The 59,548-nt window shown below is 42.2% G+C and overlaps 3 protein-coding genes across 5 annotated transcripts; 1 reads left to right on the plus strand and 2 right to left on the minus strand.

The window, feature by feature from the left end:
* Window positions 1–5,252: 5,252 nt before the first annotated feature.
* Window positions 5,253–21,093, plus strand: LOC306941185 (testis development-related protein). Its single transcript, XM_079526497.1, has 4 exons — window positions 5,253–5,755; window positions 10,563–10,631; window positions 16,300–16,415; window positions 18,311–21,093. The coding sequence occupies exons 1-4, from the start codon at window positions 5,669–5,671 to the stop codon at window positions 18,780–18,782; spliced, it is 744 nt and encodes a 247-aa protein (XP_079382623.1). The 5' UTR covers window positions 5,253–5,668; the 3' UTR covers window positions 18,783–21,093.
* A 484-nt stretch (window positions 21,094–21,577) lies between these two features.
* Window positions 21,578–46,672, minus strand: fbxo25 (F-box protein 25). Of its 3 annotated transcripts, none has more exons than XM_079526113.1 (11): window positions 46,558–46,672; window positions 46,082–46,253; window positions 31,518–31,621; window positions 29,739–29,788; window positions 29,346–29,438; window positions 29,138–29,231; window positions 27,174–27,358; window positions 25,949–26,131; window positions 24,865–25,008; window positions 23,607–23,633; window positions 21,578–23,178 (listed from the first exon to the last, which is right to left on the minus strand). In XM_079526113.1, the coding sequence occupies exons 2-11, from the start codon at window positions 46,210–46,212 to the stop codon at window positions 23,089–23,091; spliced, it is 1,101 nt and encodes a 366-aa protein (XP_079382239.1). In that variant the 5' UTR covers window positions 46,213–46,253; window positions 46,558–46,672; the 3' UTR covers window positions 21,578–23,088. The 3 variants fall into 3 exon arrangements, with proteins under 3 accessions (XP_079382239.1, XP_079382240.1, XP_079382241.1); XM_079526114.1 differs by having other exon boundaries at window positions 46,082–46,213; window positions 46,558–46,664; XM_079526115.1 differs by lacking the exon at window positions 23,607–23,633.
* A 2,910-nt stretch (window positions 46,673–49,582) lies between these two features.
* fam110c (family with sequence similarity 110 member C) lies at window positions 49,583–51,470 on the minus strand. Its single transcript, XM_079526809.1, has one exon. The coding sequence runs from the start codon at window positions 51,360–51,362 to the stop codon at window positions 50,340–50,342; it is 1,023 nt and encodes a 340-aa protein (XP_079382935.1). The 5' UTR covers window positions 51,363–51,470; the 3' UTR covers window positions 49,583–50,339.
* Between the last annotated feature and the right edge of the window lie 8,078 nt (window positions 51,471–59,548).

Genomic DNA, 59,548 nt, shown 5'->3' on the forward strand with positions numbered 1-59,548 from the left:
AATTTGCACCCTATGGCCAGAAGAATAATGAAGTCTGTGCGTTTGACTAGGGTTTGACTGGATTGCTGAATTCCCTCCTACAATGCCCATAATGCTTTAGTGCACTTCCCCTCCTTGTGGAGAGGGGGGAGGCTGCATGGAGGTGTGACTTTCCAGGAGTCCAGGAAGGAAGGGAGACAGGTTTTTGGTCATGAACATGGCATCATGACTAAAATATCTTTAAAAAAAATATATATTACACACATAAAAACCTCAAGAAAGTGTTTGTGTCCTAAACATCATTCAAACTAGAAAAAGTGCCCTTCTGGGCACAGGTCTCCACCAGGAGGATAGGAGTGTGTGAGATGTTTGGCAAAATGTTTAGGAGTAATATAAACATGTTTTTTTGTTTGTTTGTTTTTTGCAACAATTTTCTTCATTTTGTTGAGGAAATGCAGAGCCAGATCACTCATCGAATCTCTGAGGATATAATTCTGGATGAGCAGGACATGTGCAGCATTTTGAACGAAACGGGCCACTCCTGAAAACTTTAGAAGGCAATGTTAGCCAATCAGTGTAGAATCTGATAAATCCAACAGACTCGTCTTGATCACATGACTACAGAGATCATGTGTACCGATTTGCGTGAGATTTGGATGAAATCTGTGCGACTAACATAAGCAATATGTGTTTAGCAGAAATCGGCCTCATGGTGGCGCTATAACCGGCAGATGTGGAGGGATGCAGGGACAATGTTTTTCCATGGCCTCTAGGGAGTGCGCATACATAAGTTGTATACAGATTGATGAAGTTATAGCTAAAAACAGGAATTGGCCTGTTATAGCGCCACCATGAGGCTGATTTGGAAAAGAATGAGTGCCATGTCGTCCTTGGCCTAGTGGAAATGTGCGTGTATAATTTCATGGAAATTGCACAGTGTGTTTGTGATTTGTGGCATTTTGTTCGAAACGGACCAATCATGTGAGCTTTGGAAGCCAATATTAGCCAATCAGGATGGAAGATGGGAAATTGTGCAGATCTGTGTTGATCACATGACTATGGAGATAGTGTATACCGAATTGTGTGATGTATGGATAAAATGTGTACGAGTAATCTACAGAAATGTGTTTTGCCTAAATCGGCCTCATGGTGGCGCTATAACAGGCCGTTGAGGAATATTTGGGGCAGAGGTTCGTCGTTGGCATCCATGGAGTGTGTGTGCAAAGTTTGGCATGGATCGGGCCAACGGTACCGGAGATTAGCTGATAACGGACGGACGGAAGGACGGAAGGAAAGAAGGACACACACACGGACGGAGTGCAAAACATACTCTCTCCCCATGCCTTCGGCCTGGTGGAGACAATAAGCTCTGGTTGCAAAAGGGGTGAAGTGGCCCTTTAAACATACCAGCAAGACGCCCTGAGAGCGAGAAGCGACCGAGATTGCGTGCATGCATCTGCCTGGGTGACGGAAGATGGCAGACTGCTGGATGAGCGCTGGCGCTTTGGCATGGGGGGTCAGATCAACATATGGACTGAATTCTGTACTGGCCATATATGGAGCGTGTCTTGAGTTTACAGGGTTTGATGAGGTCAGATCAAGCAGATCAAGAAGATCTAAGGGTTCAAGCTAGGTTTGAGGTGAGGTCAGATGTAGAGTTGCTTGCCGGCTCCATATATGCAGATCTAGGTGATATGTCTTCTCCATATGGTTATCCATGGTTAGATGAGGTCAGTGTTCTGATCTTCATATGGCAGGGCAGGGGTGTACAAAGTGCGGCCCGCAGGCCAAATGTGGCCCTGGGACGAATTTTATACGCCCCGCAGCTTCATACCTGAATTGTATTATGAACGGCCCACTCAACAGTATGGGACATGTATTATGAACGGCCCACTCACCAGTATGGGACTTTTTTTTTTTTACATTCAAGTTTTTTAACCTGGGCATTTCCCAGAGTATAGTTTGTCAGTGTTCCTTGTTTTTTTTTACCTTGCTTGTCTGGTTTCATTTAGTAATGTGACATAAGGCTGAAAAAAGGCCGAGTTACACTATTTGTTCACAGCACACACCTGACAAAAGACCATTGATATTAATTATTGATGATGATAGTTAAATAGCCACTTCACCCCTTTTGCAACCAGATCTTATTTTAATGATGTTTGGGAGAAAATAAACACTTTCCTGTGGTTTTTATGTGGGTAATTTGTGTTTTTAGATATTTCAGTCTTTCAAGGTGTCCATGGGCTCCATGATGTCATCGACACTGGGCTCACTTCCTTCCTGGACTACAATTCCCATAATGCTTTGGTGCACTGCTCCTCCTTGTGGACAGGGGGAGGGCTGTCTTACTGAGACAACATGTAGTCCAAGAAGTAAGTGAGCTGTTAACAGCGGTGCCTGCCTGGCTGACTGCCTGTCACTCAAGACGGCCGGGCCTGCCTCTAAGCCATAGACTGTAAAACTCTAAGCGCAAAGGCCACGCCCCCTTGTTCTTTTGCGGCAGGATCCATAATCAAGCGTCCATGACATCATGGAGCCCGCATGGACACTTTGAAATACTAAAATCTATATCTATATCTATATCTATATCTAAAAACACATATTACCCACATATAACCCCCAGGAAAGTGTTTCTTGTCTCCCAAACATCATTCAAATAAGATCAGGTTGCAAAAGGGGTGAAGTGGCCTTTTAAATAGAATCGTTTAAATGCGACGCATATGTGTCTTTGTTATTTGCCTGCCTGCCTCTCTCTTTTGGGGGGGCTGGGTACACCAAAATTACAGCAAAATTAAAACAAAATACCCCAATTTTTATTTTCTAATATGGCCGCCTTTGAAAAAAGGCGGCCATATCTCCCTGATATGGAGATGGCCATATATGGAGACGTGATGTCACAATGTGTGACCATATATGGAGGCGTGATGTCACGGTGATGTCACGAGGCGTGACCATATATGGAGGTGTGATGTCCCAAGGCGTGACGCCGTGACCATATGGAGGCGTGGGGTGACTAACGAAGGGACGGGAGATGCAGGTTTTCATAGTAGTAAAGTTTCAAGTAGTAAAGTTAGTAAGTCTTGCTGAGCCATGAGGCCCTGCATAGGGGCAGAAGCCTATCTCCTGTTTCTGTGTAGCGTGAGGATGCAAGTACACCCCCTGGACATGACGCCAGTATGTCGCAGGAACTTAAACATATGGGGAACATTGTGACATTGTGTGTGCCTGCAGTCATGAGTCGGACCCTTATGTGGGCTTGTTACTGTAGCCTGCAGTTTTGCCCCCTATTGTAGAATTCCACTTGAGTGGAATTTTACAATAGGGGCAACTGCAGGTTCTATACCCATAATGTGAAGACAAACGTTTGTGAAAATGAATGACTATAGTTTAAAATATATTCTGATCACACAGCCAAATTTAATCCAGGGCATCCCATTTTGGATGACCAGAAATGCAAACCTCAAAAATGTCAAAACAAATGCTTTTGAACACATTTAGGTCAAGGCGTCCATTCTAAAGATAGACTCAAGCAAAAGCTTATCTCCTAAAGGGCTATTTTCTTCCTTCTATCTTAACATCAACTCGATCTGCTTCTCTCTAGAACTACTAGACTATCCATTCTCACACATCTAGAAATCCAAACTCCTAATTGACTTATCTCAAATGTGGACATCTATACCCCTCAAAAAGTAAAAGTTAATTGAATATCAGGTGAGCTGAGTAGTGTTCATGAACAGCTGTGTTCATTTTAAGGGTCCGTCAGCACAACTAGCATAATGTGTCATGTGTTTAGTCTGACCACAAGGTTAATCGTTCTTGGAGAGGAAGGAAGAGAGGGGTTTTGAACGGGAGAAACCTCAGGTCAATCTGTCACCACAAAGCACATTTTACTAAATATAAAACACACACAACTACAGGCCCGGAATTAGAAAATGGGGGAAAACAGGCACACCGTATTCATATCCATAAAGGTTTGCAAATATTAGCTATATGTGCTCAAAATAATATTGTATGTTGACAGTTATTCTCCTTCTCCGGTTCAGGCTTATATTAGACATTTGGCTGCAGGGACAACAGTTGAAAATGTGCATGACATACCTTGTGGTTGGATGTGTCATTGACCAATAAATATTAATATTGAATAATTATATTATTAAGGCTTGTGCTTATTCTTCTGGTCTAATATTTCCCCCAAAGGCTACACTATTCTACTGTATATTTCTGAAACAAAGACTGGCACGGCCTCCATTTGTACACTTTAAGATTGCAGTACTGTAGGCCTACAACAAGATGTGATATTTTGGTGAGTGGCTAAAGAAAGACATCAAGGAAGGAAGAGGCCTGTACATGGGAAGTGTTTGATGTTATCCTCGACTCCTTGTCTGTACCCTCCACCCCCCCGAGGTCCAATCCACTTCAATAATTGCCCCTGCTGTGACATGTGGTCACCTGACTACAGGGTTTGTTTACTTGGTGATTTATTGAAGACACTTTTCTTTCACTGTTTGACCTTTTGTTTGAAAGTACTGTCAGTAGGCCAATGAAGCTAAATACCCTACACACAGGCATAATTGTGAAGGCTAGTCTCCACTTGTATTGTAATCCTTTAATGTAGGGACTGAAAAAAAAGAAGAAGAAAAAAAGAGTAGCCTATAACATAGTAGTCTTTGTGTGGTCGAATATTGTGGATTCTGGCTATGCACCATTATTTGGTACGTAGGCTAATCATGCGGTTGGATTAGTTGGCCTAATCCTTGATCAGCACATCAGCACCCCCTTTCCGGGAAACTTTATAAAACAATCCCTTGATGTGGAATTAAACATAAAGGCCTACCCAAATCTCTCCGGAAGCAATATGCAAGCAATATATTTCTAAAAGAACCCTATAACCGTTAGAGTTCTTTCACAAAGTCGAATAATCCAATGGAATGATAAAATAAATTGGCAATTGGGGAGCCAATTATTACACACTTAATTCGCTGCCTGTTGCCGAAATTAAGTTTCGCTGTTTTTCCATACCCCGTTTAATTTGAGTGAGCCGTGGAAAAAGTTGCATCATGAATGATGCATGTATGCAAAGGATTGTGTGTGTATACTGTATATGATAGATATTCATGTTTATAAAGACCGTGAAATAGACCGTGCTGTCTCTGTGGTAACTAGTAGGCTATAAAACACAACGCATATCTGAAACAACGGATCCGGATCATGTCGGGACGGGGGGTACGAGGGGGGGGGATACGGGATGGGAGGAGCGATGCTAAAATGTTCGGGTGGTCGTGGTTGCTTGCGACGTTGCGTACAAACACCAAAAACAAAGCCAATGAACGAAAAGAGCGTCTGCAGTGCCTGCCTGGAGTGCCTGGTGAGAGTGAGCAGCGGTATCACAGTGTGTTGTTTCTTATGGGAAGAAGGAAAGAAGCCTGCGGGTTGTGTTCTGTTGCGGTAAAAAGGGAAACAAAGCACCACACCGCGCCGTGGCGTCGGTGCTTCGCAGAGATCTCTCCAGAAACGGTCAAAACGCACAACTCGTATCTGGACTACGTCTCCACGTTGACAGGACGGACCTATTAACTGGCTGACTGACTGTGCTGTGGGTCTGGAAGAACTCGAGCCACAGTAGCCATACAGTCAACTCCTCCTCAGAACAAGAAGTCTGTTTCGGACCTCGGTGCTCTCAAGTGACGAGATGTTCAAGAAAAGCAAAAGCAAAGTGCTGGTGGATTATGCGTCAGAGGAAGACGACATGTCCTGGCATTATCATCACTCTTATAAGGTGGGTAATAATGGTGAATCAATAACGGACTTTTACGCGCATATTTACGCGCAGGTTGTAGGCTAAATCTGCAATACTGTTGCACTTTTCTTTCTCTCTACACCTTGACCTTTTTCCCTAACTAGTAAATACGTTCTGGAAAATGCTAAGACTCTCCGAATTAACAACAGTTGGTACTTATATGACACTCACAATTATGAGACAATGCGACCACGGAGCATCCCGTGAGAGCAAAGATGCTGTCAATGTGGTTGGAAGATAAGAGTGCAAATAAGATGTCGCGACACACTGTAAAATCGTTGATTTGAGGGTCCAGGTGGTTCAATTTTGTACACTAATCAGAGTTAAATGGATCAATTAACACAGTCACAAAGCTTTGCAAAATCGATTGAAGTGCTCCTATCTTACTAGGTCATAGTTTAGGTTAGTTGACACATGTCTGTCATGAGTTAGTTCCTGTCTTCTCACATGATTGTGTGTGCATGTTAACCACACAGTGTCTTTTCCATTAGGTCAACTGAGATGTCTAGTCTAGGAGTCATGGCGTACTGTTATGAGAAACTATAGGGGTGACAGATAAGCTTTAGATGAAAATACCACATCTGCCCTGATAAGACCTCTAGTAGTCTAGTCAGTGTATAGGCGGTCCTGCCAACACACACATGCACACACACACACACACACACACACACACACACACACACACACACACACGCACACACACACACCATTACCCAGGTGAGTAACAGTGTGTGGGGTCTAGGAGCCCCCATATCAGCACTTGCAGGCAGCCGGGCTCTGGCAGGGTGCTGGGGGGCATAGTCTTGAGATAAGAGAACCTATATGCACACATGTGGCCTAAACACACGCATACACACACACACACACACACACACACACACACACACACACACACACACACACACACACACACACACACACACACACACAGTGTTGTTAGTCAACAGCACTGTTAACCAGTGTCATTCCTCATGTGTTGTTGGGATAATGTCAGGATCGATTAATGAAAAACGATTTTACACTCACTCGACGGTGCCCTGCACCGAAAATAGCTGATCTACAAGCCCACCCACGACTCATGTGACATGTCACATTTGCAACGCGTTGTGAGCTTGTAGATTGGGTATTTGTGGTGCGCAACGGGTCATAAATCTGTCATATTTGGCTCTTGTTGGCTGGATGTCTGTGGTGTATTTCCCAACTCTCCCATCCTGGGAACCAACACATTTTTAAGCACTGCCCTGACTCCAGTGTTGTTGTCCTCTTCTCACTGGTCCACTGCAACTGTTTGTTCACTAAGAACCGATCCCAGACCAGGTCAGTGACTTCTTCCCCGCAATGCCTGGGAAAGTCATCGGGGAGGTCTCCTCCAGTCGCCATGGCAATAAAGTGCCTCCAGGGTCAATGGGTCGGATCATAAAATGTGGTAAACGATGCAGACAGGAGTGCATTCAGCCCTCTTGTACACTGACTGGAGGAGTATGAAGTTGGCACCAGGCCCAAATACACGATGGCAGCACCACTGTCTCAAACGCTCTCCCTTTCCTTCGTTTATTCGGTGCCCTCCCTTGGCCAACATGGATACTAGAGACCGGTTTCGAGAGATTTGAGAGAGTGCGATAATGACGCACAGAGAGAGACAGAGGCAGACAGACAGACAGACAGGTCATACTGTACTGGATCCGCCTCGCACAGAGAGAGACAGAGGCAGACAGACAGACAGACAGGTCATACTGTACTGGATCCGCCTCGCCCAGGGAGAGGAAAACATACAGACTTGAACACGGACACATGTAGCTGCAGGACAGGTAGATGTAAACCAATAGGAAGAGGAGTATATCTCTGCTGTCGGGGAGAAACCACCTAACTCCAAAACGTTCATTTTTCAGAAAATGAAAAATATATTTTTTTCAGCAAATGAAGAAAACCTTAAGTTATATTTTGAGAACAAAGCAATACTGCCTCATCAATGTTGGTGTTGTGACTTTATATATTGTCAATTACTTGCATGAGAGGGGGAGAGCTGGTGGATTTTTTTTTTTTTTAATTTAACCTTTATTTAACCAGCAAAACACATTGAGACTGCGTCTCTTTTACAAATAAAACACATTTTTTACTCCTTTTCATTGGTTCAATATTGTTTTAAGCAATACACAGACATAAAGGGTGATCAATAGCACCGATTTATGAAAAAAAAATCCCAAACCTCAAAAATTGAGTTAGGTGGTTTCCTCCCGACAGCAACGATTACATGAAGAACCAGAAGGAAAGAGAGAGCAAGAGAAAGCAGAAAGAGTAGCTCTTTCTTCTACATGGAGGATAAGAGAGAGAATGAGAGAGAGAAGAAATGATTTGAAGTTAATATCTTTCTCTCTCCACAGTGCTCCAGGGCTGCTAGGCCTGTGCCACAGCTTGCTTTCCTTAAGTCTCCACCTAGCTTAGTTCCTCTTGAAGTTCATTAGGTTGTGTGTGTGTGTGTGTGTGTGTGTGTGTGTGTGTGTGTGTGTGTGTGTGTGTGTGTGACTGTGTGTGTGCAGTGTGTGCGTGCATGCGTGCGTGTGTGCGTGTGTGTGTGTGTGTGTGTGCAACTGTGCATGCATGTTTTCAGACACCTGCATACTTCTATATTGTGGCCTTAAATCCACCTGCTTACTGCCCTCTCTATGAAGCAGAATTATTGACATTACACATCAGGACTTCAAATAACTTCAAACTACAACTTCAGACAACCTAACATCTAACTGCATGGTGTAAATCAAGTGAAAAAAAGAAAAGGGAGAGAGAGAGAGGGAGTGACAGAGAGAGCGTAGTTGTGCTGATGCTAAACTGACAGTGAAAGGTTTATGGGGAAGGCAGATCAAACAGACGTCTCGCCCCCGTAGGGTCCCAATTAAATCATTATAATCCGTAGTGCAAAGAAAACCTGGATTCATCAGAAACCCCCATCTTTTGCAGCAAAATGTAACATGTGTTAAGTTACCACTGGAACATATGGTGACTGGTAAATTGCTAATTACAGTAAAAAGTCACCAGGCTTTTGGGTAATAAATCTGTGTAAGTCCTGATGGTGCTTTAAAGTGTTAAAATTCCTCATCATCTTACTGGAAATGAGACAATACTGTGCCAGAATCTAATCACACGCACGCACGCACACACACACACACACACACACACACACACACACACACACACACACACACACACACACACACACACACACACACACACACACACACACACACACACACACACACACACACACACACACACAGAGACAATAACAGAGAGAGAGAGACAGAGAGAGAGAGACAGAGAGAGAATCTTCCCTGAGGTGAGAAAGCAAATCCTTACTCTGTTTGCAGAGTTTGTTGAAACCCCCACCCCGAGCATTAGAAAAGCAATACTCTCTTTACCTTCTTTCCCCCCCTCTTATGCTCTCCCTCCCTCTTCCCATCTCTCTCTGTTCTATGGTTGTTAATGCTTACTCTCTAAGTATAAGCTGTGTGTGTGTGCGTGTGTGTGTGTGTGTGTGTGTGTGTGTGTGTAGTCTTTGATCTGCACAGGTGGCAGGGACCCAAAAAGTCTTTGCTCTGGCATGTCCAACCATCACACCTCTCTCTCTCTCTCTCTCTCTCTCTCTCTCTCTCTCTCTCTCTCTGTGTGTTTCAATTCAAAACAGTGGCTTCACTGGCAGATGGAAAACATTTTACATTAACAAAACAAGTGTGAAATAAAAACAATGAAAACTAAGAAATGTACAATTCAAATATAGGAACAGATATTAAAGAATGTGTAACATTATAGCAACTTCGCAATTAAATAATAGTAGGTATAAAACTTTAAAAATGAACAAAAACAAACCATTAACCAAATAATTATGATCATGATCTGATGGTCAGGTGGAAACCTTGTATGTCCAAAACCGTTCTTTAAAAAGAATATTAAACATTTTAAAATAGTAAAACAAAAAAAAGATTTGTTTATTGACAATGCAAACATCAGATTACAGAATTGCAGAATCATTTTTTTTAAACAAGACAAAAACAAATAGCAACAGGAAAAAACTAAAACAAACATTCACTATACTACTTTTGTGTAAAACGAACTCTCTAACATGATTCAATAGGGCATTCATTTAATTTACGAGTGGAAAAGCTCATAAGTTTGAAACATGGAGATAAGAGGTTTCTTGCCTGACAGCTACACCTATACAGTAGCAGTGCAGTAGGCCTAATGATGTGTTCAGTGAGCTCTGGTTCACTTCAGCAGCCTCACGTTCTTATACCAACCCTCAACTCTGACTGAGTGAGCCAATGTGGACAACGATGACAGAGTTAAATTAAAACTCATGACTTTGCAGTGTGTGAAGTTATTGCGTTTTTTTCCCTCCCTCTGATTCTGGCTTTGCTTCCCTTATCCTTTGTTTGAGTCTTCCCTCAGGCTGTCTGTCTGTGTGTCTGTGTCTCTGTGTGTCTGTCTGTCTGTCTGTCTGTCTGTCTGTGTCTGTCTGTGTCTGTCTGTGCCTGCCTGCCTGCCTCTCTCTGAGTCCAGTGGCTTTCCTCTCACCCCCTTCCATCCCCACCATCCAAACACGCTGTGTTTATGTTATAATTTGAAAATAGTTTAGCCTGTGTGTTTTACAGGAAGACCTGCACACACTCCAGTCCATGCACACACTCCAGTCCACGCACGCACGCACACACCCTGCTGTGGAGTGTGGACTGTATTTGGCAGGAGGATAATAAGGCAGTTGCTAAATCTTGCTGGTGTGTGTGTGTGTGTTCAGGATAAAGACTTAGAAGGAGGAGAAGAAGAAGAAGAGGAAGAGGAGGAGGTAGAGTCTTCAGTATCCAAGGTAAACAGAGAGAGCAACACACACACACACACACACACACACACACACACACACACACACACACACACACACACACACACACACACACACACACACACACACACACACACACACACACACACACACACACACACAGCCATGCTAAATTCACCTTTTCATTTCACGTTCCTTCCATTTTCAGTACACAACACAACACAACACAACACAACACAACACAACACAATGACAGTACAGAACAGCACAACTCAAGAAAAATAGTCTGACCTCATTGCTTCTTCAATCACACAAACACACGCGAACACACACACACACACACACACACACACACACACACACACACACACACACACACACACACACACACACACACACACAACACAAACACAAACACAAACACAAACACAAACACTAGCAGTGCAGCTGAGGCTGCAGACAGTGTTTATCAGTAAACATCCCTCCTGACTTGCCCTGCCTCTCAACCCTGACACTGGATAACTGCTACGGTGTGTGTGCGGCTGTGCGCGCATGTGGTGTGTTTAGCTTACATAGGCCTACATGTGTGTTTGTGTACGAGTGTGTATGTGATTGTGTGTGTGCGCATGTGTATATGTTCGTGCGTGCGTGATTGCATTCTCTGATAGCAAAGATATCCATCCAGCATGTTCGGTTTACCTATTTGGTTTTCCATAAGGCATAGGGGTTTAGTAAATGTAAATAAGGGGCTATTTGATAGGGGCACAACAAATAAATACAACTATTTGCGTCAATCAATAATAAAATAATCAATGTTAATAAAATAATCAATAAATGTACTGTATAAAAGGTCTGTGGACCCATATCTCCAGGCTCACATGTTTTTTTTGTTTTTTTTTAATGTATTTTTATTGAGGCTCTGAGATTTCACAACTGTTCAATCACAATTCAATGTATATAGAACCACATTTTTCTTTTTTCAACATAACATAGGAAAACAACAAGAACAGGCTCACATGGTTACGTACAGTAAGTAAAACATTCAAAACCTCAGAGTTAATCTATCACTAAGAGACAGACCCTTAGGGGTCCATTTTACAGTGTAGGTTACTTGGTGCACAGGACGTGTGCGCTATTTCATAATCCGTTCATTTTTTCCTTTGTAAGTTAGGACAGAGGTGGCTGGCCTGGACAAGGGAAGGAAACTGAACATTCCTTCGAGGAGTTCAGCCTTTGGTGGGGGAACAATCGCAATGAAACGAAAAACAAAGCTGAAAATAGCCACAGCTGCCCTGATAGTATGGACTGTGACATTTGTCCCCCTTCTACTACAGGTCAATTTACGTTCCTACTGACACAATGGACATGAAGTCTCTTTGCAAAGGTGCACACTGTAAAATCATGAGTGTCCATTTCAATTTGTAACAAGATACCTTTCCTGCCACAGGCTAAGTCCATACTGGTCTTTGTCATTGTAACCACTTTAACCCTATCCTCCCCATTTAAAAAAGAATAGCAAATATACAAGATCTGTAAGCTTGTAGATCCGCTATTTTCACCACAAGACACATGTTATCATGTACGATTGAGAGAGAGAGAGAGAGAGAGAGAGATGGTAAAGTGACGAGGCAGAGGTCATATGTGTTGGATTTCATTGTGTCACAGAAACACATTCACCTGCCTTAGCTGAGTTAGCTCACAAAGATTCCATAATGGACAAAGTTAATGCAAGTTCTCTCAAACACTTTCACGCACGCATGCACATGCCCGCACACACGCACACTCACATGCACACAAACATCATCTCAGTTGGCATCTCTGGTCTCAGTCTGTACTGCAAAGCTCTAACTATGGCAAATCCGATCCACAGTTTACACTTGGCAGCACTCAGGGAACGTGGGGGCAGGGAGGAGTGAGAGGCAAAGAGATAGAGGCAATAAAGTGGGAGCAAGACCAACGCAACGACAGAGAGGGAGTAATAAGACAGAGTGATCATGGGAGGGGTGTTGAAACTGCTCCTCTAGATAAATGGCAGCATTCTTACCCATCTGTGGTGTTATGATGGTTAGAGAAGAGATGAGCTATAATAGACCAAATCAGAATGTTTGTAAACCCCCAGGTAGGGTGGTATTTCCTGGTGCAATGTCTACTCTATGGATATGTCACATTACACAATATACGATAAACTGTCCAGCTCCTTAGCTACGTCTAGTTTGTCACCATGTGGATACCACAAAATTGTGTATTTCTAATATTCAATAACAATATTGTAAGTGCTCTGTTCTTGTAGAAATAAGGTTAACAATAATACTGTCCCAATGTGACACTGACGGTGTTATGCAGGCAGACATATATATTTTTAGTTGTGGTGACTTGATCTATACAGTAACCAGACACTGGGAAATTAGAGATCCCTCAGAAACTACTCACTGCTCTCTGGGTTAAAAGAAAAGTGTCCTTAATCAAACCCCTGTAACAATAAAAGAATGGCTCAGGGATGCTGAGTTTTTAAGCAGTTTTAGCGGGCTAATTGAATTGGCTTCAGGTGTTCCATCACTTAAAGGAGCATTCAGTGATTTGGGTGATTTGGAAAACCCTCCGGTCTTCCCCGGTAGCAAGATGTGCACATGCACACGCTCTACAGTGGGGGGACACACAACAGGCCAACAGCACGCACACCAAGGCCCGCCTCTGCTCGATCATGATTGGCGGAAGGCCCCTCTCATCCTGATTGGATGAAGACTTGGCCACCTAGCCAAAAACGAAACCTAAGGTGTTTTGACCCCAGGGGCTCACTGGGGACAGGGAGGGGAGGAACTCCTTATATGGTCAGCACACTCTATAGTTATCACAACAAAACAAAAAAAGAAGTGATATTTGAATTATGTGAAATCACTGAATATACCTTTAATGACATCATATATAGTGGCACACAGGGTCTAGTAATTTCTCAGTGGCATCCAAGAAATGTATTTAGGATGAAATGGACATCTACTGTATGTCATTTTCTCTGTCTAGCTGGCAGATTTGTCGCACTGGGAGGCAACTGCAAATGATGGACATGGTGGACAAGCAAATGAATAAGCACTTTCCAAATGACTGAGACCTTTGTAAATGATTCGGTTTAGAAAAGTAAAGAAGACATACAGTATGTATCACACAATGTTTTCTGCTGTCTTGTTTTTCAATGTGCACAGTATATAAATATATTGAGGTAGGCCTATATAAACTTCACTAGAGTGGAGTACATTTCTGAATGGGCACTGGGCAGTAAGTATGGGCTGTTTGCTTGCACTCTTTAGATATATTCACATTGAAAAACAAGTCATAAGAAAACAATGTGTGATATGTCTTCTTTCATTTTCCTGAAGGAGGTAGGGAGGTTTGCGCTCTAAACTCAAACCTCATTCATCATTCAGTGTGCGAGCCCCTTCGCCTTTATTTTATATTTTTTATGGAGGGACAGACAGTAGGCTGACAGGAAATGGGGAGAGAGATGGGGGGAAGACATGCAGTAAGGGCCGTCGGGATCGGGAGTCGAACACGGGGCACACTGCCAGACTGGGTTACCAGCCAAGGTGTCTGGACCGCTGAGCCACGGCCCAGGCCACGAGCCCCTTCTTTTTGCTTATGTTCTTTTATTTTCCTGAAATGATAATATGACATCATTCATCAGTCAAAAATATTGTTTGTTTATAAGCCGGGCCAGTTGGCTCTCATTGACTTCCGTGCATTCCATCAAACTTCCGTTTCCCAGTTTGCCTCCCAGGTGCGTCAATGGCGCATGCCTGCCGTAGATTCCGTAGAACCCTTCTCTTCCTTTTTAAATACGTTCCTTGGTGACGTCGTTACCCCCCCACCACCACCACCAGTTCATCGCCTTTGCATGTCAGCACAACCCGTGCCAACCGTTAAACCACAGACAGTCACAGTACATTACATCTCTCCTCGATTAGACATCACACAGGCACGATGGCACGTTCAAATGTGACATAATTGTGAAAAGTGAGCATGGGAGGAGAGCATTAGACATACTGCCACGGGATAGCCTGCGGGGCGCATACCATTTTCGGGTTTGTGATCCAGGCCGAGGTGGAAAAGTGTGGTGACACGAGGTTACTGACACGGACATGATGGGGGAAGAAGATAAAGTATGCATGTGGATGTGTGTATGAATATATGCACCAGCAAGCGTGTGTGTGTGTGTGTGTGTGTGTGTGTGTGTGTGTGTGTGTGTGTGTGTGTGTGTGTGTGTGTGTGTGTGTCATATTACATGGCAAAGAGTGTTTGTGTATGTTTATTTACTGAATAAGGGTCAAGGGTCAAAGGTAAATTGTGTGGTCCCAGTACTTGTGATTTGAACAGGTAAGCTCCGCTGAACGATCCTGGGAATGCGACGAGTTCTTACTGTACTAAATGTGTTCCTCATGTCCCAGGAGGAGATCGCTGCTTTGGTCTAGAGTCGGCTCTTTGTTTGTTGTCTGTTTTGTCCCGTCCTCTGATCTCTGAACAAAAAGGAAGCAAACTGGCGAGAGAATGTGTGTGTGTGTGTGTGTGTGTGTGTGTGTGTGTGTGTACGCACCTCTTCTATAGGAAAGAACATAGACATAAATACGCAGCTAAAAAGGGCTGTTGGGGTCAGGCCACTTCATCAAAGTGATTCAGTGAAAACTAGAAATGTTTTGATAAGTGACGCAGCCCTGGGCGGATGTAAGCAGGGAGTCGACGTTATAACCTTGACAGTTGACATTGGGAATGCTTCCCAGGCACACGCAGGAGAGAGACAGAGCCAACGTTCTGTTCCACAATCGCTGAGTAGGCTGGTATCGGCCTGCCGAGGAGCGCAGTGAAGGCAGGGAGGAATTCGGATGTGACAGGAGAGTCGAGGAGGCTTTGCAGGAGTAGAGGGTACTCCAGCTGGAATGCACACTGTACTGCCAAGTCAATACAGCATGGAGTCTGTCTCCTTCCTTTATCTTTACCCCCCCCTCCTGTACTCTGTACTCTTCAATCAATATGTCCTCAATGCCAGCAGAAGAAAAACAAACCAAATGGTTACTTAAAAAACTGCAACGCTGGTGTTGGTAACAATGTCTGGTCATGTTGACTTGATCGTGTGTGGAAGATAGAACATAGGAACATGAACGTCAGAGTATGTCTGTGTGCCGTTTTATATTTTATTTTGACAGATATAATGTAGAGCTTTGTCCAACTATTGTATACATCTACAGTTGAGCTACTGTTATGTAATCCTACTTCATATCCATATATGCACTGCAGATAATTACAATCTTATGTAAAGCAAGCATTAACCACTTAAATCCTATTCACAAGAGCTCTATGACTATTAGGCTTCCTTCTGTTTCCACGTACAATAATGTCTTTGCCGAATATTGCTGATCTACAAGCTCACAGCGCTTGTAGATCTGCCAGAATAGGGATGCTATGTGTTGCAAGTCATTTCTACCATCACTATAGAGCTTGACAGTATTTATTTATTCATTTGTAGTCCTTTAAAGGTAAAAAATTACTTGGAGAAGTTTGTTTTTCCAGCACATTATGACCTTTTGGAGCGTAAATCATTCACAAAACGGGCATGAGGCAGAGAGAGAAGAATGCAACAGATGATGTTTATTATTTCCACCCTGTGATTCAAAGCCGTGGTGCTGTGTTGTGTGTTGCTGCTCTCTGCCAGGAGTCCAAAGTCAAGAAGATCAAATCCAAGAAGGAGAAGAGAGACAAGAAGATGTTCTCCTCCAAAGACGACGAACACTTCCTGATCACTGGAGTCAAGCTGACCGACAGGCGAGGGTAAGGTTATGGTATTTTGCTTTTATGACACCCATGATATGAACATAGAGCAGTGCTTTTCTCTCAACCTTTCGTTTCATTTCAAGGACCCCTTGCATTATGGTGCGATTATATAATAATAACCCATCAAAGCTTGACGTTAAAACAAACGTCTTACAACCCTTGGCTACTGCCGTTTTCTCTCACACTCCCTTCAACGAATTAACTACGGTAAAATGTTTATAAGAATTGGCACGGTGGCCAAACAGTTCCAAGTAGCCTACAAGCACTATTTAAGGGCATGATATAAGCAGGCTAAGTGAACTTAAATTTAATAACATCACATTCTTGATTTTTGCAGGCACTGGCAGTAACAGTACTACTGTACTGTAGCCTACCTGTTGATGTTGATGATGATCTTACCAGTGTGAGCCAACATTAAAGACTTATACAATGAACTACTCACCTAATGCCACGGAGGTTCCATGTTTAACGTAGTCCAAAGTGTGTACATTGTTTAAGTCACAGATGCATGGTTTTCATATCGTAAATATCTGAACTTTGGCTAAAAGCTTGTGTTTAATCCACATGAGTTCTTGTTTACTACTTGGATGCTTGCCGGCATCATAATAACTTGTCATGGCAGCTTGGCTACAACCGAAACTTACTTCCTCCTCCTCTTCAAAATAAGAGACACTTATTAGTCAACACTAGTTTTATTTCTAAGTCCACTTACAGCATGTAGATAGACATTTGTAGCACCTTGAGATAAATCAGATAATGCTTTGAATGGGCCTGCTGCCTGCTGCTCGTACCAAGAGGCAGAGCTTGCAAAGTGCAAAGTAAAGGTCTGTGACTGTGTGATCGGGATCATCTGACAGCTGAAAGGCTGGGCCCCTGGAGTTCTGGGCCGGGGAATGGCCGTAACCCCCAGCTCCCCCTGACGAACTGCCCCTGGTTCAGATTCCTAAACATTGGTAAAGAACTGGTACCAGAAAAAAACTTTTTCTTGGAACCAAAGTGGGTGTGTCACTTCACTATACAGGTTGGAAGATGCAGATGTGATATAAACCATAAAAAAATAAAGAACGGAACCAGTTCTAGAACCAAAGTCGGTGGAAAAGGGGCCTGAGAGTGTACAAATGTTTACAGGTCCATTTGGTTCCATTTGTGCACTGTCAGAGTTAGAGACCTGTAAGATAAGATTTAGTTCCTAACTATCAATAATTAACTGGGGACCCTCTGGAACCCCCTCAAGGACCCCTGGGGGGTCTCCGGGCCCCACTTTGAAAACCCCCCCATCGACATCTCAACCTCTTTGAGGAAGTGGAACACATACAGAGAGGAAAACCCGAGTAAATCAGTCCAACCGTGACAGATGTGCAATTCTCCTGGGAAATCCTATACAATGGCTCACTCTGTGGGGGAAAGTTCCACTCCCCAGTCGTTATACGTCTGAAACCTATCCCTTCTCCGCCCAGCCTCTTAAGTCCCAGTAAAAGATCCCACACAGCCGCCATGGTCCAGTATCCTGTTAATTTGAGAAGTGCTTCCTGATTCCTACTGGTTCTGGGTGATTTGTGTGTTGCAAATTGTTGTGCACTAGGTTTCAAGTACAATATATACAGTATGTAGCAGAGTAGTCTGGCATGGATCCAGATCAGGTTTCCCGTTGTGGTGGTGTCCAAGTGAGCGAGCTGGGATTGTAGCAGAGTAGCCCTGCCTGGAGACCAGAAGCCCAATATCTCCTTGGACAGGGTGGATTCCCCATGGTTTGTGCGGTAGATGTTTGGTTTTTCATGGGGAAGTTTTGGCTTATGAATCCAGGTGGTTACACATTATGTATATGCAGTACATGTATACATACCACTCTCTTTCTCTCAATCCAATTTATTTTCTCTGCTGTCATACAAAAGGTCTCAAAAGAAAATCAAGGACGAAGAGAAAGAGAAGGAAAAAGAGAAAGAGAAGGAGAAAGATAAAGAGAAGAAGGAGAAAACAGAAAAGAGCCACTGTTTCTGGGAGAGCGTTACCATGACGATGAAGCAGATCACGCCCACCAGGAAGCCGGAGAAGATGGAGGGCTGGGAGCCGCCACAGGTCAGCGGGGACACAATAGACACTCTGACAGACGAAAGCCCAGAGGTCAAGAGCCAGGCCAGGGACTCACCAGTTTACCTCCCCGAGTCCCCGGGGCTCCCCGAGGGGCTGCCCTCCTCCTGGGCAGGCCTGGGGCTGGAGGAGGACTCGTCACGCTACGCTAACCTGTCAGATTCCAAGGATTCTGCGGCCGCCAGGTGGACAACGCGGGCCAAAGGCAAGCTGGCCGGCATCAGCAGGAGGAGTCGAGGGATTGTGTCGGAGAGCTCGTGGGAGGGGTTTAAATAGTAACCGCATCACCAATTTACCTCCACTCCTCTCTCCATCAGTACCTCTGGTCCTTTGTCTGTTCATAAGGGGAAAGTATGTTGATGGGAACCAATTATCTGTCTCTCTTTGTACTTAGCAAAGCGTTATTATTGAACTGTTCATCAGAGTTTTATTCCAGCCCTGGACTGAACAGACTAAACCCATACTTACTGTACTTACTGTACTTTCCCATTGGTCTGCCACATCTTCAGAGGTGTGCATAGCTGAACCTTGTTGTGGCCGACCTTGACCTTTGATGACCAAATTGCACCAAATGTCAAATAGATAATATATGACGTTTCATGGCCTTATGTTGTGATTTGATGATGTTACATTGTATTGCATCATTGTACACAGAGTGACATACATATACACAGACAGACAGCCTTATTAGAATACTTTTACAATTGCTTCGTGGCTCAACTAATAATGTTGATAATGAATCCACCAAACACCAATGATTCCGTGCCAAAGTTGTAGAAACCTTGAGCTTGAGGTGACATCGTCTCTGTCGGGTGGAAACCTCATATGTCCAAAACTATAACTTTTCAGTATTCAAATATAAAAAAATAGCGAAAGTAGCAGATCTACAACCGTGTGAATCTTCTACTATTGTTACTTTTGTGTGACGCTGTAGTTAGTGTATGACGATCACGTAGGGGTATTCATTTATGAAAAACAGAGAGCTAGAACATGGACGTAAGAGGTTTCTGCCCAACAGCAACGATAAGCCAGGTTTATCAGCGGCCTGAGACAGTATGGCGAGACAGAGTTCCCATCGCAAATCATAGAAATTCAGAAGACAAAATTCACCATACCCAGAAGCCTTACACTACTGTATATTTTAAACTGTGATTTTCAATGGCCTTTAGACATTTTATAAAGAAAACAGTACTTTGAGATTGAGAACAGTGCTGGTCATAGAATATTTTAACGTTATCCCAACACTTGATGGAATATATGCAAAGCTGCCAATGTGCTTTTGTGAGCTTTCATATTGGAATGGATCCACATGCCATTCCTTCTATGCAGTTTAAGCCTTGAAGAAAAGAATGTGAGTTTGTTGCCTTAACGTATACATAACTAATGCTTTGTACAATCAAAAGACAGCGTATTAAATATGTTTTTTGTGCTCTGGACTATTAGGTGCTCTGTAAATGGTGTGTGTGTGTGTGTGTGTGTGCGTGTGCGTGTGCGTGTGTGTGTGCGTGTGTGTGCTGTAGGTGTTTATAAATGCCTGTAGGGTTTTTTGTCAGGTTGTCTTGACATTCTTTAAGATGATTAACTGTATGTTCTTCCTTTTTTTTTTAGGGAACCACCCCTACTTTGTAGAATGGCAATACACTTGAATGAGAAGCTGTGTATTATTTATCAAGGTTGTACTGATGATATATTCTCTTTATACCAGGACTACTATTTGTCATGAGAGCTACTCATATCATGTGCCTGCACAGTAAAAGTCTCAGTGTTAATTCACCCATTTTTTACTCAGAGAGCATACACATGAAACCAAATGGACCGTTCTGGGTCCATGTGTACGCTCTCATAGTTAAATTAATACTCAAGAATCTTACGGTGTGTTATCAGAAGATAAATGATATTGTGGCCTTGCATTACTTCTAGACCAAACAAACTTCTCTGACCAATAACTTGCCTTGCATATCAAAATACCCTGCAGGTGCACCGGGCCGCCCTCCAGTGTAATGTTATTAAGATGTGCCAACCTTGAGTTGGTCGCTGTGTTCCAGTTACTACCCTGTATCCCTGGTTACTGTTAGTTCTGCCAGATGCTGAGGGCCTCTGCGCTGTAACTGCCTGAAGAGTTGGTATTGAGAGAAAATGGGTCTGCCTTGTTTATTGTACTTACACAGTAAAATACTGAGAGAGTTCATTTTAACGCAGAGTGTACAAGTGTAGATTTGTACGCTCTTGAGTTATAAATGATGGATAAATCAAGACTGAGGATTTTACTGTGTACATATTATCATAGATTGAATAATCATGTAATTTCTACAATGATTGTTTCTGGGGGTTTTAATCCTCCACTTTGTAATGTCAGTGGTTTACCAAACAGGTCAAATCCATGCCATTTGCCTTTTTTCCCACTCCCTTTGTTTTGTTTTTCTTTGCAAAGCTACTGAATCTGTCTGAAACTGAAGTCTGCTCCACTGCGGCCAAGAGTGTACACAGAATAGATACGGATCCATTGCCAAGGATGCCTGTATCCTGTATTTACAAAATGATAGGGTCACGTAACGTTCTCTCAAGCAGAATAAAGACGTACCCAGGACTGTCTGGCTCCGCTTATTTCAACACCTTCCACACTGAACTAAATACACAGACTGATTTACAGGGCATGCTTTCAACACCGCTGTGGTTTACACTAACAATGTGGCCAAAACAGGACCGTTTTACATATAGCTTCTTAACACAAGTCATACTAGCCAACCTGCTTGCATAACTAGTATTGAGGAAAAAACATTTCCCTGCCTTTGAAAGAGCTGAACAAGAGCATTTCCACATATAGACTGAGGTGTCATAATAAAATGAAGGACTTATTTAACTAATACAATATATTAGCTGTTAAATCTTTCAGATCGTGAGAGCCCAGAGAATGGCCAAAATAGTTATAAATGTCCATCAGCAGTGCAGTTATGTAAACAACATGCATGTTATTTCTATAATGACCAAATAAGTGCAATTGCTCTTTGGCCATGTCTAAAAAAGATCTCATAAATAAACAGAGGCCAATAAATCCCAGAAGCCATAAAATGAGACCTTTTTAGAAAGATTTAATAATTATATAACCAACTACTATCCCAGAAAAGTCATGATAGTACCAACAACAGTAGCCTTCATAAACACATACATTTCAGACAGTTATTGGAATGATAAAGGAATATTACAAAATTCAAAGAAAGGATATAAAAGTTGTCTTTCATAAATAATGTTTAACATTACTTTTTTCCTTGTTTGCTTGACACTTCTGGTAAAAGTGTATTGTAAAAAGTTGTTTTACAGCAAACATATTTGACATTGTTTTTCATTTAGTGTCGTTTCCTTGACATGTCTGCACAGCACAGCAATAATACACAAATGACGATGTACGTAAACATACAACTACGACTACATTTGACATGCATTCAGTTACTGCAGAAATCCCCCCAAAACAAGACAAAACAAAACGAAAACAGGACAGGCGGAATTAGGGTTGCAAAGGGTCAGAAATATCCAGGAAATTGCCAGAGATTTTCCAAGGAAGTTAAGCTCAGGAATTTTGAGAATGTGCAAACTTTCAATATAAAAATCATACATTTTAATGAAGAATTTCTTTTGAAAGAAATTACACCCCAAAAAATGGCTATTTAATTCCATTGTACCCATGCACTGCATTCAGCATCACTCTCTTCCATCACATGTACAGATTATTTGACAGCATCATCACATTAAATAGGAATCCAGTCATTTACAACCCTCATGCATGTGCAGTGCATTTTCCTTTCACATTTGCAGCCCACATACTGCCAACTGTCTGAGCCAAATGACTACGTTCTTTCAGAAAAGTTTTGATAATATTTCTGGAGAAAATATATTTTATAGATATTTCACTTAACAAGTAGGCTAAAGTAAAGCACACACTATAACTTGTTAACACCATCTGCTAGTTTTTGCTAGGTAGCTATTGCCATGTGGCATATAGCTTCATTGAGCGTGCTATTTGAAATTAGTTGTTTACTTTAAACCCAAAGTTTGCACAGACCACATTGTTGCTTTGAAGGGCCTTTCTCATCAGCTAGCCAACTCACCACGTGGTACATGACAAATTAATGGATTAATTTGGCTTTTTCTATTTGACATTTCTATTTTAAATTTTATTCCGATTATTTCCTGTGAATTCCAATACAATCCGGTTAATTCCCATGGAAAGTTTCCACCTTGAATTTTGCTGGAATTTTGCAACCCTCTGCGTTATAATAACGTTATAAAACACCCACCTTGTTAATCATGGACCAATATAAGTATGTTTTCTTCCTAGGTGTCAATATACACCTTTACCATCGTCCATCAAAGCCACAGACTTACAAAATACAAAAAAAACATATTCTTTTCCTCTCCATGGCTTGCTTTTTTTCTGTCAGGGAGACACATGAAAAACAATAAAGAAGTCTTTTTTCAGTTGAAGCCCTTTGTAACTGGGTGAAAGACATCAAAACCTCCTATACAAACTTCACTTGGGATTGACGAGGAGTAAACGGGTCGCTCGCGAGGAGCAAAACATGTAGGATTAGAACTTGAAGAGGTCGATAAAGTGCTGGGGGGAGACAGGCATGAGGCAGTTGTCAGGATCATTGGCTGTGCACGGATGTCCAGAGTCCTGGAAAACAACCAGGAGGGCAAAATGGTTACGAAGAATTCAGGATACACAAACGCTGCAACTTCAAGTAGCAGACTAGCAGTATACTGTACTTCAGCACAAATAAACATTTATCAAAATGTAAGGTGGCCGACTGAGCCAGTAGAGTCACCTTCAATTTAGACGAGTGAACTGGACAGCCAGAGGAATTTATAACCCAACACAGTCTAGTTGTTAAAACTTTTTAGAGAACACAAAAGCCTCTGCAATGCCAGCAGCAAAAGTGAGACTGCTTCATAAACATTCCTAGAGCACAAAATGGGACTGTAAAGACACTAACAATGGCTATAGAAAAAAAAGAATAGAATAGAAGAAAAAGAATCTCTGCGGCAACACAAAACCAAAGTGGCAACCCGGAAGAAACAGAAGCATAACGGGACAGGAAGTACCTTGAGTAGTACTGCCAGGTGGCGGTCCTTTGGGGATATTGAGGAGAAGGAGTACCAGGAATAACGACAGGAAGGAGGGAAGACAAGCATAGAGCGGGATGCAGAGAAGTCAGAGATTAGAAACTAGAGGAAAACAGCCAAGGAGGACAACATAATAGTAACTGTGGCTTGGAGGAAAAGGAGGTTCTCCGAGTGATCACCCAGTCTTACTTGGTTACAGACGAGGGCCCTATTTTTGCCAGTGCCTTACCCCTTATCCCTAAACTTCTTGGCCTTTTTCTTTTTTTTTTAAACTATTTTTAAAAACATTTTTGAATAGTTCAAATAACCAATCTACAAGCTTACAACATGTCGATGTAGATCGGCTAATAACAAAGTTGAACAATTGCAAAATGTTTTTCAAAATAGTAAAACAAAATTAAAAAGGCAAAGATGTTTAGACCATTAATTTAATGAATGGTTTCAGTTCACATATTACCATGTTGTCCAAGAGCAGGAAGGATTAGTACAATTAGCAAATAGCCATTCGAATTACGGTTAGCTGATCAGTGTTGCTGTGCGTCATGCATTAACTTGCTTAGTGCCGGACTGTGCATGGTTAGTTGCGATGTGTGGAAAACAACAAAAGTCATTTTAACGCTGGCCTCAGAACTTTACAGTGGCAAGGAACTAGAAAAGTGAGTAGAGTAGAGTAGTGAGTAGGCCTAGGTGCCCGGACGTCTACGCCAGCCGTCCGGGCACCTAGGCCGCAACAAGCCTGACAGCGTGTCGCGGGTTCGAATCCCCATCCGTGTCACTCCCCATCTTTCTCTCTCCCCATTTCCTGTCAGCTTAATGTAACAAAAGGTAGAAAAAGCCCCAAAAATATAGAAAAAAGAAAGAAAAGTTTAAGTCAAAATTTCTAAAAGACGGGGTAAGGTTGTGTGCTTTGACCTGAGTCAGCGTGTACCAGTTGTTAACAGTTACATACACACGCAAGCACGCACACACACGCACACACACGCATGTGCCAAGGCCTTTTCACACAATGGATGCAGGAAGTCTTTATGGGCAGTATAGATTATTCTACACTGACTGAAAGCTCAGATGCCTTCATAAAGTCTGATTATACACAAAGGCATCTCCCCCCCCCCTTTAAAAAAAAGTAGTTCTGTATTTCAATACGTAACGTATTAAAAATTATGTAGAACCTTATTGAAAACGATTTGTGTATAAATGTTAATTTCTACAGGACCATCTTTGCATCTCGTGTCCTTACCTTCCAGAAGAGGATGTTACAATGCCTGCAGAAGTGCAGTGTATCTCCGTACTGCTCCCTTCTGGGGTAGTACTTCTGTAGTGTGAAGTACATCAGCTTCCAGTCCACGTGGCCCCTCTCAGACAACACCAAATGTCTGCAGAACTGTGTTCACGCACGCACAAGCTCACGCACACACACACACACACACACACACACACACACACACACACACACACACACACACACACACACACACACACACACACACACACACACACACACACACACACACACACACACACACACACACACACACACGACGGCAAGCTAATTATAATTGGTCAAAAGGGTAAACCATGGAGCATTTCACATTGATATCAGGTCTGTCTGTGTGCCTGTATATCGTCGCTGTCGGGAGGAAAACGTATGTATGTCCAAAACCTTTCCTTTTTTATTACCATTCAAAAAATAATAAATAACCAATTTGCAAGATCACCACATGTCCCATTGTGGGGGGACGCTGCGAGCTTGTAGACTACTTTTGTGTGGCGCTCTAGTAAGTATTATGTTGGACATTAATTTACAAAATGTCAAGATACTAGGTTTCTACCCGACAGCAATGACACGTATGAGAGAGAAAGAGAGACAAAGACAGAGAGAGAAACAGACAGACACAAAAAGGAAGAGAGAGAGCGAGTAGGAAAAGAGGGGTGAGGGAAGGAGAGTAGGGAGACAAGAAAATCTGGGCCAATTCTGCTCTCTAGTGGTGAATATATGAATTATACTTTGTAACCTTCTCAAAGGGCAGTAAGCCATTTCTGTCAATGGAAATAAAGTCTTAACCAACACCTGTGCACTTGACCTAGGTATGATGACCATGCAGACATATCTTATATTGTTTACTTTAGACTGATGCTAGGTTTTTGTATCACAGGTAAACACCTGTGCTTATTGTAAGTCACTCCGCATAAGAGCGTCTGCTAAATGCATGAATTGTAAATTGTATACGTCTTTAAAATGCTGTATGGGTAAAGCATTGAGCGGCAGAATTGACTGATAATCACTCGCCTATGTAACAGAGTTAAGTCTCATTGTCTCTTACGTGTTTCTCTGAGAAGTGGAAGTGGCAAAGCTTCTTCCACAGCTGTCGGTCCTCGCTGAGCATGTGCAGAGTGGGAGTGGCTTGTCCGAGGTTGATGATGTCACAGGCGTCTGAGAACTTGCAGAGGATGTTGTTCTGCATGTTGAGTGGCAGGTCGCTGAGCGTCATCCCACTGGAGATTTGCTGAGGGGGACAGAATAAACAATGACACCCTGAAAGCGAGAGTTGAAGAACTCCACGACGGCGACCCAGCAAGGAAGTGCCCACAGGGAGTGCACAAACGACACTACTTCATGAACGATGATTTATTCACACTAGCCCTTACCCCCCCCCCCCCTTGTGGCCACAGGGGGTACTGCGCCCTGGGTGCGTTTTTGCATTTTTTATTCACTAATAAATTCATTATTAATTTATAATTTGTTAAATTGGAAAAAGGGCTTCGTTAAGACTTCCATATTATTATGGTCAATGCCTGTGTGAAAAGTGGGAGCGATTGGTGCAGGCGGTGAGGAGATACGGCGGTGTTTCTGACAGACAGACAGACCGACACACACATTCAGACAGACAGACATTGACTGAATTATAGTATGATATGATATGATGATATGATGATGATGATATGCAGATTATTCACTGCCAGATTGATTTCTGGCTGCGTTTAGCCACTTCCAGGCTTTTTTTTGGTTTTTAAGTAGTCACAGAATATTCATCTTCACTACGATCGCATCCCCGAACATTCATCATCTGAGAGACGTTCGCTGATGTTATTATATCCAAGAACGAGTGGTACAGGTCATTACTCAATCACCGCAGCTTCGAGCGTTTGTAGTGGGTTTAGCAGCAGATCCCCTACTACGGCAGCCCATTTGGGACAAAAACCACTGTGGAGAGTTATGCAACATTATGAAAGACAAATACATTTTCGAGCAATCAAATAAGCGATTTAGCGTCAAACCCACCGCGCACGCTCCGCAGGGAGTTATGTATGTTGTGAGCATGTAGATCTTCTCTTTTCACTATTTTTGAAACATTGTGAAAATCTTCACCTATGCCCAAAATAGGGATGCCAGGTTGAGCTTGAAAGTGGTTAAACGCTCTGAATGGGAAGCAGGAGCCAAATGTGTACTGTAGCCTGTCCAAAATTGCTTTCAAGTTGACGGCCTACTTATCTTTTTCAGAGGAATGTTTAGGCCTACAGTAACTAAACTCCTGAACACAGTCCTACCTTGGGAATCTGCAGGTTGTTGAGCTGCTGTTGCCAGTTGAGGATCGTCTCTAGTCTGCAGACCCAGATGTTGACGTTACCCACCAGCACCGACTTGCCCATTCCTTTGGTCAGGATATATAACGTGGAGCTCAGGTCCTGCAGCAGGTCCTTAATAAGGCGTGGGTTGTGTTGGTCTTCCATGACTATAAAACCAACAGAAAAGCAATACAAGTGCAATATTAAGCATGAAAAACACCACCACTTATACACCAAGGGTGAGTTTGTGAGGTAACTAACACATAATAAAAATGTTTTTGTAATTTTTCTTAATTCTTTTTAGGTTTTCTGAGCTCAATTGCAACCAAAAAACCTGAACTTTTAACATTCAGTAGATTTTCTACTGAATTTTCTGTTCTGGGGTTTTCTGGCTCAAACAAGTGCTCTGATTTTCCTGCTGTTTGTGATGTCACAGCCTGCAAATCCCATATATGTCAATGGGATTTGCCAGCAGATGTCACTGTTTTGCCTGTTTTCATTACAGCTCAAAAGTAGCCTGGCGCAGCCACACTTCACCCATATGCCCCGAGGCGGATTAGCCCAGCGCAGTGGTATATTAGTATCGCAACGCGAGGCTAGCTCAAAAGGCTTCCAAACCCCAGATAAAACTCCAGACCACAGAAAATCCACTGGATTTTCAAAGTTCCGTTTTTTTGGGTGTAATTGATGTCATAAAGCCTAAAAGAAAAACGTAAAATAAAAATAAATGGCAATTAATGTCATGAAACCTTTAACATTAACTTTTTCATATTCACTCCCGAGCAGGGACAATTTGTCTTATTAAAGACGCACTAGCATGCTCGGAATTCAAGAAGACAGTGAAACCTTTTTCCATGACTAGAAATGCTAAACCACATAATGAATACAACATTCACTATACTATATTTCATTATATTTATTTACACAATACAACATTTCGTTGTACAATATTTGTCGTATAAAAGACGTATGAGCATGCTCGGAATTCCGACATTGAATAACTGGTGAAAGGGCCTTTTTCCATGACAGAAATCCTAAACTACATAATTCATCTATTTTAATAAGAGTGCTACAGGGATGATGTAGCAATCCCAAAGTTACCTCCACCATGGGTCCCACTGGATACTTCCAATGGAATCTTTTCATTGGTCTTTGAATAAATTAACCCATTCAGGCCTGACGTCGAAATTTAAAAAAAAAAGTTTTCTAAATCATGACAATTTTCGGAAAGATTTGAGGCACATTTTAACGATTTTTCAAAAATAGCAGATCTACAAGTTCATAGCGCGCCACTCGGTGGCGCGCTATGAGCTTGTAGATCTGCTATTTTTCAATAGCTAAATTATAACAATGTTCAAAACACCAAAACGGGTTCCCGCCCCAAAATGGGTTAATGGTTAATGTGGTTAAACGCTAACGTGACATGGATGCGTTCCAGGTCTCAATGGGTTAAGACAATAAAGTCTGTTGCAAATAAAGGATAATGATATTCACACTTTTTGATTCAAAATCCCCTTCCTTCTACGTGTGTCTGAATAAACTACTCTACTCTTCCACAACTCTACAATATCTCCTTTGATCCACTCGACAACACAACCTCCCTACTAATAGTAGAATTCACCGATTATTTTGGTTTTGTGGTTGGTTTCTGCTAGATTACCTGCAATGACTACATGGTACCCTGAAACCCAATGTCTGCCAGCTGCTCAGATCCTTACCATTTAGGTTTAGGACCATGGGAGATAGACAAGAATGTTGATCTGTCTTGTTAAAATGTGAGGTTACGTTTACCAGCATGGGAACAGCCTAAACTAAGTATGGACCTGGGGTGAGACTAACTGTCTCAGACATCAGGGTGGAGGCCGGGGCTTGTCATATACGTGACCATACAAAGTAAACATGATGCTTTACGCATCTCTCCTTTTCTCTGTTTCTTAAATCCTTACCCTTCCGTACAATCTTCTCCAGTACGTTGAAGTAGTTCTTCTGGGCGGCTCCACTCAAAGAGGGCAGCTGGGACTTAGCAATTAGCTGGAGGAGCTTGGGAAGGAAGAGAGACAGAGAGAAAGGAAGAGAAAGAGGGAGACAATGAGACAAAGACAGAGAGAAAACATGCAACCAGACTGTTCATGACAAGTGAAAGTTTGGGCTTACTTTTGCCACATAGTTGAACCTCCTGATGTCCTGAATGGCACTGGAAAAGTCAAGGCGGTTGAAGGCTTCACCAAGTGTACAGTACCCATGTCTCTGTACACGCACGCGCACACACACACACACACACACACACACACACACACACACACACACACACACACACACACACACACACACACACACACACACACACACACACACACACACACACACACACACACACACACACACACACACACACACACAGAGAGAGCGAGAGAGTTTCACACACAACAATTTTGTTAAACTGAACCCCTGCTCTTCCCATCTACAGCCAATAAATCTGTCATGTGAAACCTCACATGGGCCATTATACAGCATAAACACATCCAGATCCAGCTCTAGCGTTCTCACCTCTCTTGTGCTCTCCTTCTGCACATAGATCCACTTCTCCCTGTAAACGACTGCAGTGAGAGGGCAGAAAAACACAGTCACATCAGGGAAGAATGACCAGACAATTAATCACCAGTTTGTTTTGCTACGGCTGCCTAAAGTCTCCCCTTTAGTATATGTGACTCTTACGAGACACACCGTGTCTCTACATTTTCTTTTCTTTACACCCATGCTCAGAAGGGGTTTTAACAGTAAACCAGGAAACCATTCATAACTCACTTGGCCCTTTGTAATTCAAAAAACAGTTCTGTGCGACTTTAGGGTCTGCAAAGTGTACAAACATAAAAATGTTTATAGCCTGCAATATATACAATTGACATAGTCTGTAGGTCCTTGTAAAAAAAAAGAAAGAAAAACTACGATCCAATAAATAAGATCATAAACAATGTATGACAATACATTGGATAATGTTTCAATAGGGGGTGCTCTAAGACACTGGTTCTCAAACCTTTCTTTACTGTCTAGTGTACTCATTCTTGGTGTTTCTGTATAGTTTTTTCTGCACTTTTGTTTTTCTTTCTTCCTTTTGTTTATTATTCAAAGTTCCCTCAGGCCTGGGTCAAAACATTATGCAGCGAGCTAGCTTGCCCAACTTGTTTTTTATTGGTGGGTTGCTGAGGTATAATTAGCAATTGGTTGTATTGAAAATGTATTGCATACAAAATATATTAAATATATTAAACAATTCGGGAGATCTTAAGGTCAGAGATCTTTTGACGAATGAGTGTGAGCTTCAGTTCTTGAGGGAGCCTCATGACAGCTCAGAACTGCCAAAACTGCTAAAACAGCGGAACTTTCACGAAAGAAAAAGGGCTCTACGGCGCCCTTTGGGCTTGACTCCTAAAAATATTCATAATAATAATAATAAAAACGGTCTACCCCTGGCGAAAACGTCTGGAAACCCAGATTACCCCAAGGGATACTGCTATCCCCATTTGAGAAATGTTTAATTTACAGTTTAGGCATTAAGGAGACTCTTAATCCAGAGCAATGGTGTCATGCTCATAGAACGCAGTACCACGCACTCGCAGGTAGGGCACGGTACGGTGCACGCGTGTGCACGCTAGAACGCGTCCCTAACAGAAGCATAGCGTCTGTTGGGCAGCCCAGTCAATGGAGCTCTTCTTGCCCAGGCTAGGCTGGGCTGCTGAAAGACGCACGGGTGAGAAAAATCGGCTCCTCCGACAACAATGGATACATTGGCTGCCCCATCAGCACCTTTTACCAAGCTGTGTGTGTGTGTGTGTGTGTGTGTGTGTGTGTGTGTGTGTGTGTGTGTGTGTCTGTGTGTGTGTGTGTGTGACAACATCACAATCTATTAAACCAGTATTATGGTGCTAGTAAAGGCTGGTATAGTTTGTTGTTGCTGTTGTTTTATGGTTGTTTGAATTAATTAATTTGTCTACTTTTGTGTGTTTGTGTGTAAAACTCTCATACTAGGGCTATCAGCTGTTCATGTATCTGTTCACATATATGTACGCGTCATAGGCACCGGAGGGGGGTCATTTGGGTCTGAATGTCCCCTCACTAATGGGGGATGCCTGGTCTATTTAAAATGCTGTGGTACCGAAAGAAAGAATCACCATTACACGACTGTCCATAACATGGCTATTCTGAAGACAGACCCCTGACCAGTGTTGGTGCCAAGTTTGATGCGGATTGGACCAATGGTGCGCCTTGCAAGTCAACCCTCTAGGCAAATTTAATATAGGATTATAGGATTGTGACAGGCATACTCACACTGAGATTTTGTGGTATTGTTTAATAAGTCCTTTTTCCTCTTCTTGGCAGCGACCTCACAAACATCTCCCACAAACAGGTTCTCTTTGTTTTCGTCACAGAGCCTGTAGAAGAAGTGACAGAGAGACCCCATAAGAAGAAGAATGGGTTACCAACAAAATTTTACAATTCAGTTCAAAGACTTGAAAAGCAAGACAGTACCGCCCTTTTAACCACTTAAGCCTACTTATATATAGCCAATCTACAACCTCAAATGAGTTAGGCGTCTTTTCGCCGTTTCTGAAAATGTTTGAAAATTCTTGATGATTTTTTAGATTGTGCCCTAAATAGGCACACCAGACTGAAAATGGTTCACATACTACTGCATGTCACAGGCTGGTTTAGAGATAAACAAGCCACGAGAAGATGAGTGCATATACACATAGATTTAGTCCAAGGAAGCCAAGGTGAGGGTGTGTCCTACAGTGTTTGGGTATTTTTCAGCGAGAGTAATATTGTAATAAAACCTAATTGGGAAGCCAATCAGTGATCTGTAAGCACTTAACTCCAAACAGAAATGTATTCTACACAGTAAAATTCTCAGTGTTAATGTAACTCTGAGTGTACAAATGTAACCAGTCTCAGAGATACAAATGGATACATTAGCTTCTGTGTATTTGCGCGTGCATGTGTGTGTGTGTGTGTGTGTGTGTGTGTGCGCGCCATTTACATGACTTCCGTGTGCTTCCGTGTGGAGGGGACAGTCAAATTACAAAAAACAAGCCTATAGGTTTTAAGACATGCATTATTTCTCTACAGTGTTCCCATCTACTCCAAAAACAAGACACACAGTACAAACACAAAGAACAATATTCTGCTGCACATAATCATATTGTCAAATCCAAAAAGTACACAATGCAGAAAACGAAATAAAAACATGTATACAATAAAAATAGCATTGTCAGGACTTTTTTTGTCTGCTTTTCATTGTAGTACAGATATTTGTCTCCGCCAGGAGATCATACATTTGCCCCTGTCTGTGTGTTTGTGTATCTCTTTGCAACTAATAATGAATACTAATGCAAACCAATGGGGACAGACAAAGCCAACAGCCGAGTTGACAAATCATGACAATAAACAATTTTTTGGGGCGGGACAAATAATTAGAAAGAAGAAAAACAAAAAAAACATGTTGTACCCTACAGCCCTTTTGATACAGAGCTTTGTGGAGTGCATGCACTCACTGCTTCTGGCTTTGTGTGTCCCTGGCTGTGTACCTGGGTCCGAGCACGAAAATGGCGTTTGGTTGGTTTTCATCACCAAGTGTCACTGTTCTGCAGCCTAACACACACACATATTAACTGTATATATGATGATTTTGGGTGTGACAGTACAGTACAGGGACCCCCTGGGGACCCCTCGCGGTAACTCTGTAATTTCTCAACCGTTTCGGACACGGGCCGGGCCGGTTGGGGGTGTCGTTGGGGGTCTGGACATTTGCATATGCCTGTAAGGTCGTTGAGGCTGGGGCAAGTGCTACGGGCTAAAATGGAGTCTGAAGAGGTGGGTTTTCAGACTACGGCGGAAGATTGGGCGTGAGTCTGTATTTACCCCCTAATCCCCAAATTACGAGTCAATTCATTCAACTCAATCCAAGCAATCTTAACTCAGTCTTTAGCCCCTTTGAAACAGTTTAGTGAAGACAATCAGCAACTCTACTCGGTCTGTGTCTCATGGAAGGGCTGTGGGCAGTTCAGAAACCTGTCCACCAGTGACATCATCGATGGGGAATCCAAGCTAATAGAAACTGCAGGTTTTCAATTCCTGAAAAGTTTCAATGCGATAATGGAACTAAGGCATCACTCTCACGATAATAAAACTCCAAATATATATATTTTTTAAAAATCTGAGTTAGTAAGTGCCTTAAAACGAGAGTTCAGTGAGTGCTGTTTACCTCTTTTAAAGATTTTTCTGTAAAAAACAATCTGCCCAACGATGATGTCACTGGTGGACAGGTTTCTGAACTGCCCACAGCCCTCCTATGAGACACAGACTGCGTAGAATTCTTTTTATCTTTTATCATGAACATTAGTGAGGACCAATTATATGAAGATAGGTTGAAACGTGGTGAAGTGGTCCTTTAACATGTTAGTTACGAGAAAATTCTGACTGAGCAGCAGCAGTGGGGTTGTATTCTGTCTGAGATAGCAGTGGTTGTTAAAGAATCCATAAACTCCTCATAAAGGATAGGGGATTAGATGTGAAGCTAATAACAGTTTGTGGTTGTCCATGGATCTTTTGACCAATAATTATACTACCGATCAAATTGTCACTGTCATATCCCATCTATACAGCCTTAGTGAAGTCCAGTTATACCATGGCTGGTAGAACAGCTTGCTGGGATGTCAGGACCTAGGCTATAACTAATCTATGGTGATGCAGAGAGCACTCTAATGAGCTTTGGCTGACAGATCAAAGGGCCTGACCTTGACTGCTAATTGGCTCTCCATGCATTAGTAATCCAGCGGCTGAAGCTGAGCACCTGACTGCCTACACTCTCATTCAAACAAATACATACTGTAGTTTCTAGTACAAAAGTCAAAGTCGTACGATCAGTCACACACGTTACCTCAGTGAAATTTGTTCTCCGCATTTGACCCATCTCTTGGAGCGGTGAGCCGCAGCGTGCGCCGCGCTCGGGAATCATTCGTTGATTTGACCCCCAATCCAACCCATTGATGCTGAGTGCCAAGCAGGGAGGCATTGGGTCCCATTTTTTCTTTTTTTTTCTTTGGTATGACCCGGCCGGGGATCAAACCCCGACCTCCCAGTTTCAGGGCGGACACTCTAACCACAAGGCCACTGTCTGGTCTACACAAATTTACGTAAGGTGGTATAGACAAACACTGAACTTTCTGTAGAGATATGCCTCACTTTTAGAGGAGTTCAAAATATCCTCTCACATTTAAAGCACAATTTACCATTTTAATGAACGTGCCTTCTCAGCACAGAGTGCATGTAAAGGGCCCTTTCCAAAGAAGAAACAGCTTGATGGAAGATCGCCTTAAGGGTTAGGGCTGGAGAAACACATTTCTGGTTTGAGTTCTAGTGTAAGACAAAGCTTTGTGTGTGAAAGTGGTCTCTGTGAAGTAAAATTGATAGGATGAATGAGCTGTATGGTAATCTCTCTGTCTCTATCCATTCATCGAAACGCATCACGCACACGTTCTCACTAGCGGGATGGCATACTGTGTGTGTCGTAGGCTCAAAGTCAGTTTGTCACCTCCCCCTTCACATTCAATAGATCCCGTGATCTTTTGTGGCCAGATGTAATTTCCTGGGCCGACTATAGTAAATAATAATAAAGAAATCACCGTAAAATCTTGTAAAAACATACATATATTTAGCCACTTGTTCGAATGCCCCGGCCCCCTGTAAAAAATAGCTAAAATCACAAAAATGAAAGAAAGCAGCAAATGAAAATAAAAATACAAAATAACACTCATCTTTTACTTTCTCTAATAACAACCTAAAACATGAACCTTGGTTGAAAAAAAAGCAAGTTTACAGTAGAGTAAACACAGGTGGTACTGTACCAATGATACTAATTTTAAGGTTCTGCTCCATCTGTAACAATTGTGTTTACCCTAAAAGTCCATGGGCTCCATTTTCGTTCGAGCTTTCTAAATACAGTATTTGGGGATTTAGCAGTGGGGAAGGGGTGTTCCCTCACTAAAGTTGGTATTTTGGTTACCTGTCTAAATCCCTAAAACACCTCCGTTACCCGTTACATTATGCATAGGTGTGGTTTGGGCGGCGTTACAATAATTAAACCAATCACTGTGTCACATGCCATTGCCTTTAACCCTTAGAAGATGAAAGACGCCAATTGGCGTCTTCATCAGAATTCCGTAAATGATCAATGACGCCAATTGGCGTCTTCGCCGTTTTTGATTAATCTAAACATATTAATATGCTCCGAAGCGCTGTTTAAATTCCTGAGCTTATATTCCAACTACATTACCCAGAAAACCCGTGTCACGTGACACACGTGTACGTGTTGCCATTGGAAGCTGGTCCCACCCCCTGTAAACAGTGGGGGCAGAGGGAGTCTTCATAGTTTTCATTGTTTTGCCTGTTTACCCGTCTCGCCCGAGCGATTTTCTAGCAGAAAAAGTTGAAAGCAGTACTATTTATTTGAGCGAGTTTTGTGGTAGTAGTATTGATCCATACGCGTCCCAGTCGCCTTCTCCAGGCGGAGTAGCCCTGGTCCAGTGCTTACAGCGAGACTCGCTGCTCCCTCCCTCCTTTTTTCATTGTCTCCCCATCGTCGTCCGATGAGCTATACCGGGAAACCATTGAAGAAGACGATCAACCCGGAATGTTTTGAGGTAATCTTATTGTAGATCCTTCTATAGTGATCAGAAATCATAAGATGATCGCTACAAATAGATGCTTGGATAATTACTACTACTAGTCAGATCATGACGCCAGAATGACTCACCACGATGGCCCCCAGCCATTAGCCAGCACCAAAGGTGCTGGCTAATGGTGTCGATCGGTTGGTCGGTGCAGTACAAATGTATCGTAGCAGGCATGCACGCATGGCAGTACAAGTATTTTATATTGTAGCGTGCCTTATAGGCGATCTGATCTTTAGAGTAATGTTCGCTCCTTTTATTTACTGTCTACAAAGACGGAGAACAAACATGCATCGTTTACTGAAGCAACGCGTGGTTGTTGATGACCTTGCTACAAGGATCGGAGGGGGGACGGGGAGTGAAGCTAACAGTAGCGTATTATATAAGATCTGTATGACGTTTCATTGACGTCTGAGCTTGCATGATAATCGCATTCATTGAATATTGTATACTATCATGATTGTACATTGTTTAGTGTGTCTCCGTGTGATGATGATGATGATGACGATGATGTCAGATAGCCTACGTCCCCCCCCCCCCCCAACTGGCTATTGGCCGGGCTGACTACAGCTAAATGTTTATTTTTATATATTTAGAACTGGCATCAGATGAGGAGGAGGAGGAGGATGATGATGATGATGAAGACGAAGAGTCAAGACTGCGATGGAGTTATCCGACACTGAACCGGATGCATTCATTCATTTCAGTTGTTGTTTTTTTTAAATTTAGCCTACACACACACACACACCGTCAAGAACAACTGGAATGCAGTGGTTTGGGGACACTGGGGAGTTTGGGGACAACTGTTTTGTATGTAGGCCTATTTATTTTCTGTAATATTTATTATAATTGTATTATGTTAGTAGTCATAAAAAATAAAAGACGCTTTTACAATGAGTTAGACCTGTCATGGCTATTTTGTTCACTATTCTGAGGTTTATGGTTTGACTAAGCGAGTTTCAACTGTGATTTACTCTGTAACGGTAGATGGTAAGAACCCAATTTTTTGTTATAATACAGTATACATTCAAGTCTATATTTTGATACATATCATGGGCACAAAGTCATATCAAAACAATGTCCTTGGATGTGTTTTTTTATCAAAACTGTTTCTTCACAACAGGTTTTTGAGATACATGCATGAATAGACAAGGTACTGGTAAGACTATGTAAACATGGTATATATCAAAATGTGCGTTAGAATGTCTAATTTTACCCCAAAAAAGAATTGAGTTTATATGATGTTCCATTTCAGAGCTAGGGGGACTTTTAGCTGGATAGGTCAGATTGATCATGACTGACCATGCTATTTATAGATGGCAAAATATCTACAGTGGTACATGTGAGAAACTTTTTATTTTATTTTAATTGAACTAGACAACTCACCCTTTAAAATGAGATATTGCATGGCTATGTACGCCCAGCAGAAAAAAAGTTATTTAGAAAATAAAACTTCAACCGGGCATAACTTTTTTTGTTGTCCTAGAAACACTACCCAGTGTAAATGCAGGCTCTTTTAAATGGCTTCCAACACAAAAACTAAACATTTTATCAACTCAGTTGATACATTTTTTTTCCTGGAAGCAGACAAGCCAAGCTTTCTCTGAAGGTCTTTCGTTGTCACACATTCACAACAGAGAATTTTCAATAAATCATTCAAAAACGCCATTCTGCCATAGAGAAGTCTAAAAACTATATAGAAATCCATGAAACTCTCAAAGAGTTAAGAGATCCCTTATCCATTGCCCGTTATGCCCGGTGCTATTGCTTCATAGCCTTACGGTCTCCCATGGAAGAGTGCTGCGTTGCTTGCCTTGAAGTCTCACTTGTGCTGCAGCCCCATTACCGCACGGGTGCTTTTAAACTCCACTATCGCCTTCCCAAATGTGTGTGACCAAAATAGCAATTTATGGGGAAGTGTGCCAACATGCCCATGACCGCACCTCTAGGCGCAAATACCGGTGTCGGCAAAATAGATAGCGGGTGACGCGGGACCAAAATACCATTAAGGGACAGAGCAAGCTCCTATACTCGTAATTTTTGGGCAGCGGCTGACTTGCGGCGACAAAAATGGAGCCCCATGCTGCATGGCTGTAAAATGTCTGCTGTAAAATGTCTATTGAACCAATATTTCAGCTACAGGTCAATTAACAATCAATAGGTGGTGGTCAGTTAACAATAGATAACAAGATGCAGACGGAACCACTACAGTGGAAGAAACACATAGTAAGCTAATTTATATCTGCAAAACTCGGCTAAATGCAAAATAGTTTTCATACATATTATTACCAGTAAGATGCCCTGAGGGTGAGAAGCGACCTCGCCCTAATAATCTAGTAATCTAGCAAAGTGAATATTTGGTATTTTCTTCCACGTAACAGTGCACTAAACGTTCTGTGGAAGTGCGTCAATTAGAGATGTGACGTTCGTGAACGAGTCGGATCTTTTGAACGGCTCTTTGAAAGGAACGATGGGATCCGGTTCACAGTAGGGAGCCGTTCCTTTTTAGAGGAGGAGGGGGGCAGGGGGGTTTCAACTGGGGGGGGGGGCACTGGGGAGACACTGGGGAGGCACTGGGGAGTGGGGAGTCCCTAGGGAGGCCCTGGGCAGATATTGGGGAGGCCCCCTTCCCCCCCCCATCGGGAACGTCGTTCAAAAGAGCCAGTCTTTTGAACGACTCTTTGAAAGGAACGGATCCCAGAGATCCGGCTCCCTTCAAAGAGCCATAAATCCCATCTCTAGCGTCAATGTTGTCAGTTACTGGGAAGCTGAGGTTAAGAAATTCAACAGAAAAGGCAGTTATAGAATCTCAAGAAGGGTAAGTGTACCAGCTTGCCTGGTTGTCATCATTATTAGGAACGGTGCCCATATAATCATGTCATCATGCGTCTGCTCTATCAGCACTGTATATCAGTTAACCTGAGTTTAATGGAAGGTTGGATAAATGCCTGGGCTTGATATAAATCGTTGGACATAGCATCATGCAATGAATGAAATCAAGCCCTTAACATTCATGATTTAATTTCAATCTTTTTATTAGCTATTCATTCAAATATTTTCTTACATTTGATGGACTTTTGAAATACTGTATTATTTAAACAGAATATTTTAATAAATTTAACAAAGGCACTTTATTTATATTCTAAAACATTTTCCAATGGACCACCTGCAGGCCTATTATGCCATGGACCACTAGTAGTCCGTGGACCATCGGTTGAGAAACAGTGGTATGCATTGCATAGCAAGTGTTACGAAAGCACTAATCTTAGCCTAGTATATCCCATCCCAACACAACAGTGGTCCCCAGGTTGATTCTTAGTCAGGGTGGTGGTCCCTGGTTCAAAATCAGTTGAAAACCCCTGCATTAAAAGGATCAGCCCAAGTTAGAAGTTTTGGGAATAAGACAAGAGAGGCAAGGCTGAGATGGTTTGGACATGTGCAGAGGAGGGATGAGGCGTACATTGGGAGAAGGATGCTGAAGATGGAGCTGCCAGGCAAGAGGAGAAGAAAAAGGCCAAAGAGGAGGTATATGGATTCGGAGAGAGAGGACATGCAGCTGGCTGGAGTGACACAGTACAGAAACAGATGGAAACAGATGATCGGCTGTGGCGACCCGATGGGAATCAGCCGAAAGAAGAAGAAGATAGCCTAGCCTTTGGCATTTTCCAGAATGAGAATGATTCATTGCACTGTACACATTTGTAATCTTCATCCTGAATTGGATGAAGTAGGTAGCCTAACATTTGAGACGGTTTAGGTTGAGGTTTGGGCCTGCATTCTGGTACCACTTCTTAACGTGATTTCTGCAATTAGGACCATTCAATCAGCAGGCTACCAGGAGTCAATCACAGAGTAAAGTGGCAAACACCACTACACAGAAATGACTGTGTTCATTTAACTCAGAAGACGGATCCATTTGGTCACATTTACGCTCAGAGTTAAATTAATACTATGGATTTCATTGTATAGTGGCTAAAAACAACAGTGGTTTTGTGACATTATATACAGGATAGCCCTCATCAGGCCCCCTCTGTATCAGGCTAACACTATCTGCTCTCTCAAACAAGGACAGTTGTCTGTTTGCCAGTCTGTCATCAGGCAAAGTGGAGCCACTACTATATGTACTGTATTAGGTCACTGGCCTTGCTGAGTGAGAATGTGTTTGGAAAACAGCCAACAAAGAGATGATGTCACATTTTATGGCCTGATGCAGTGTCACTGTTAGTCTTTCTATGGGATGTTAACTGGATAGCACGTTATTAGTTGATCTGTAGAATGAATAGAATACTACAATTAAAAATAACGAGCTTGAAATTACTGTAGATGCATGAAATCATCTGCAGGTAACGTTTTTGGGCTATCCACACACAGAGCGAATAGACTATAATGGTACTGTGACCAAGCTGGGACCACTGGTTGTCATAGACTTCTGAAAAACACAATACAATATATGACAATAGCAGACAACAAAAATAAAGAAAAACTAATTCAACAACGAATGGGAAAACCCCACATTTTTGGCCCTCCTGAGTGTATTTGCTGCCCATTAACATGGGTAAGAACAGAACATGTTTCCTGAAGATAACAAGAACAGCTCTCCTATCCAGCTGGGATACCACATATTGTGGTACTGATCGGTGATCGCACACAGAACACAGGGCAGGGAGACCAAAATAGTCCTCTTGTTTTACTTCAACTTCTCCAAACAAACAGTTGCGATTATCAAAGTCTTTCAACTAGACAAATGCCTTTGGGAGGCTGTGGTATTTCAAAGGGGCTGAACAGGCATTGTTTGGACAGCGCTTAGTACAACTTAATGTGGCTACTCTTGGGTATTTGGGGGGTATTATTATCTTGATCAGAACCGACATCAACCAATACCATATTTTGGGTAAGATGCTGATCCCGATGAAAATGTGTTTTGTCCTTCCTAGACCAACCAAATTACCAATGTTGACAGATATTTTGAAAAGAAATAAAAAAAATGTCTAATTAATTAGAAAAACCTATATTTTGATTTAAATTGCAAAACATTGCTTGGCTGCATAATTGCCTATAATGATTTTGTTCAAAATATTGATGCGTTAATGGCTGATGTATTAATATGTCTATCCTGCCCAGTATGAGACATCATTATTGGGACATGACCAAGTTAAGACCATAATCTGTTATGTACCTTGCAGCATCCGAATAAAGAAATCTTAAGATTTGTTTACAGTTTACTAGACCACAATTTGTGAAGAATATCTCCTGTTGCACTTCATAACATGGCATACAGTAAAGATTCTGATAAAACTGAGGCAAGTTGTGAGGGGTTGTTTGAGTGTTAGAATTACAGATGAGGAATGCAATAACCTAACAAGCTAACTGAGTATGAAATACATCAGTCCTTTTTCATTGACTGGTCAAATTAAGTGTCTTTTCTAGGCCATAACTTTAAGATTTAAGATTTGTGTTCACACTCAAATTAAAAACACCTACGAGGCCAACTCACCGACGCCTATGGCGTAAGAACAGGATCGAGGCAAGGGTGCTTGCTATCGCCATTCTTGTTCCTGCTGGCTATGGATTGGGCAATGAAGCAATCCACAGCAGACAAGAAAAATGGCATTCAGTGGACAATGTGGACGCAGCTAGACGATCTGGATTTTGCGGACGACCTGGCCCTTCCATCTCACACCCATCAGCAGATGCAGGAAAAGGCCAGCACGATCGCAACTAACTCCGCTCGCCTCGGTCTAAACATACAGGGGGAAAAGCAAAGTCCTGAGAGTGAACTCTGCCAGTACTGACTGCACCCATCATGCTGGAAGGCGAAGCACTGGAGGAGGTTGCCGAGTTCACCTACCTTGGCAGTATTGTCAACAAGTAGGGAGGAACAGATGCTGACATGAAAGTCAGGTTACTTTATACCTCCAATTAAAAAACATCTGGAGTGCAAAATACCTGGCCGTCACAACAAAGATCAGGATCGTAAACAGCAACGTAAAGTCAGTCCTACTCTACGGTGCAGAGACATGGAGGTCGGAGGACAACAGTGAACACCACAAACAAGATCCAGTCATTCATCAACACCTGCGACGAATCCTCCAGATCCGCTGGCCTAACCATCAGTAACAAAGAGCTGTTGCAACGCACCAACCAAAAACCCTGCTGAGGAAGAGATCCTCAAAAGGCGTTGGAGATGGATAGGCCATACTCTCCGTAAACCAGCCTCAAACACCACAAGGCAGTCCCTGGCCCCAAGGGAAAAGAAAGGGAGCCTCAAACACCACAAGGCAGTCCCTGGCCCCAAGGGAAAAGAAAGGGAGGTCGGCCACGAAACACCTGGCGCAGAGACTTGGAGGCAGATGCTAAGAATATGGGCCACACTTGGGGACGGCTGGAAGTGTTGGCTCAGGACCGAGATGCTTGGAGAACTCTTGTCGACGGCCTAAGCCCCAGAAGGGGTAATAGGCGTAAGTAAAAGTACGTAAATTCACACTCAAGCATAAGAATATCAGATGTTATGTGAGTGGAATACAACTTCTTATTTTTTTCTTTTTCAATATTACATTATATAAGATTGATCAGCATGTAAGTTTTAGTAAACGATTAGTTTGACCACAATAATGGAGCAAACTGGCTCCCAAAACGGCTTAAAGACTATACCCAAGTAAGGCACACAGGATCAAGCCACTTTTAGCACTGACATTAGCTTAATGCAAATCATCTACAAAACCTGATTAGTGCATGAAGAAGGGTTGGAAAATTCCAGGCAAAGTTATTCATCAAAGTGCTGCTGGGTGGATGCTAAGCTGAAACACATGTGAGATTAGCTGATAAAAGAAAATAGGACAAAAGAAAGAGGGGAAAATACTAAGCTAACCATATTTCAAAGGGTTGAAAAAGAGAAAGAGAATTTAGCATTAATGCACCTGTCTAACAACAACAAGGTACAGTAATGATATACTGCATAACTTAATAATAGTTAGACAACCTTTGAGTTCGTTATTTCTTTCCACCACATAAATAAAGGGTTACATACATCAGGCAGTGATTATTACTATGTGGTGATTTATTTTGTGTATGTGACCTGACCTCTGGTAAACTAATCTTATCACTCATCAATCATCGTATGTACAGATGCTGGCAGATACAAAAAACATATCATCCCCCAATCAGCATGGAACAATCTGTCAGTAACTCAAAGGGCTAATATAACAATAATTAATCAATATCTATTTTGATACCCAAAAAATACATTCAAATAAACCCTACTAATACTAATAACTAGGCCATTTCTACTAGTTATGTCTGTTCCATAATGGGTTGTCTTATGTGTGTGTGTGTGTGTGTGTGTGTGTGTGTGTGTGCGTGCGTGCGTGCGTGCGTGCGTGCGTGCGTGCGTGCGTGCGCGGCTGCTCACACTTGTGTGTATTCATTTTCTATCATACAGTGGACTACGGGTACATTCCACAGAAAATCACTCGGAACGTGAGAACCACAACAGTCTCAGTACCGGAAAGTCTTTGACTTGCTGGATTAAATAAAACCCTTTGACATTTCATCTAAAAAACATCCACCTCAATGCCACTGCACCATACCTTTGTTCTGTGAATGATTCACTCCTAACCTCAGAGCACTTCCCTAACACCACCCTATACTCAACTCTGTTGGTTACCATGACGCCCCTGCCGTCATGACAGGCTACAATTATACGTTGCAAATCACTTCCTCAAAGTCTTGAGGTCTCTGTTATTGCAGTGATAACAGTTGATCAGACATTTTCCTTCCTATTTTGGAAAGCGATGATTTTGTTGGCACAATACATGATTGTTTACAATTAAATGGGCACCCGTTATAATCAACTGGGAACTTTCTGATTGTACTCAAATCTAGTTTTACAAATCTGATTCCTTATGCAGATTGGAGTCGATTTGTTTTATGCAGTCTGAACAAGGCTAAGGAATGTGATTCAAATCTGATTTGTAAAAATCTGTTTTTTACTGTTCAGACTTGATCTGATTTCAATCTGGAATATGGATAGGCCAAAAATCTGATATGAGTTGCCAGTCTGAACACAGCCTTAACAATGGTCGTTTGAACAACACAATGTGATGGCTTTTCGAAAGGTCATAGTTTACAATCAAGTGCATAGGCCCTCGTTATCATCTACTGAGGCCTGGGCACTTCCTGCACATACTTAGCCTGGCTTCTTGTTCCAATGGCCTAGTAGTGAGTACTTCCTCCTGTCACAGACACAGTTTCCAGTCTCTTTGTAGAAGTACAAGAAGTCTGTGCTGTGTGCTCTGGCTATCTAGATATCCACTGCTAATCAGTCTGGTCAATCACTGTTGGCCTCTCTCTTGGTGGGAGTTAGGAAGTGTTCAAAAGCTAACACAACACAGAGTCACCTTTGGCAGTCAGTGAGCTTAGGCTCACTGCATCAGACTGCATTATTAAATGGCTGCATGGCTAATAGTAAAAACAAATCTGCTTGAGACTTTGATCAGAAATGATAAATGGAATATTTTCCACTACTGTATGCATACTTCCCTCAAATATATTTGGGGACAGAAGTAAATACCTATATTAGCAAAATCAAAAGAAACAATTAGTCCCCCAAGCAAGAGCAACCATATCCTGATTCCTGTCATCAGAACTAAATGCTTGATTCGATCTGATGGGAATATTTGTAGAATCATGGCAACTAAAACAAACCCAATCTATAGTACCAACAAGCAACATACTGTATACATCCTTGATGCGGATCCAAAAATGTTCTTCAAATATTCAACTTTTTTATAAGTTGAAAGTCATTTTCATCGAGTGTCATGGCTGTGCTACAAAGTATAAATTATGCTTAAAATAGCAATCATGAGTTAAAGACACATCACTTCAAAGCCATTCTAATCAAAAGCGAGCGCAAAGGGAGGCAAAACCAAAACCGCCCTGAAAAGAGAGGAATAATTATCCAGCTGCGCTTCATGTTATTATAATAATCCCACTCCCCAGAGCTATATGAAGGAGAGAAACACTAGACTAGACTGTTAAATAAGAGCAACAGGCGATGGGATAAAAGTAATTCACTTCTTTAACCCATTAAGACCTGAGGTCGATTCTACAAATGTCTTCTAAATCCCAACGGTTTTCTGAAAAGCTTATGTTTCTGTATCAGTGATGCTCAAACGTTTCCATGACAAGAAGGACTGACCAAATTATATGAATTTGGCCACGGACCTCCATCTCAAAATATCTTTGTTCCAGAGACCCACAGAAGCAAAGATTTGAGATAAAAAATGTTTGCTTTAAAGAATATATGTAATCAAAGATTTGCTCAGATTTTCACGATTTTTCAAAAATAGCTGTTCTACAAGCAACAAGCTCGTAGCGCAGCACCAAGTAACGCACTATGAGCTTGTAATAGTATATCTGCTATTTTATAATAACCAAAGTATAAAATAATACCTTTTAGCTCAAATCTAAAAATGACACAGAGCTGATGATGTGTCAGTGCTCAGACCAGAGACGTGCAGACTGATGATGGCCTTGCCTGTCCTATGTCTCGAGTCAGAAAACAATGCTATTCCAGTTGAATGACGCCATAGATAATGCTCACACAGACACACAGCCTACTGTCATTACATCAGTACTCTCAGACCCACGGTCGCAACCGTGTTAAGTCGATGGAAAACAAAGAAACCAATATCTGCTGTTACAACAACAAAGGGTAGTGATGATGACGATGGCTCATTAGTATAGCCAATTGTGGGTTTACTATCAATGGCTATTTGGTAAGCTGTTATGCAGGATCAGGACACATTGCATGCAATGCATACTAAGGAAAATAGGCTACAGCATAAAATGATACTAGACAGATGCTGGTCAATCTTAAATTGTTGTCAAAAACAAGGTGAAGGGATCATATTTGGCACCCAGACTATATCTATACAGACAGTAGGCTAGTACTGCCTAATACTTATGTTGTAACATGAACAAAACTGGTTTAATACAATCTATCACAACAGTGCAATGTAATAATATGCAGCCCATCTGCAAATGGAGTGATTCATAACTGGTAAGGGACATCTAGCCTTAGGAGACACATAATTGACAGTCAAGAATTATAAATGTCACATATGTAAGTAAGTAGCATTGATAAATGGTAGAGATTGTTCTTACTCCTCCAGGTCTATGTCGTTGTTATTGTCTGGTCCCAAGTCGCTTCCAAAGTACTCGATCCTCTTCCAGCCGTCTTCGGTCTTTATCCAGCTCCATCCAGGCGACCTCCAGTCTTGGCCCAAGAAAGGCATCCTTCAGCAGTGGAATGTGCGAGTGACAGGTATAAGTACACCTATAAAATACAATGTTGGCAGTTAAATAAAAGGTCCGTTTTGTTATGTACAGTGTTAGTGTATATAACCTATAACGGACAAATATAAAGACATTTGACAATCAATTATGCAAATGTCACTAATGTAATGCGTACAGTAAAGCCATCAGTCAGAGCCACAGAGGCTCTGGCTTTGTTTTGGTTGCGTTTAGCTTCAATAATGATAATAAATCTGTCATTAACGCACGATGACAACGTTAACAATGACACACACGGTGACCTACGCTGCCATGCCCAGGTATTCATATAGAACAATTAAACAAACCTTAATCTGTGGAAGATTCCTTTGTTGTGTCGACAATTTCTGCTTTCTTTTCCGTGGAAATATTGACGGAAGTAAACACAGACAGAGTGCGTTGAGTGGAATGTGTGAACGCCCCTTGCTCTGAGTCTTCCGTGATTGGACAGCTCCCCTGTATTTATCTTGTTGCTACCCGGAACCGCGTCGTCGATTGGCTTCGGCGGTTGTCAATCATCGTATTTTTTTTAACCTCCGTGTTTTGTTGGGGCATTTTCCTACACGTGACAGAAAGCTGCGCACATGTTCGTATGTTTTGGTTTGGGATGGGGGAGGGAGAAAAAGGCTGTCTGTGACTCTTGTAAGTTGTAACTACTAGGCATACTCTTAATAAGCAAATATTTAAATATTGTATAAACGCACTACGCATATTTTATATACACAATCATCACAAAAAGGCAGATCCTAGATGTCGACAGTTATTTATTATTAAAGTGCATGTTGCCTAATGGTTTGGGGTTGAGATAGCACAGTGGTGTGTAATATTAAAATTACTTGGCCGTCTTGGCGTGTTACATTATGTTTTTTTTAAGACACACTAGTTATTCACAATTATCCATGATATCATATCAGTCAGACTAATGTCAAATGTTTGCCACGTCAGACCAGACCAGGACCAGACCCAAAACAAGACTAGAATTCCTCCTCTCACCCCAGAACTGGCTGAGGCTCAGGTTTTATTGCAAGATACTGCCCTCTTCAGGTTACATACTATGAAATGAAAGCAGTCTAGGTTTAAAATCTTTTTCTTTTACAAAACGTTCGACTATGAATGCAACATTTTGGTGACACTTATAATGCCCTTTCCACTAATTTAAAATGTAGGCCTACTCTACATTATGTTGACAAGTTGTAAGTATCTAGTATACTGCTATAAATTCACAGCTATAGGCCTATACCAGTTAAAATCACCACCATATAATGCCCTTAAAATTACAAAAACACAATGTATAAGGCACGGTTTGCAGCAGATCTGGGACCTTGTGTTTTCTTTCTTTTTGAATATACAGCATTGCCTTTCTTCCTCACCAGTCACCAATACAATTGTATGGTTACTTTAGAGGGCAGTGGTGGCCGAACGGTTTGAGGAGCGGTCTTGTTATCGGAAGTGCCCTTGAGCAAGGCATTGAACCCCTACCATGAAATGTTCTATGAGCAGGGTCTGGCTGTAAACAAGTTCGTCGAGCTTAGTCCATTCACCCTGGGTAAACAAAGAACTTTGCTTTGCTTTGCTTACAGCTTTCAACATAACTGGTGGAGAAAGCAGGACATGACTTGCCTAGACTGTCATCCCTCCGTAAGCCCCCTGGGAGAGGCATTTACTCAACATGGGTGAGTGAGAGTGCATACCTGTAGGCCTATTACTTTTTTAGGCTTTTAACTCTATATGGTGTGAGGGACAAGTGTATAGTAGAATTTGAAAAATAGATGTGAGTACCATTTTCCTGGTCCTCACAGGATAAATGCTTGTTTTATGGCTAAATAATGTTTTTTTGCATTAGGTTTACAATTAAGAAAAGATTCAGGTTGGGGTGGGGTTAGAATTATGGAATTTAGAGGCTATGTTTAGGGGTTGGAGTAATGCCTCATTTATACTTATTGCACACCGGTGTCACACACCGAAAATACCAGATCTACGAGCTCATAACGCTCCGCAGCTTGTAGATCTGCTGTTTTTGGCTTCAGGGTTATGGTTGAAACAGCAAAAAGTGGGGAATTCATATAATTGTCTTCCTAAAATGCATGTGTGTGTGTGTGTGTGTGTGTGTGTGTGTGTGTGTGTGTGTGTGTGTGTGTGTGTGTGTGTGCGTGTGTGCGTGCGTGCATGCGTGCGTGCGTGCGTGCGTGCGTGAGAGTGAGTGTGAGAGTGTGAGAGAGCGAGAGTGATCAAATCACTCAATGCCTGCGAGTTCAGATCAGGGGCCATTGTGGAAAAAAACACCTTGGGACCTTAGGGAAGAACAGAGTGTAGGTGGATAAGAAACAAACCAGAGAAAAGGAAAAAGAAGCAGAGATTCCGTTTCAAGTGGGCATTGAAGCGAAACCCATAAGCAAGCTCAGATTACCTCACATTCCTCTGTCAGATTGTCCTTGAGTCACCTGAACTTCTATTCAGGTTTCTAATGATTGCAGATTACATGGCTTTGTCTATATGGACTCAGTTATTAATATTGTTGCACAGATTAGTGATTTTACCCGACCCGTTTAATGATTGTCCAGTAGAAAAACACTATTATGATAAAATGAGAACCTGCTCTGCTGTGCTGCAGAACCTCATGTACAAATGTGACAAACCCTTATTTAGGTGAGTCAGGTGTTTTTCTAAACTGTGGAAGTGGAACCATTGGTGTGTCTGTATATATTATTTATTTTATTTTAGATTTTCTGCTGCTATGGACCATGTTGGAAAGCATCTGTGTCATTTAGGATTTTTGCATTAAAAATAGCAGATATACAAGCTCACAGCGTGTCAGCCGTGCTGAGCTTGTACGGTACATCTGCTATTTTTGAAAAATCTATTGATCTAGAAGGCATTTGTAGAATCAGCCTGTAGAATGGGTTAATAATAAAATTTGAATAGGATCAGGATTTAATTCATGAAATCTATAATTTCACTTCGGTAAAAGCACATGAAAGAAAATGGACAAATTGAGTGGTGATTTGTTAGGTTGTGCGTACAGCATCACCAATGCACCCCAGATAAGATATGATAAGATAAACCTCTATTGATCCCTGGAGGAAATGCAGGTGTCATAGTAGCAACAGCAGTAAGAGGAAACAGGAACAGGAAAGGCCAACTACAGTAAAATAAAATACATTAGACTTAAGTTCTGATACATGACATCTGAACTGGGTCTCTGAATTATTGAATGGATTAATTTATGTACAGTTTATCAATAAATATAAAATGTACATGCTATCATCAATGAATATATAAATACATTTATTGCCAATGATGGTTGGATATACAGTATACAGACTATCAACAGTCAATAACAGGCTTCAGAAGTGAGTATCAGTGTAATATATATGTACAGTATTAATAATGTCCCATGTGCAAGGGCCCCAGAGTCAAAGTAGGAGTTAGTAATCCAAAAGAACACTGTTCCAGAGTCAAAGCAGGAATCAGTAATCCAAAATAACACAGTGCCAGAGTCAGAGTAGGAGTTAGTTATCCAAAATAATACAGCGCCAGATTCAAAGCAGGAGTCAGTAATCCAAAAGAATAGATATTGCCAGAGTCAAAGCTGGAGTAAATTGTCCAAACGACAGAACAGAGAGCATTATATGCGGTTCTCTCTTATGGTTGTGGAGCCTGACGGCTATTGGCACAGAGGACTGTCCATGTCCCTTTGTGGTGTACCAAGGCAGGATGAGTCTGTGGCTGAATATGCTCCTCATCCCCGCTAGTTCATTATAGAGGGGATGGAGGGGTTCTCCAGGATAGCGTCCAGCTAAGTCCAACTACGGAGGTAGCCTCCCTGACCAGCTTGATCAGTTTGTCGGTATCCCTAGTGTTGATAGGTCACAGGCTACTACTACGACTGGTAGAACATCTTCAGCAGCCTGTTGCACATGTTGAAGGACCTGAGCCACAGGAACAAGAGCCAGTCCCTTGTCCCTTCCAGTCAACTGAGTGAAGGGTCTCTGTGTTGTCAGTCCAGCTCTGTCCCAGGAACTTGTAAGTGCCCACAGAGCAGTGTGGTAATCAGGTCTTTGCATCTCCACCTCCTCCTTGGTGTGTTGTCTTAATCAAGATCCCGTAACTTTTTCCCAGTCTCTTTAGCATTTTTGCAGCTATATAGCCATTTGATAATCCTTGCATTGCGCTCAATGACTGAGGTCTCCTGGCGAATATTTTCATGCAACTCCTCTTCCAGTAGGCCATCACTGTCACCACTATTCTTTGAGAAACCATCGTCTGATTGGGAGACACTGACACTCCTTACAGAGACTCTGTCATCTGAGTGTTCTGAAAAGGTATCTCTTCCCATTGACTCAATGACCTCGCCATCCAGCCCGCAGTACTTGAAGAAAGCATCAAAGTCTGCAAAGTTTTTTGAGTATCTTGAGCTGATGTCAGAATGAGAACGGCTGACTCCTTTGCAATTCCTCCTCTTTACTTCAGCAACTAATTTATTAGCAGGCTTATTCTTAACACCAAGAGAAACTTGGTTACTATTCTGTGTCTTCTCTTGTTCAGTAGCTTCACTTTGCTGTGTATTTTGTGTTAAAACCATCTCAGATTGAGAACCACTGGCATTTGACATTGTATCGCAAGGCTTACATTCTGTATCCGTTACTACAAGTAATGGCAGTTTCTTATTCACAGTGCCGAGCAGTAACCTGCGTGTTACATTTTGCTTATATCTCTCATTTGGTGACCTTTTCAGAAATTCACACTTCTGCCGGTAAAGTAGAATTGAGTCTGGTCGTTTTTTGGAGCTGGACCGACGCACAGTGTTGTCCTGTCCAGAGGAGCAGCTGTGCTCATTACCTGTAGCCACAGGCGAATTCCTCTTTGTGACAATCTTGCCACTACGCTTAGAGGACCCGTTACTACTCACAGAGAGTGATCCAATACTAATTACTGACTCTTGTATTGAGTTGGCCACCTGTTGACTCTTGACATATTTTAGTTTGCTAGCAGCAAGTCTCTCCACGGCGCTCATGCCTGCCTTCATCTCAGCTTCAGGTTCCAGTTGCTTTCGAAGGTATTCGGGACCCTTCTCAAGAATCTTTGTGGTATCTATGTCGCATGTTGCTTCCATCCTGTCTCTATGAATGATCCAAATGACTCTCTCAAAGCAAAGTGGCTAAATCCGTTATGTATATGGCTTCTGTAAAAGTTGAATGTAACAAGCATAGAATTCCAAACAAGCCAGTACCTCTGTCTGGGCACGTTACACAATGGGAGTGTTCAACCTCTCTGTCCAAACACACCTTAGACTACCCCACCCATCCCACGGCAGGCCTGTCCCAGCCAAACACAGAGCAGTTCAAAGTACACCTCATGACATCACAAACAACTAGAGTGAAAGTTGACACTGCAGCCTGGTGTGTTTTTTTCTCTGGTACAGTAGCAGCCATAACATTTTTGTCTCTGTATGTCTGTCTATCTGTCTGTCTGTCACTCCCTCTCTCTCTCTCTCTCTCTCTCTCTCTCTCTCTCTCTCTCTCTCTCTCTGAAGAAGAAGAAGAAGAAGAAGAAATGTTTTTATCTTAGTCAACACTCTCTTATGAGTCAGATTACTTACACAGTAGGTTGGGAGCTACTATTGGATCTCAGGCTGTTCCCAGTTCCTTGATTTACGCACACACGCATACACGCACAGACACACCATCCACACCTAATTATTACTTATCTAAACCATCAAAACAATATTTTCTATTGTGCCACAGTTATAATGACTCAAGTAGGGTTGAGGAAGGAAGTTCTATAGTGCCATCTATGGGCTTAATTCAATACACCCAGAACAGTGCTGCTAGGATCCTGATGAGAGTGAGTAAATACGAGCACATCATCACACCCATCCTCCGCTCACTTGACTGCATGGCTCCCTGTCTCATTTCGGACTAAATACAAGATTTCCCTGCTAACCCATCAGTGCATCCACGGCAACGCTCCCCCCTACCTCAAGGAACTTGTCACCCTTAATCCTCAACTCGCTCCCTCCGCTTCTCAAACACGAACCTCCTCAAACCCACCAAGACTAACCTGCGCACCATGGGTGACCGGGCCTTCTGCTCGGTCACCCCCGAACTGTGGAACGCTCTCCCCTCCCACCTGAGAGCACCACAGACGGTTGACTCTTTCAAGAGAGGACTAAAGACTTTCCTTTTTTACAAAGCATTTTATAGCCTTGCCCTTATGTTTTAAATGTGTTCCTGTTTTCTTAAATGTTTTTAATGGTGTGATGTTCCTTCTGTTTTTATTCATTTGCTGTAGCACATAGAGATTCTTAGGAATATAAAGTGCGTTATAAATAAAATCCATTATTATTATTATGAATTGCTCAATAACTGTTTACTCTTGACTGTGTCTCACAGAAAGATAACTGTTCTATATGTATGTATATGTATGTATATATGTATGACTGTTCTGTATAATTTCTTCAAAGTGTGTGTAGAATGGGCACAGTTTATTTTGCAGCATGAATCCTGTACAATCCTTGTGCCCGGTGTGAAGAAAATGGCAAAATAATAGCAACACGTCACACACATAACATATTTTATACTTGACTAGTCATGTGACATAAGTCCTTCAAAGGAAATAATTGTTTTAGGAACGAAAGCCATTTTTGTAAATGAAGTGAAGTTGTCAACTGAGCAGAGTTCATCTTCTACGAAAGACTGAGTATAATACCATACCATGAAATGTGCACAAAACACACAAAACCAACATAAATATACTTGTGATTTTCTGAAGTATTCCCTTTGAGAGAGAGGAAGAGAGAGCCCATCTATGGTAATGCACTCCATATCAAATCAGGTTAGAGTGAATCAACAGGTGTGCTAGACCCCAGAGAGATGTAAAGAGAGTGGAGACAGACAACAGAAGTCCAAAATGCTTGATTGTCATGTGATTCATGCAGACCTCAGATAGGTCTAGTTTCATATGTTTCATTGATTCACATGGACTAATAATATGCAATATCATTCTTTAACCATCTTATCTTTTAAAAATGTATCATAAAATGGTCTATTATGCTGTAACTCTACTGTGCTGCTACTGTAAAAGAAAAACCTAAATGAAACACCCACAATTAGTCATTATTTTCAGCTGTTTTTACCTGTCAAAATGTCTGCTCTAAAAAGGTTCCTTGTCAGCTGCTTGTCAGGACTTGATAAATCTTACCTTTAACTGTAATGGTTGGAAATTACTGGGGAGCGCAGATTGCATTGCATTAGTGATGTTAAGGAGACAGGCCCTCTTTTCTTCTGTAATTGAAAACACATATTCAATAAACTAGAACAAAAACATCTGTCCAATCCAGATTTATCAAACTTAAAACAACAGAGGGCAGCACTTGAATGCATAGTGACAAATCATGGTCTACTTTGTGAATACTGAATCAAGTGGTGCCACAGTCAAGTCCTTTACATCCTGGTGGAAGGAGATCTCTAATCTCTACTGTCATGTATATGGAAATATTGGGATTGTTAGTTTAACTGAAGCATACATGTAATTGAAACAAAACATAAATTAATCTTTATCAGTATACAACCCATTCATGTTTTTCAATGCATGTACTGTACATACTGTAATTGTACACAAATCATATGATCTGATTACATTACATTTCTGATTAAATTATTCTGCCATATCATTTTCTTGACTTTGGCTTCCTCAATGTATACAAAGCAGCTATTTGGGGGATTTATAAGTGTTTTCTTGTACTTATCCTCACTTACCCTCTGTTCCAAATTAATAATACATTGTTGGGGATAAATTCTCGGAGACTCAACTAAGGCAGATATATTGTACACATGTGACTTATTTCTCACGGGGACGAGTTTGTTAAAAAGAAAAAAAGAAAAAGATAACTCGTTGTTGGACAATGGCCAGTCTCAAAACGATGAGACATATTCAACATGCATGCACTCAGAGTCATGGACATCTGTGGTTACACTAACAGGAAGATGTTATAATTTCCTAGTACTGAATGAGGGTTGAAAGGGGATGATGTGTTGAACATGAAACAAGTACAAAGATGAAACCCTGGTGGAGCTGGCCCTGTGTGATAGTGAAGAGTGAGTGATCACCTGTGTGTGTGTGTGTGTGTGTGTGTGTGTGTGTGTGTGTGTGTGAGAGAGTGTGTGTGTGTGTGAGTGTGTGTGTGTGAGTGCGTCCATGCATGCACTCGTGTATGGAACCAAAGTGTACTTTAGATGGTAATAATTCCCACATTTGAGCAGTTTGTGTCAGGAGCTCAAGGAATGGAACAGATTCATGTCCCTTCTCCTGCTTTTAATAACAAGCAACAGTGCTTTTTGATGTACAGGAATACTCCTTAGTGTAACATTGTGAGTACTGAGTAGCCTACTTGTTGTTTTACTGAGCTTTAGATTACTGGTTTCAAACGTTGTCCTTAGAAAATGTGTGAAATGGCAGCCATGACAAAAGCACTGATAAAAGTTTAAAAAAAATCACACCTGTGTGAACTGAGCGGTGTAGGCAGTGTGACCTGAATGACCCCAATCAGCTGCAAGGGTCGATGGGTCGTACCCCCAAACAGACAGACAGACAGACAGACAGACAGACAGACAGACATACACACACACACGGCCAAAAATTCAAACACGAATGCAGTTTTCAAGTAAACATAATAAAAAACGTGAGAAAACACACATGCACGGCACAATAATCTACTTGTGTCAAATGCAAGTGGTTAATGTATATTGATATGGTTTTCATTAGACTGAATCAACTGCCTTGATTTGTATGCTCAAAATCTAAAATAATTGTAACTGAATCAAAACTTGTTCAGCTCAAATAAGCTGTGGAACATTATGTAAAACACTGTACATTCTAAGTTTACTTTAAGGCCATTCATCAATCATCATACCAGATTGTTTATATTGGACATTGTGAAGCAATGGTCATTGGACAAAACGTAATTCAAAGTTTTGCAAGTACAGTAAGTGGCATTGTGTTACAGAATAATAACTGACTAAGTATGTCTCCTTGTTGTCTTATTATAGCTCTATTGCAGTGTTTCCCAAACTAGGGTTGGGCTTGAGGAGGGTGGCAAAGGGTTTAAGCATATTGCAAAAAATCATAAGAAAATAAGTCCTTGCATTTATCTAATGTCTCTATAGCAAACTCCAACATGTAACGATGGGAACCACTGGTCTGAGGCCTGTTTTTATGTTATTGATATATATATATATATATATATATATATATATATATATGATATATAGGTTTTCAAATGAGACTAATGGTGGCACTATAACAGGCCCCTTCACGTTTTGACCTACAACTCTGAAGTCATACAATAAACACAAAGAAAAATCACATTTTGAGGGGAAAATGTGATTTATTTATGCAATTTCCCATTGACAGCCCATACATCCAAACAGAAAAGTCTTATCTGATTGTATTAAACAACGTCAAACTCACCAAAATTGCAGCAGTATGAAAAGCTTGAATTATCCTCTTTCTATCTGCAAAGTGTTTGTTTCATAAAAATCCACTGTAGACATAATTGAGCAGTTGAGACGAATAACCATATAAGTTCATAATTTATTCTGACGTCCACTAGGGAAAGTAGGCTTTCAACTCCACAAAACCGTCTTTGTAATGGTGAGTAGCGATTAGCGAAAGTGTTCAGGCAGTGCTGGACTTCCATGCGTGCGCAGGAAGTTGAAAGTACCATAGCGTTAAGGAGACGTCCTCCTAACGGAGCTACAATTCAGCGTTTTCTTCAAAACACATTTTGTCCAAAACTCACAAGTCTTTACCCATTATCTCTGTCAAGATGTATCAAATTTTCCAGATTCCATTCTAATTGGCTATGATTTGCATCCAAAATCTGCGGGAGGGGCCCATTTAGCAAAAACGCCACAAATCATGAACACAGCATCCGATCTGCCTCAAATGTGAATCATTCATTGAGGGGCCTCTAAACAACACCAAACAAAGCCAAAAGCGATTTCCCTTCCAACCATAGGGACCTCACAAATGCTACAAATGTCATTGTTTGTTTTTACCCCGCCACATTAGGCAAATGGTCTCGTGAGTAATGTGACAATTATGACACTCCATACCGTTTGACTATGATTGCCTTCACAAATGTGTGGGCGGGCCAATTTCTTACAAAAAGGTCATTTATCATGAACACAATACACAACATCCAATCATATCCAAATTGGAATTGATGGGCCTATTCAGCACACCTTCAAAAGTGCTTTCACTTATGCCCATATGCAGTGGTATTCAACTGGCGGCCCGCGGGCTGCATCGCCCCCTTGTGGCCCTGGAAGAATTTAATTTACTAATGAAAGGACTAATGAAAGTTACAGATATGGTGTGTGCGATATGAAGTGTGAGATTTCACTGGTTCAGTCACTTTAGACTTGACTAGAGCGCTGCAGAGGGTGTGTGTGTGTGTGTGTGTGTGTGTGTGTGTGTGTGTGTGTGTGTGTGTCCAGCTGGTGCTCGTTGACGTCGTTAATCTCAAGGCAATTATGTTTATGCACTGTCAAATAGGTCTACACTCCATCTATTCTAAGGTAGCATATACCTGTATTATCCTGCTCATTACTGTGCAGAAATATACATAAATCTTCGTGTTTGAGTACAAAATGCATTTTGAGAACCCACAAAACTCCGCACGCACGCTGTGCGGCCCCCCACACACAATCATTCTACAGTTGTGGCCCCCGGCCTAATCTAGTTGAATACCCCTGCCATACTGCCACAAATGTGCACAGTTGTACCATCTGTCAACTTTTAGCTATAAGCTTCCTTGTGCACCCCACCATTGACACAGCGCTGGGTAGGCAACCCAGCCTAGCAGAGACCTGCGCTCCAAGTAGTGCACTTTTATAACTTATGCTCCATTGCACGATGGCGTTGCATGCAGAAAATAGTAGACCTACAATCGTCAAGCTCACAACATGTTGCATCCGCAATGTGTTGTGAGCTTGTAGGTTGGCTATTTTGAATCACAATCCATGCTAGCCCTCTCGGGGGCAGTGTTGCGCCGGTGCCAGGGGATAAATGGAAGAAATAAAAGAAGAAATAAGTGTGCCCGGACGTCAAAAAGTTACAAAAAATAATAATAAAAAAGTGTTTTTTTTTTTTTTAATCAAATCTCATGTTTCTCATGTTTGGCACACTGGGCTAAATCTCTAAACACAAGATGTCTTGTGTTTGGCATAGATTGTGTTGTGGTCATCATCATCAGGTCTCTTGCTTGGTGGCAGGGGCGACAACATGCCAGTCAGCTTCACCAATCTTCTCCATTTGGGTCGGCCAGTGCTAGGGACTCGGCTACAGCCAGCGACAAGCCCATTTGGGCCTGGTGATGCATCAATCCAACAAGTGCGGTGGGTGGGCTGTTCTCGCAGCGTGATGTTGGAGACTTGATCTTTCCATTTTTTGTGTGCAGCTCTCTGGTGTCAAAGCCGTCAATCCTGTCAGCCACGATCTTGTTGAGAGGTCAAGGGGTTTCTGCTCCATGGAGAATGATGAGACAGACAGACAGAGAACTGAGGTGTAGATCTGTAATTTGGTCTCTCTCGTTATGGTCCAGAAAGTTTTCACAGAGACGCGCACTGGCTGCCAGGGCACGTCTCCGATTTATCTCGGTTGCAATATGTTGCCGTTGTTAGTGTCAATGGACCCGAACTTCCTCCACACTGATGTGCAGCGGAGGGGGAGCTTCACCACTGATGTGCATGAGTTTGGTTTTAGCCCAGCTGACCTTTAGACCCAATTGATTGGCTTCCTCTTGGTAGATCTCCAAGGCTTCTCACAGCCAGGGATATAATGGTGATCTTTTGATTGGCGGAACGCTATTTTAATAAGCCGGTCACACGAGCGCACGGCACACACACATCACGTGCATTTTATTTTACCAGCATGGCATAATAATAATAATGTATATAGTAGGAAATGTATTTGTATAGGAAATTACTAGTTTTTAGCTTAGTTTTAGTCTTTGTAAATCTTCTCAAGGAATGCCTTGAATTATAGGAGCTGAAACTGGATTGTGCAGTCCGGGTAGGGAATGAGGCATTACCCCAGGTGAAGGAGTTCAAGTATCTCGGGGTCTTGTTCACGAGTGAGGGGAGGACGGAGAAGGAGATCAGCCGGAGAATCGGAGCGGCAGGGGCGGTATTGCAGTCGCTGTATCGCACTGTTGTGACGAAAAGAGAGTTGAGCCAGAAGGCAAAGCTCTCTGTCTACCGAGCAATCTTCGTTCCTACTCTCACCTATGGTCATGAAGTGTGGGTCATGACCGAAAGAATAAGGTCGCGAATACAAGCGGCCGAAATGAGTTTTCTTCGACGGGTGGCTGGCATCTCCCTTAGAGATAGGGTGAGAAGTTCAGTCACACGAGAGAGACTCGGAGTAGAACCGCTGCTCCTTCGCCTGGAAAGGAGTCAGCTGAGGTGGTTCGGGCATCTGGTTAGGATGCCTCGCGGGCGCCTCCCTAGGGAGGTCCTCGACGCACGTCCCACTGGGAGGAGACCCCGGGGCAGACCAAGGCGCAGTTGGAGGAAATACATGGACTCACTGGCCTTGGAACGTCTCGGAATCCCCCAGGAGGAAGTCACTAATGTTGCTGTGGAGAGGGAAGTCTGGAGCACCCTGGTGGAGCTGTTGCCCCCGCGACCCGACTACGGATAAGCGGTTGAAGATGGATGGATGGATGGAGTATCTTTCTCTTCTTCGATGGTGGCAGCAGCGGCTACTGAAGCCCAAATGCTGAGTTGCTTAACGTGCATGCGAGTGAGGATGCATTTGTTTGTACACTCACTTGAAAACATGCAAGTTATGCAAAGTAGCCATTTGGGTACTTTTAATTGTTTTGTTTAATTTTTTATCCCACGATTTCGCAACCCATTGTTTCACCCAGTGTCAATTATCTAATGTAATCCTGGGCACTACACTTCCTCTGCCAACCTGGGGGGGCAGCGGACTGACCTCATGCTTCCTTCTATGCATGAGGAGTCCAAGCTGCTTCTTTTCACCTGACAGGGGAGAGTTTCCCCGGCCGGATGTAGCGAGTGGAAGGAACACGTTATTCCGACCAGTTCCTTTCCCCTCCATCAGGTGCCCCGGCTGGCCAGGGGGAGGTAGTTTAGCCATTTGGGTACTTAATTGGCTCATGAATCGAGGGGGACGCATTCTAGTGTACCGTACCGTACCTGAAAAAATGTTACATGCCGCAACCAGTGCACCCCTTCTTAATACCGTGGTGCAGAATAGTGTGGTGTCATC

This window comes from Electrona antarctica, assembly GCF_951216825.1.
Source record: "Electrona antarctica genome assembly, chromosome: 17".
Lineage (NCBI taxonomy): Eukaryota > Metazoa > Chordata > Actinopteri > Myctophiformes > Myctophidae > Electrona > Electrona antarctica.

What these genes read in the sequence shown, in the direction of transcription:
- LOC306941185 (XM_079526497.1), top strand. Translation starts at nt 5,669, where the DNA reads ATGTTCAAGAAAAGCAAAAGCAAAGTGCTGGTGGATTATGCGTCAGAG. An exon ending in TAGAGTCTTCAGTATCCAAG is followed by an intron (nt 10,632 to 16,299) that starts GTAAACAGAGAG and finishes GCTCTCTGCCAG; the next exon opens with GAGTCCAAAGTCAAGAAGAT. An exon ending in AAGCTGACCGACAGGCGAGG is followed by an intron (nt 16,416 to 18,310) that starts GTAAGGTTATGG and finishes GTCATACAAAAG; the next exon opens with GTCTCAAAAGAAAATCAAGG.
- fbxo25 (XM_079526113.1), bottom strand. Translation starts at nt 46,212, where the DNA reads ATGCCTTTCTTGGGCCAAGACTGGAGGTCGCCTGGATGGAGCTGGATA. An exon ending in AGAAGGAGAGCACAAGAGAG is followed by an intron (nt 29,439 to 29,738) that starts GTGAGAACGCTA and finishes GTGCGTGTACAG; the next exon opens with AGACATGGGTACTGTACACT. An exon ending in GGAGAAGATTGTACGGAAGG is followed by an intron (nt 27,359 to 29,137) that starts GTAAGGATTTAA and finishes TTGGTTTTATAG; the next exon opens with TCATGGAAGACCAACACAAC.
- fam110c (XM_079526809.1), bottom strand. Translation starts at nt 51,362, where the DNA reads ATGGAAGCAACATGCGACATAGATACCACAAAGATTCTTGAGAAGGGT.